Source organism: Thalassophryne amazonica, chromosome 16, assembly GCF_902500255.1.
Source record: "Thalassophryne amazonica chromosome 16, fThaAma1.1, whole genome shotgun sequence".
Taxonomy (NCBI): Eukaryota; Metazoa; Chordata; class Actinopteri; order Batrachoidiformes; family Batrachoididae; genus Thalassophryne; species Thalassophryne amazonica.
Genome location: NC_047118.1, coordinates 55,455,231 through 55,516,178, shown reverse-complemented (window position 1 = coordinate 55,516,178; position 60,948 = coordinate 55,455,231). Strand labels below are relative to the sequence as shown.

Sequence of the window (60,948 nt, the reverse complement as noted above, 5' to 3'; positions counted from 1 at the left end):
GTTCCTCATTTGTTTTGTTGTGCATTTTCGATTTTTTGAGACATATTGCTTTAAGTTTTCTTCTTGATGCTTTGATGTCTTCCTTGGTCTACCAGTATGTTTGCCTTTAACAACCTTCCCATGTTGTTTGTATTTGGTCCCGAGTTTAGACACAGCTGACTGTGAACAACCAACATCTTTTGCAACATTGCGTGATGATTTACCCTCTTTTAAGAGTTTCCATATTTTTTTCTTCTGCTTGGTCTAAAAAAGTAACCGTTACTGACTGCCATTATTTTTTTTCCTGATTTCTTATAGTGTTTCTTAAAGCCAGAAAGTTGCCATTTGAAATGACTTTAGTTTTGTGTCATGTCTATGATCTGCTTTTTTTCTACAAAATTAAACAACTGAATGAACATCCTCCGAGGCCGGTGATTCCATAATTATTGCCAGGGGTTGTAGTTCTTGGTATGAACAGTATATTTACATCAGCCGGTTGTCCTGATGTGACCCGATGTGTTTTTGTCTGGATCACGCTGGCATTTGGGGTTCACCCTGAATTTGTCACTCAGCTGAGACAAAGTTATAAAACTACATCCATTAGGGTATCACTGTGAAGATATCTTGGAATCTTCTCCCATGTGCACTCGGTGGCTCGTCCTTGAGGTGTATTTGTTTGCTGTTTTTCAGAGACTGTAATATTTGAGAGCATAAAGAGAATATTCATCTAAATATATGATGTTGCATTTAACTTGAATTCATTTTACTATGAAGAATTCATGCTGTTATGTATTGACGTATCTGCCTGCCGGGACTATTTAAGTCAGCCTGATTGTATATTCATAGGCTTTGGAAAAGCTTTGGCATGCACCCTGTAAAATGCAGTAAATGAATGAGCCCATCCTCTCCAGTTAAACATAAATGATCTTTTTAATTAGTTTTGATAAGTGTGTTGTCATGACTTTGTCATAGTTCGTTCGGCTGCTCCCTTGTTTGCACTTGGGGTCACCAGAGCAAATCCAAGGTGGATCTGCATGTTGAATTGAGTTTTACACCAGATGCCCTTCCTGACACAACTCCACATGACATGGAGAAATGTGGCAGGGGTGGGGTTTGAACCAGGAACCTTCCTCACTGAAACCAAGTGCACTAACCACGTGGCCACCACCCTGCTAGTGTCATGAGTTTTAATTTTTATAACCTTAGCAGACAAAACCTCTCACATCCCCTGTGATCTTTGGACACAGATTGGAAACCAGGCCCATAGAACACTCTCCTGAACACTGCCAACTGCTGTATAGTAAGTAGGTGGATGATAAATGGATGATGGAGAAAGTAGGGCTGAATTTCCATGTAGGTTATCTGCCACCAGCTTGACAAGTTGCCTGTTGCAGGGAACTGTTGTGTGTGGGCCGCCAGAAGAGGAGGTACTGCTGGCCCACCACCAGTGGGCGCCCTGCCTGAAGTGCGGGCTTCAGGCACGAGAGGGCGCTGCCGCCATGGACACAGCCGGGAGTGACAGCTGTCACTCATTACCTCTTGACAGCTGTCACCCATCTACTCAACGTCCTCTCACTAAATAAAGACCAGACGTCATCTCCACCTCGTTGCCGAGATATCATACTTCATTGGAGGTAATATCCTCAGCCATTTGTGATTGCAATATTTGTATATTGTGTTTGCAGGAGTACTGGTATCTCCGTCGGTGAAAGCTGAGAGCGCTGAAGGCACTCCTTTCCCCTGAGGAATCTACAGTACTCTGCAGTTATTGAGTGAGAGGTGGAGGTGGCATTCCCACCGTTGTTGTTACTGGGTGTACACACACCCACACTTGACTGTCTTTGTTCTTCGCCAGCAGTACCAGATCCGACAGTCGGGGACGGTGATCACCTGGGAATTCGGGACTTGGCGGCTCCAGTATTCACCAGGTTCTGTGGCGGCGGAAATCGTGTGGTTCCGGCTCTTCTCAGGACAGACGTCTTCTATCCTCGAGCCTGCCCACACGTCACCTTTGTGGATTGACTGTAATTATATTCTGAGATTGTCTGTATGTTCGTTGTGCACATTTCACATTATTAAATTGTTACCTTTTGGCTCATCTATTGGCCGTTCATTTGCGCCCCCTGTTGTGGGTCCGTGTCACTACACTTTCACAACAGGAACAGTATCACCACATGCATGATGGAAATTAGGAGCAGATGTTGATGATGGTTGAACTTGCATGTAGTCTGTCTGCCACCTCTTGGCCATGTCTGGGAATCATCACATGCTGGACACATCGGTTTCTTTTTACTCTAAAGCCTAGGTTATAGTAGTCACCACTGCTTGCATTCGTTGCAGCCCATAATTATGCAGCCTCACCATGCTGAGTCTAACTGACAGTTCCCCTCTAAGTTGGAACAGTTTCCTCGAAACATTGAACTTGGTGTGCCAGAGATCACAGGGTACACTAACCTAGATTTGACATATACAGCTGGTTTAATCAGCACCTCTGGTAAAATTCATCATGTACCACACTCCACATGAGTATATTTTTATGTACAACCTGCAAGGTCAGTCTTTATATAACTCAGATTGTAATACTGTAATATTACAGCATCAGTTATTATTACAGACTGTAGTGGGTCATCATGTTGTCCTGTACTTTCCTATTTACTTATTGATTTAACTGAGCTCTGAGTGATGCTCAGTGTCTTGGAAAAAAGTTCTTGCATCCTCCCTAGTTTGTCATCTGGCTGTGTACATAAAAGATTATAGCTATATTAGAGAGATCAAGTAGCCATCTGTTAATTTTAATTACCATAAATACAACTGTATAAATCAGCCCTGCAACATACTGCCATCATGACCGGGGTGTACCCCACATCACCTCCTATGGCTGCTAGGATAGGTTCCATCGCTGCCCCCCCCAATGACCCTTAATTGGGGTAAGTGGTTGAAGATGAGTGAGTGATACTGTATAAATCTATTTTCTCCTTGAGATTAGAACTCTAAACATTGAACAAAGTAATTGTATCAAAATGTACTGTACATTCAATGCTGGAGAACAATAATTCGTAGGGTGTGTTAATGCCACCTAGTGGGCAATGACTAAAGAGTAGAAAAAAACTGACCCAACATGTAGCATACTTGAGTTTAAACTTTCTTCAAAATTGGCTGAGGGATTATTAGCCTTTCACCTTGAGTATTTCCGGTATGAACTTAAATTTTAAAAGGGGAAAATTGCATGTGGTGTAATCTGAGAGACACAACAGATTCTCCAATATTCTGCTCAGCAACATGAAATAATTCAGACGCATATCAATATATTTGCAGGATTTGAGGAAAATACAACTTTCAACATGAAGCATTGCAAAGTATATCAACATCAAATTGTAAACCTGGTCGTATTTATGACAGGATTCCATAATCCTGAAGACCTACACTGTCACAAAGTACAACCATAACACAAAGCTCATAAGTGCAAGTTCACTTTTAAGTATAGTCACACGGTAAGAGGGAACATCAATAATATAAGTTAAACCTGCATTTTTCAGTCGTCTCTTTTTCGACATTCTGTTGTCTTGAAGTCGAAAGAAAAGTGAAGATGAAGTTCCCTCCGTAATCCCATTTTTTTTTTCAGACAGGTTGAGTGGTGTATGGAACCAACATTCCAAAGATCACCAGGCAACGTAAACACTGAGGATAACCGGGAAACCAGCAGTACTGAAGGGATCAGAATCTCTGTGGATTAGTAGTCCTGTTTGTCAGTCAAAAAGCTTTTTTTTTTTTTATCTACATCCGTTGAATCTCGAAAAGGCGGACATCAGTGTCATACCAGATGGGAGGATCTACATTGCTAGGGGAGAGAAAAAAGTTTCATATTTAGTGAGTGTGCAGTGAAGTTGGTTTTCAAATGCTCAGGTTGTATGCCAGGACTCACCGCAAATAGACCACACCCCACATGTAGGTACGGAACCACATGGCGGTGCCCGCATTAGCTTGATACTTTCTGATGAGGATGGGATGAGGAACCGGCAACAAACCCACTAGTGTACCGTGCTGGAGAAACTTCAAGATCTCAGACTCATCTGTCAGGCCTCTTAAATAAACCACACACATGAGGAGGGAAAGTTAAAATGTATTAGAGTGCAACCACTGGAACCTCAGTCAGATATAGATACAGTGGGTAAAACAAGTATTGAACACATCACCATTTTTCTCAATAAATATATTACAAAAGGTGCTGTTGACATGAAATTTTCACCAGATGTCAGTGACAACCCAAGAAAGCCAAGGTGAAATCTATCAGTAATTAGAAAGCAGTCCTGCCCCTTGTCAGTGCAAATTAATATCAGCTGGTTCACTCCCAACTGATGGCATATAAAAAGGTGTCTCATTACCAAGGTGTCACACAAGAAACATCTCATGATGGGCAAAAGTAAAGAGCTCTCTCAAGATCTTCACAACCTTATTGTTGCAAAACATACTGATGGTATTGGTTACAGAAGGATTTCTACACTTGTGAATGTTCCAGTGAGCACTGTTAGAGCCATAATCTGAAAATGGAAAGAACATCATTTCACCATAAACCAGTCATGACCACGTGCTCCTTGAAAGGTTTCTGAAAGCTTGTTGAAGCTCATTTAAAGTTTGCTGCAGAACATTTAGACAAACCTGTGAAAGATGAGACCAAAACTGAACTCTTTAGATGCCATACTAAACACCATAAATGGCACTGCACAACATCCAAAAAACACCAGGCCAGCAGTGAAGTTTAGAGGTGGGAACATCATGGTGTGGGGCTGCTTTTCAGCATATAACCCTGACAAACTTCATATAATTGAAGGAAGGATGAATGGAAAAATGTATGTTGAAGCTGTCATTACCAACAAAGGCTTTAGTACAAACCATTAAATAAATAGAAATACAGAATACATTTACTGAGAAAAGTGGTGGCGTGTTCAATACTTATTTTACACACTGTGTGTAGTGCATGCTGTACCAGTAGAGAACTGTTTACACACTTGTCAATGCAGATCTTCTCCACCTGGGGAACCAAAACCTGGAGCAGACGCATAATTGTCTGCAGGGGTAGTTTAGACTTCCAGGACATGACCTAGGACAAAATACAAGGATTACTTATACGTGCTACTAATGGCAAACTGGAGAGCTATGAAGACAGAAGCTAAAGTAAGAAGGATGTAGGTAATAGATTTGGACAGTATGTTCCTCTGGCATGGCTGCACAATTGTCACATTTTGTTTTGAGAGAAACATACATAGATATTTTCAAATGAAGTTCATCAAATGTCTTGTAGCTCCAGATTTGAATGAGATGCCCATGGCAGCTCTAGCAACTGGCAAAATTGCTTGACTTAGAGAGGTTATGGTCTACAGGTTAAAGGGGTGTGCTTGAGACCAGAGGATCCTATGTTCCAATTCCTTGACAGACAGGACAATCACTAATGTCCCTTAACCAAGGGACTCAAGTTGCTCCCCGTGTGCACCAACAAATGGTGACTGGTTTCTAAACACAATTATGACAGTTTTTGGGGGAAGAGCGAGCTGCAGCCCCACAGCAGACGTTTGTCAGCTTTCCACAACAACTCGCTCCGTGTGATCAAGGTCTGTCATGTTATCTTGACTGACAACCGGAGCCGGCGAGCGGAATGGAAGCTCCTCCTATTTGATGATGCACCGGGGCGAATTTTCGCAGCAAAAGCAGAGCGACACACCCAGCGAGGGTGGCACGTCCGTCGCCACAGACCCCTGCGAATTTGTCAAGTCTGATCGTGCCCGGTTTGAACGCGGCATAAGTTCCCCACGAGTGTGGCTTGGGTGTGTGCGCTGAACTGACAGGAGGTGTGTCCGCCCACTGAAGCAGCTGTGGAGATCTCTCATTCTGGACATCCTAGCTGGACAACACATACTGTGTTTGGACAGACATGGACTAGCAACTGCCCACTGTGACGCACGTGTCTGTTTGCTGTCATCACGTGGACGTAAATAAAACATATCACTGTGGTGATATATGCTGTGGGCTGCAGCGTGCACACTCTCCCTCACTGCAGCCCATTGATAGGCTGCCCCAGGTTGAAATGGACCATCAGATCCTAACACACAGCGGGCGATCTGACTGTCACATCACCCACGTGAGCTCTGTTCCATATGAACCTGTGTCAGTTCTGGCATGCCGTCCACAAGACACGCGTGTCAGGCAGGACACGCGTGGGCCGGCTGGACACGCGCCACCAGATGTGGACATGAGAACAGCGAACTGCTTCTCATTCATGTCATTTCATGACTGTATGTCTGTAACCATGGGTCATCTACAGAGGAACAGACGGATTACATTTGTATTGCTCGCTTGGTAAGAAGGATTCAATATAAAATGCTGTTTTTTTTAAATGGTGTACCATTTTATTTATTTTTTTAATACATCCATCTCTTTTTTGATTTCAGGCATTTTCCCCGCGCCATTTACAGGCCAGTGACGGGAGCTCAGTGGTAAAGTTTCAGGCTGGCAATCAGTACAGTGCAGGTACAAATCCAGCGGTGTGATGTGGTTCCACAGGCACCAGCTGGATTTTATGTTTTATTTATTCCACATCAGTTCCTGTTCAAAAGACACTGTCGCGTGCATGACTCCTCGCACCAGAATCGTGCACGCCTGCCTGTTGGCGCGATGTTTCATGGTGCGCTAATTCAAATGGTTTGTGCTGTTTCGCTGTATTCGACCAAACTTCGCACTATGTGTGAAGGGGCCTTTACAGCACAGTATCAGCTGTGTTGTGCTCCACTGCACATTGTCAAGTTGGGTTCATTATGACATATATAGCCAAAAACACTTTACAACCATGTGTATATTTATATTGTGGTGTGTAGAGTCCTCTGACGCCTTTCAGTCAAACTGTGACTTTCCAGGATGCATATCTGTAAAACTGAGACCAGGTCTTTCACCTGATACCACTATGAGTACAGCTCAGGATCAACATTTGAAAACAGAAACCTGGAAGGATCAGTGGTTGGAGCAGATGTGACTCACCCATTCAGGTGTGGGGACCCAGTAGGATGTTGAAGACACACTTGACAATCGTCGTCTCTCCATTTCTGCTTCTGTGTAGAAAACATCCTGATGTTGGGGAGGAACCAGAGTTACTAAGATGCATGCTCTTAAACAGAGAATCCTGCTTGTGTGGACCCGCTTACTTCATTGTCGCGGCCTGAATTTGATTCTGTGTCACTGATCCCGGTGATGGTGCTTTGGTCTGAGTGGACTGTGTGTGGGGAGTTTGTCTTTGAAACAGACACCATGGTTCCATCCTCTGACACCTGTGACTTCTCAGTCAGTTTATCAATGCCTGTAGAAGTCCACAAATAAAGCAAAAAAACCAAAACAAAGCATTTTCTTAAACTGTCACAGAAACATAAGATTCGGTGTTCCATCTCAATTTATAAAAGACAAAACAGACATTTGAAGCACTGTGTCCCTCAAGGTTGTGTTCTCAGTCCATTCTTATACTCTCCACACATGACTGCATGCCTTCACACAACTCCAATACTCATCAAAATTTGTTGGCGACATGACCATATTGGGACTCGTAACTAGGGCTGGGTATTGGGAACCGGTTCTTTTTGAGAATCGTTAAGAAATTATTCAATCCACTGACATCAATAACCTTTTTGCTTAACGATTCCCTTATCGGTCCTTCAGAGCAGCCGTTGTTTTCGAGGGTGTTTGTCGGGAAAATGATCATTTCTCTATGTTGATTGCAGACCCTGCAGAGGGTCTGCAATCAACCGCTTCTGCAGCAGCTGTGGTTTGAAGCAATGAAGCATTGATCCGACCCGCTGCTTCGCTGCTTCGTTGGGTCTTTGCTTGCTGCTTTTCAGAAGCGGCAAATCCGCTTCTTAACCCCTCTCAAAGCCATTAAAATGTCAATTGTGAGTCACTTTGGTGCGGATTAAAGTCACTAACTGGGACTCCTGCAAGAAAGAAATGAGAATCGTCCTCCATTCTCGTCGCACAACTCCAAACGCTGTGCGACTCTCTGCTGAGACAAGTTAGAAAGATAGAGTCCGGTCAGAATTAATAACTTCAAAGCGAATCACCATTTAAATCAAATGACACCTCTTTCCAAATGTTGTAATACAAGCAATAAACTGCAATCGATCAAAACGTTTTTTCCTTCCAAAAAGAGACGTCCTGCGCTGACGCGCCGCAGTCTAAGCTCAGCTCAGAGGTATGGAGTGATATTCATGCTAAAATGTCTGAAAGTAAATGCTTTTGACAAAAACTACAGATTTTATTTTTATTTATGTCCAGAGATCAAGAATACAGTGACCAATTTCATATTTATTTACTTTAAAACTCAATAAAATGTTGTTGACATGGAAAACCTGTAAATCCTACTTTTAGTACACAGAAAATTCACAAGAGGTATCGATAAGGAAGCAGGTTGATAAGCGGAATCAATATCAATAACCATCCCTACTCATAACCAACAATAATGAAGATGCTGACAGCCTTGTGCAAGGACAACAACCTCATCCTCAAACCAAAAGAAATCACAACACAGTGTGATGCTCTGCGCATCAATGTAGAGGAGGTGGAGCGGGTCTCCAGTTTTACATCCCTGGGACTGCACATCCCTGAGGACCTGACCTGAAGTCTGAACACCCCCTGCATCATCAAGAAAGCCCAGCAAAGACTGTTCGTCTTGAGGACCCTGAGATGCAACAGGCTTCCCCAGAGACTGCTTATCATCTTCTACGGCTGCACAATAGAGAACATACTGACCTACCACTGTACTATGTGGTACTCCAGCTACACTGCTGCAGACAAAAAAGACCTACAGTGGGTCATGAAGACAGCTGAGAGGATTCTAGGCTCCCCCCAACCTAAAGCTGAGCAACATCCACTTGAGCCGTCTCCTCAAACGGGCCACAGACATCAGACGGGGTCCATCACACCCTGGAATCCCTCCCTTCCCCACCCTCCCCTCAGGTACCCTGAGAACTCACAACACACACACAGGTTACAAAATAGCTCTTTCCCCAAAGCTGTGGAAAATCACAACACCAGCACAAAGAGCAAAAATGTACTATGCGCAATAACTGTCGTGCCTCTTATTCAAACATACATACAGTGTTCTGCATATGAATGTGTATGTGGTCATGAGTAGGGAAATGATGTGTTTGTGCTGCTTGAGTTTGCATATACATATTTTACATTTATTTTATTTATCTCTGTCTTTTAACGCCACAAATGGGATGACCCCTGATGAAGTTTCGGTTTATAACCTGCAATGATAATCAAATCAATCTATCTTATGCACATTTTGAGGGTGTGTAGATTCTTATCAAATAGTTTTTGTTTGTTATGTATGTACAAAACCAACGTAAAAAAAAAGCAAACAAGTGGTTGGACAGCATTACGTCACCTTTCGGTCTGTTTGGTTGTTTTTTAATACTCAAGCTTTTTCAAAGGTTTTTAGCTTTTTACATGATCTGAGCTTTAAAATGTAAAATTTGGGGAATATGTTGCAGGCGCTAAATTCGAAAAAACCTACACTCAAAAAAAAAAAAAAAAGTGCTTGATGCCAAATATCTCATTTCTGCACCATTATTATTTAAACACAGATAGTGTAATCAGAAAACTGATCTCACCCTGCCCCCTTCTTTTTTTTTGTGTACTTCAGCATCTAATTGACACACAGAATCAGTACCTGGCATAGCGACCAGGCTGGTCTTGAGTGTACCGGGCTCTGCCGGCACCGCAGGGTGGGAGCCCTCCATGGAAACCGTCTCCTGGGAGCTTGTGCGAGAAATTACATCTGGGGACTTCCTCTTCCTCTGCAAAGCCTTCTGGATGGAAACGGGATCAGAGGGCAGGTTGGCCAGCTGGTGGAATACATTTCGTTTGCGGATGATGGCGTACACCAGGTTGCAGTTTCCTGCAGGCGAGTGAAAGAGGAACCTAAACGTGAGGAGGTACGCCTGTAACAACTGTCCCATTTAAACCCTTAACATTTAGCACACTGTAAAACACACAAAAACACTAATCAGCCACAAGAAGCACCCTCTCACCATCAAACTGGTACTGGATAATATTGTTGAAAGCCTCCAGAAGGAAAAATACCAGGTGATGGTTCTGGGCCGAAGAGAACAGGAACCAGTTGGTGGAAAAAGCCTCCAACAGATGGAGCAGTTTATTTGCTGCCACCATAGAAAGACTCTTCAAATAGGGAGAAACTGCAGAGGAAAAGTTCAGAGAAAGATTAAAATAATAATTTGATATTTTTTTATACAGTCCACAGATTTGTGCTTAACTGTGCGTATGAACATTTCTCCTCATAGTATGGAATTTATCAACTTGGACTTAGAAAAATGTTTAAATAAACTGATTCATGCTTGTGCCAATGGGTAGAGATTGATTTGATGAGAAAGGTTTTTATCTAAATGATCAGGTCAAACACTGCTACAGTGCTTCACTTTTTTCACATTTTGTTATGCTAAAATTCATTTTCTTTCTCAAAATGCTAGACACAACACCCCATAAGGCCAATGTGTAAAAAAGTTTGAGATTTTTGCAAATTTATTAAGATAAATAAATAACATGTACATAAGTATTCAAAGCTTTTGCCATGAAGCTCAAAACAGCTCAGGTGCATCCTGTTTCCACTGATTATCCTTGAGGTGTTTCTACAGATTAACTGGAGTCCACCTGGTTACCCCAGGTAGATTCAGTTGATTTGACATGATTTGGAAAGGCACACACCTGTCTACATATAAGGTACCACAGTTGACAGTGCATGTCAGAGCACAAACCAAGCGTGAAGTCAAAAGAATTGTCTGTAGACCTCAGAGACAGGATTGTCTCGAGGCATAAATCTGGGGAAGGGTACAGAAACATTTCTAATGCTTTGAAGGTCCCAATGAGCATAGTGGCCTCCATCATCAGTAAATGGAAGAAGATCAGATCCACCAGGACTCTTTCTAGAGCTGGCCGCCTGTCTAAAGTGAGCGATCAGGGGAGAAGGACCTTAGTCAGGGAGGTGACCAAGAACCCGATGGTCACTCTGTCAGAGCTCCAGCATTCCTCTGTGGAGAAAAGGAGGACCTTCCAGACGGACAACCATCTCTGCAGCAATCCACCAATCAGGCCTGTATGGTAGCGTGGCCAGACAGAAACCACTCCTTCGTAAAAGGCACATGGCAGCCTGCATGGAGTTTGCCAAAAGGCACCTGAAGGACTCACACCCTGAGAAACAAAATTGTCTGGTCTGATGAGACAAAGATTGAACTCTCTGGTGTGAATGCCAGGCATCATATTTGAAGAAAACCGGGCACCGTCCCTACAGTGAAGCATGGTGGTGGCAGCATCATGCTGTGGGGATGTTTTACAGCAGCGGGAAGTGGGAGAGTAGTCAGGATTGAGGGAAAGATGAATGCAGAAATGTACAGAGACATCTTGGATGAAAACCTGCTCCAGAGCACTCTTGACCTCAGACTGGGGCGACTGTTCATCTTTCAGCAGGACAATGACCCTAAGTACACAGCCAGTATATCAAAGGAGTGGCTTCAGGACAACTCTGTGAATGTCCTTGAGTGGCCCAGACCTGAATTCGACTGAACATCTCTGGAGAGATCTGAAAATGTCTGTGCACCAACACTCCCCATCCAAGCCGATGGACCTTGAGAGGTGCTGCAAAGAAGAATTGGCAAAACTGCCTAAAGATAGGTGCACGAAGCTTGTGGCATCATATTCAAGAAGGCTTTAATTGCTGACAAAGGTGCATCAACAAAGTATTGCGCAAAGGGTGTGAATATTAATGTACATGTGATTTCTGAGTTTCTTTATTTTTTATAAATTTGCACAAAAAAAAAAATTCATGCTGTTATTATTGGGTGTTGTGAGTAGAACTTTGAGGGTAATATTAATTTTATCCATTTTGGAATAAGGCTGTAACATAACAAAATGTGGAAAAAGTGAAACTCTGAATACTTTCCAGATGCACTGTATTTAGTTCATACAGGTGTCTGTTGTAGCTTTAGTCACCAATGAGACTGCACCTATTAATTTGAGAAAAAAAAGCGACCGTATGAGATTGTATGTTGTGATGAAGTAATGCTTTCAAGTTTCAGTTTCCCCTGTTCTACTACAAGATGCTGTGTGTACGTCAGAGAGATGAATGGTTGCTAAATGAGGCCTCTGGATTGTATACAAGTTACAAATACAACATGTCCAGCAGATGGTACTACAGCAAATTACCATTTACAATAATAGTAAGCAGGCAGTCAAACAGAGGCTGCAAACGCTGATGGCCTGTGGTGATGATCTTGTGGAACACCTACAAAACAAACACATAAGCTGTGACAGTTTTGCCTGCATACATAATATTTTAATCTGCATAAAAGTAACAGATGTCTCACTACGACAAGCAGGTCAGCATGTGTCCCTGTGAACACTGGGATGTCCATAGGTACATGAATGGAGTATGGCTTATTCAAGCGTACACCAAAGTTTCTCTCCCCGCTCAGCAACAATAATATGAACACACCGATGTGCATGAGTCCGACACGGGCTGCAACCGGGAACAATTTAAAAAGTCAGAGGCAGAAATATAGGGCAGTTTTCTGAAGAAACAAGAGATGAGACTCACACTGGTCAGCCCTGGCATCATTCAAGTAGAAGAGGATAGGAACCAGAATATCCAGCACATCACTACTCTTCAAGACAAAAAACAGGAACTTCTGCCATGGGAACACAATAAGACTGGATTAAATCCTGAAATGGCTTTTAAAGCCAAATATGGCCCTAAAAATCTCCACACACATCATTCAAATATTTTCTAAGTGCTTTCCTAACCTTATTGAAATCACACAGTTTCCAGAAAAGCACAAGTAGCTCTTGATGGAACTGGATCTTCTTAGTTGAATTAGGCAAATATGTCTGAGTCAAAGGATTGGTCAACAGGCGAGCTAGACCCTTCAACACAAAGTCAAAGTCCTGCACAAGGGGGAACAAGAAAATGATGTTGGACAATGAAATTTTACAGGAAGATATCTTAATGTAGTTTTATAAAAACAATGAAATATACCTCTTCTCTGTGGACTCGTGACAAATAATTGACAAACAGGTTTTCTGGTCCAGTAGGCTGCATAAAGATAAAGGTGGGGTTTATAAATTACATTAAAAACATGCAAACGATAAACCCAAAAATAAAAGCAACTGGCCTATAGGGGAAGACCCAGATGTTCATGGCTATTAGTCCATGGGCCAGATAGGTTGTCACTACCACCCAAGATGGCAAAAGTGCTCGATACGGTATTTTGATGACCCATCTACAGGGACTTGGAAAAAAGCCATCCCAAGTTGCTAGCTGTAGCCTGGTAAGGGTCAATTCGGGATTACACAGGGATCAAAAAAAATTAAGAATGTACAGTTTATACTATCTATGACTGAATGTTATGGGGTAAAAATAGCAAAAATGGTGACAAAGTTCAATTTCAGTTTCAGTCAAACATTGCTTCAATTTTAGTAAATGATAATGCAAATTATTGGCTGATTCATCAACATACTTCAAAAAGGACTAGTTTGCCCCATCTGTTATAGTCATGTCCTCACAGGGCAACATATGATATAGAATCCAATGGACACTGGCCTTGTTTGATTATTAGGTTGGAGACCAAGCATTAAACACAGTCAAAACTATTTGCTCAAACAATAATTTACATCATTTTTTTTTTTTTTTTTTACCAAAATTGAAAGAACTTTAACTTTTGACACCTGTCCAGACAGAAATTGTCCTTTGACACCATTTATTCTGTTTTTACCCCATAGCTGCCCACCATTCAGTCATAGACAGTCCAGTGTTGGCCCTTGTATAATCCTTCAGTAACACCTACCTGGCTGTAGCTGTCACCTTGGGATGTCCATCATATGAAAACATTAACTTGGGATATATACATAATAAATTATGGGTAGTAAATGACACACCCACCAGGGGTCTGGTAATGTAATAATCTAATGTACTTACAGCGCACCCTGTAGGTCAATTCCCATTTTTCCTGGGTCCCACCTTGTACTGTACTGTTGTTGCATAAATATACAGCTACACAGCCAGTGGAGTTGTTATCTGTTGTCTGACGTCATACCTCCTGATCCTCCATGCTGGATGGGGAGGCGGGCCGCTGGGCCACCCCCCCATCGTGTTCCAGTGTGACAATAAGGATCTGTACGGCCTGCTCCACGAGCTGCTCTCGGTAGTCAGAAAACAGGAGGTGGTTGTACGGGATGCCATAGCCCACTGGATCATAAGCACACACCACGTTGAGCAAAGATGTGAACAGAGGCAAAGTGTGTCTGAAGACAGACAGAAGACCACTTTAGAGGCATGCCTGTATTGTGTAAAGAATGAGAAATCTTTGTCAGCACTGTATGTTTGGCATTGCATCTGTGTGGCCATGCCTATTTTCTGTGGAACAGAAAAACGTCACCCAGGGGTTGAGGACGCTGTTGTCCGTTGAAGGAGGCAGGTACATGGCCTCAGAGAAGCATGTAAGCAACAACCTCAGCAACTCTGTCCTGGTGAGGATCAAACCCAGAGACAATGGGTCAGTAGGTCAACATGAGAGGGTAAAAACTGTTGATGAAGTGACTGACTCACCTGTTCAGGTCATGGATGTAATTGAGTGGCGGAGACTGAGCAAATCCCACCCCTGCCTCCCAGATGTACTCACAGCTGTCTATAGTCTGCATGTTCTCCACAGAGTCCTGGATAAAGTAACCAGAAATCAGTGAATCAATTTTTTGAACTTCAAAGTGTATGATTAAGTGGAACAGGTGGCTCTGTGAAATAAAAGTTGGACTTCCAAAATACAGACCAAGGTAAGTAATCACACAAATAATTTTTGCCTCAAGGAAGGCACATGTTCAGTCATGTGTTTTTTGGCTTGCCAGCGGAATTATTCACAAACAAACAAAATAACCTAAATAATAATCACAATAACTGAAACAGCATACTTTCTATGAAACTTCTTGGTATGAGATCCTGGTATAAGATCATCCCATTTTCTGTGTTTTAAATAAAAACTGGTGGAACAATGGTGCAGTGATGAGCAATACCACATCTTATACGACAAACGAGCATTCAGTCTGAGCTGCAGTCTGACACACGACATTCCTTTCTTCTCCATAAGAGACAAGGAATTTTTCCTGCTCAAACTTGACTGACAGGTTAGTTTGGCAAATTGAAGTTTTGCCGTATGTCTTCAACCTTTAGAACAATCTTAGTGTGACACATGACTCAGCTCTTATTATAATGTCTCACGATTAATTACTTTTACTGGTAGGCAGTGAGTGTGTTTATTTGATTTTTTTTACCCGAAGCCATCAAATATGGCCATCAGGTATTGCAAAGACTCTGAGTCCGTCTGTCCGTGCTCAGCATAAGTCCAGTCCAATTACTGCCAGTCTTCAAATTCATAGGGAACATTCTTGAGACACACACCTTGGACAAGTTCAATGATGGCTAACCATGACCTATTTAAGTCATAGCCTGTTTTAATCTGTTCCTTTTTTTGAGTGCCGGAGGTGACAGCCAGTCAGAATAGAGCTGCACAATGACATTAGTGACAGGTTTCTCTAAAACTGCTTCATTAATGTGTTTATAAAACATGTTTCTCATATATTCTGTAAAAGCTAGCAAGAAATAAACACATATAAAATTGAAAATGCTGTTTTTGTAACCTAATGACACCTCTGAAGTCATTTACAAGACCTTTAGCGGACATTAGCATGGTGATGGCATGGGCTGGTAGCTAGCTGAAAACTCTCTGTCATATATTATGTAAAACCTAGTGAGAAATAAACACTTCTAAAACAAAACTTTTTTTAACCTGATAACACCTCTATAGTGATTTATATGACATTTTGTGATGTCAGCATGCAGGCTAACTTCCGCTAACTACCGCGCTTTTCAAAAGCTCAAAATGTAAACATTGTTTATGATTGACTGATTCCGATGTACAAATTGTAAGTAAGACAATAGGATCTTAATAATTAATGCAAATAACAATAAATGTATAATTTATAGAATTATTACACACACAATATATATATATATATATATATATATATATATATATATGAGAGAGACACATGACACAAATGTGTGTGGAGCAACTGTGGTAGGAACATGTCTTGGTGGGATGAGGCTGCATGACAGCAGATCAAATGTGTTCAGAACCTCTTGTGTGCGTGTCACGTATAATTCATTCCCACAGCTTGATTTGGTTTAATTAATTTATGTGAATGAGCTAAATAATTCTGGCAGCACATACAACCGTCATGCATTCCTACCTCTGCAGGCACGTATCTCTCTCAGCAAGCAAAATTTAATCTGTGGTCAATAAATGCATTTCCCTGTTTGTCATTATCCGGATAAACCAACAATTAAAAACATTTACCACTCAGTGTTACTTTCAATGTAGTGCATTCTGTGTGCACTCAACCTGGCACAGCGCCTGAACCTAATCAAATGTGGGAACTCTTTAATCAAATAGGGAGGAAAAAAATTTAGTTACTTGCATACCCACAGTAGTGCTGCCAGGATTCTATATTGTAAGATGTGACTTCGCAACTCACATTCTTCTCCTCTGCTGCAGTGCGTGCAGACAAAAGGGGGTGCACGGCTTATCATGTGCGCTATGCTCTGTTTTTACTATGCAACACACATATGCATTACATTGATATGGCACTATCACTTTGTATCATCTTGTAGCGTATGACTGTTTTAACTCATCTAACCGTGAAACCGCTGAAGTAGCTTCAGAGAAGGGAGTGCATCATTAAGGTCATCCACAACACCGTGCGACTTACTCATCACAAACTAGCTGCAACAGTGGCTGAAACGTTGTACATTGTGCCTTGTACATTGAATAGGCGAGTATACTTAAATAAAGAGCGTGCCATTATTCAGTGGTGATGAGAACAACTGCATAGTGACATGAGTGTGGGAACTCACAGGGCCCCTCTTGTGGCTATGCACAGTGAAATCAGGGCAAAAGAGCAGGTCAGCAACAGCCAGGAGCAGCGACTCAGCCAGTGGTCTCGCTCCATCATCATCATCCAGCTCATCTGTCTGGAAGAACGGACATATTGCATGAAGGAAGACTGAATGAAGACGTAAACAATTTCTCATGCACTGAAGGAGCAGCATGCAAGCAAATCTCTTGGATGTCGCTAGATATCTGGCGACGCCCACAAGTAATCCCATGCCGTACAAGTTGATGCAGTTTCCTACTAATATTCATGCTGGTTATTTGAGCTCTGCTCTATATTTATTTTAAAAACAAGTTACAGATGTTTTATCAAGAAATATGAATGTGGAGATCGTGTCTTGAGCATTACCTTCGCGCCAGCACTGGAAATTTTCAAACCCGATTATTCCCACTCACCCCGGCCCGCCCCGCTCCAGGCACCGTTGACCAGAAGAATCCTCTCCAGTCTTGGTCCTCAAAGATATAAGGCAGGATGCGCGTCAGAATACGAGCACAGTTCAGCACCACCTGCTTGTCCTTCTCCGTGGGGCAGCCAGACTCCGCCCCCTGCACCAGCTTCTCTACGGCCTGACGAGTGACAGAAAAATACGGTCATCATGTGCAAGTCAGTGACCGTGCAGAGACCAATCATCCACTGAGGGCCAATTGAAATATTTGACTTCAGTCACAGAAAGAAAAATGTGACTTGATGGAGGGGGGTGGCACTTACGTGATCACATCTCTGTCTGTGTGTAGGATACGTCAAAAAGTAACTGAAAGGTTTCAACAAAATTTTGTGGCAAAACGATGATTAAACAAGAAAACATTTGTGCTTTAATTCCTTAACATTCAGGATATTTTTTTAAGAACTGAGAATTTCAAAATAATATCTTTGTCAAATTGTGGAATACTGTTTAGAGTTGGAGTAGAGATGATTTACTGAAACAAGCCTAAGAGGGGATAGAGACATTTTGGCATCACAATTTAGACTGAAATATATGTCCTTGTTATTGTAACAAAATCAAATCTTTGTCTTGCTATTCCTAAAAACTAAGACATAGACCCTGTAAAATGCTGTGAGTCAACATATAGAGCAATCCATCCCCACCATGTAACACGATAACCCAAAACCAATAAATGCCATCATGTAATATCTCCCCAAATTAAAATGGTGTACAATAAGGATAAAAAGATTCAACATTTGCTATGACAGATCAATTCTAAAAGAAATTTTGTTTTGCTTATGTAAACTACCATCAACCCATCTGCCATCCACTGAGCATGTCTAGACTTGTTGCAGGGAATAATAGACATCACATTAGGGATGTTCATGTTATACAGTGAAAATTAAAAGCTGTGAGAGACTTCGGGCCACATGTTTTTGTTCCACTTGGGGTTTTATAGGTGCAAACCAAATTTGAACTCAATCAGATTTTAGAGGTTCCCCAGAGTGACACATTTTCCTCTCCCTCTGCTGGCAAGGCAACATCACCCTAATGGGAGAAGACTCTGATGCCATTATTTTTTCTTTTACATGTACATGTGATGGCTTCTAATTGCAAAAGGTGGTGGTCGATTGGTCACCCAGAGGAGAACATTACTGGAAGTCGTCTCTTCTTTTTGCTTGTTTGGGGAAAATTGTTGCTTTGTGGGGGACCCTAAACAATGTCCAATTACAATAAAATTTGGCACAGATCTTTTATTTTATTAGTGGATCAAGAACAACATGTGGCCCAAAAGATTTTGTAACATTTGACATTTTGAACACGTCTACATCACATGTGTGATAGAAGTTAGGAACAGGTTTGAATGAAGTTGCATGTTGCTTGAAATGAGCTCGTGTGTCAAGTTCTTTAATTTCCAAAGCTGAGGTATGATGGTCACCAAGGTTATGGCCCTGTGTCCTTTTATCTACCACTGACATCCTCTGCAATCCATTGCAAGGATTTGGCCGATTCGTGGTTGGAGAATAAATTATAACATCTGCATGTTGGTGCCGTCTATAATCTGTTAGTCCAGGTGCAAGGCTGGTCAAAAAAGGAACAAACTGCAACAGAAGCTTTCTTGGAATGTTCAAATTGACATATATACATACATATATACATATATATATATACATATACATATATACATATATATACATATATATATACATACATATATATATACATATACATATATACATATATATACATATATATATACATACATATATATATACATATATACACATATATATATACATATATATATACATACATATATATATACATATATACACATATATATATACATATATATATACATACATATATATATACATACATATACACATATATATATATACATCTTACACTTTTTTATCTTAGGGTTTTGTTTTGGTCACTGAGAACATTTCACTGATTTTAATGAATTAATTAATATTTTTTAACATGTGCAAATATATGGGCACCGTTTATCACAAATTTGTACCCTGAAATGTCTGATTTTCAGGGTATCTTTCAATATGAGATTAAAAGGAAATGATTTTGGCTTGGTACTACAATTTTCAACATTTTGAGAGTTATTATCCTTGTAACCATCTTTGTTTGAGATGGAAATAGTAAGGATATGTGAAATCATGGGCAATACAAATTAAAACAACTTATTTACTGTGACCCATATCAACCTGTATGTATGTACAACAGTAGGCATGTTCAAATGTAACAAAAGTTCAAAAAGTGTGTTTCCATAGTGGCAATATTTACCATGCCTAGAAGGAGGGAGTTGAAACAGGAAATTTAACTCTATGTGGCCAAGTTAAACTGGAACAAGTCCAATATTGAGATCAACAATCTAAGCAAACAAAATTTCATTGACAAGATGTAAGAACTTCAAGAACAAATGAAGCCCTGATAGAAAGTAGCACATTACCCTGTAACACATGGTGTCCACACTAGTTATCAGCACAGTAATCATCACTGTCACTACCAACAAGACTAGAATTACTGCATGACATTCCATGACAGTGGGTACATGCAGTTGAATAACTTGGAATGGGGTCTGTGGTGCAGCTTGTTGATCTGTTCAAACGGAGTAAGCATCCCCCAGTCACCTTCCAGAGCAGTCAGAAGTACAACCTTTCCATTGCTGACCCTGGAGATTTGCCCTTAAACAATGGTACTTGGCAGCTAGCAGGTGGCAGTACTTCTAGTTGGAACTGTGTTACTTTTTCTGCTATTTTCTCACAAACCCTTTGGGGCATTAACACGGTGAGGGTGTCCAGATGTTTCCCACCATATAAATAAATCCGGGCCTGTTGTCCTGTTGTGATAACTTCGTGGGAACTGACTACATTGCTGGTTTCCTGGAGGAATTTGGTGCCCATAAATCATTTTAGTGCTGTACCTTTTCCAGCGCCAAATAAGCTTGAGGTGGTGTCACAGCCACTGATTGTGTAAATAAACAACGTACTGTCACAAACTTGACATTCAAAGCTTTCCTTAAAGACCTTCATGTCTCACAGATTACTTTTGTATGTGTTGGATTTGGCCTGGGCATGTAAGAACAGGTCGTGTCCCTGAAAGTTGACATAATAAGCAGGAGGACAGTTAGGTCTGTGTCATCTCCAGTAACAACAGTGGTCTTCTGCTTTTAATATTTAATGGCTGCGGTGACAATCAATAAGTCTGTGTCACTATTGGCATGGAGTAGAGCACGACATCCATGATGCTCAAGAGGCTCTTCAAGTACATGAACCTCTGCTTGTTTGTGGGATTGGAGAGAAAATCATCTTTGATTTGGGAGAATTTCATCTGTGAAGTTGACTTCAAGCCTTGCTTTCTCTTGGATCTCCTCATGTACTTTGTATGTAACATCATGATAGTCATCAAATATGATGCATGCTTGGTAATACTTCAAAGTGAGGTAGTTGCAGTACAGATGGCACAGTTCCCTGTATGTCGGCACCCATCAAGTAATTGGCCCATAACGCATTTGTACAAACCATTAAGTATATCTCAAATAAGTTTCTAAAATGAATCCTAGATATTTCTATGATTATGTATCTATGTTTGTCAAACAGATATTGTGAGTCACCTGTAAAGACTGATAAATTATGTGTGTTGGTGGAGGCATGCGCTCAACAAGGTACAGTTTTATCTTCATTTAGATTAAGGTCACCATACAAAACGTGTGTATCATACACTGCAAGATATTTTTGTGATGTCATGCATGTATTAACTGCACTGTGCAGATCTACTGCCTGCATCTTGGTCAATACGGGGCATAAATTTTAAAAGACCATAGAATCGTTAAATTAATTTTTATCTGTTAAGCTTTTTTCTCAGAATTTCGATACAAGGATTACAAAAATACCATGAAAGCTTCTGTGGCAATTTGTTCCTGCCAAATTCTTAATAACTATACGAGGTCTGTCAATAGAGTATAGGTCCTTTTTATTTTTTTCAAAACCTATATGGATTTCATTCATATGTTTTTACGTCAGACATGCTTGAACCCTCGTGCGCATGCGTGAGTTTTTCCACGCCTGTCGGTGACGTCATTCGCCTGTGAGCACTCCTTGTGGGAGGAGTCATCCAGCCCCTCGTCGGAATTCCTTTGTCTGAGAAGCTTCTGAGAGACTGGCGCTTTGTTTGATCAAAATTTTTTCTAAACCTGTGAGACACATCGAAGTGGACACGGTTCGAAAAATTAAGCTGGTTTTCGGTGAAAATTTTAACGGCTGATGAGAGATTTTGAGGTGATACTGTCGCTTTAAGGACTTCCCACGGAGCGAGACGTCGTGCAGCACTCCCAGGCGCCGTCGTCAGCCTGTTTCAAGCTGAAAACCTCCACATTTCAGGCTCTGTTGATCCAGGACGTCGTGAGAGAACAGAGAAGTTTCAGAAGAAGTCGGTTTCAGCATTTTATCCGGATATTCCACTGTTAAAGGAGATTTTTTTAATGAAAGACGTGCGGACGGGTCCGCGCGTCGGGACACAGCCGGCGCGGTGCGGCGGCACAGGAAAAACACCTCCGTGTTGATAACCATTCGTAAAATCCAGGCGGCTTTTGATGGCTTTCAGTGGAGTGAGTATATGAGAAATTGTTTAACAGCTGGACATGTTCCAACTTGTCCTTAAGGCTTCCAACAGAGGTGTTTTTCCTGTGGCGGAGCGTTGCGGCGGCTGCGAGCCGACGCTGCAATCCGTCCGCACGTCTTTCATTAAAAAAATCTCCTTTAACAGTGGAATATCCACATTACATGGAAAATAGGCAGGGGTGGCCTTGAACCAGGAACCTTAAGTGCACTTAACTGCTTGTCCATTTAATGGGAAAGGCACTAATTTTTGCGCATGAGGCTCTTTTTCCCATCTTTTCCCATCAACAAAACAATGTTGTTTTCTTTTTTCTTACACACTGAATCCATTCCAATTGCAATTACATTGATTTAAAAAAAAGAAAAAAATAAGCTTGGCTTGCTATCTATTAATATTATTATTGACTGAATCTATATTATAATAGCCAAGTGGCCTCTGCGTGCATGTATACGTGTGTATGGCTTCTATCACGGCGAAGCTGGGGAGAGCTGACATTTGCAGGTTAGTATGCTTACGTATTTTGGGTCAAGGATGAATTCTGCAAAAATGGAAAGTTGATACAACTATTATTTTTGGAGAAAATAGCAATTTTAGCAAACAATGGACATTGTGCGCCAATGCACCATGAGAGTTTGGGGTTTTAAGTGTTATTATTATGATTCATTGTTATTATGATTCATCGTTCATTTAACAGTGTTGTTAGTGTTACTGATTTATTGTGTTTTTGTAGTTCAACTGGTTTCGTCAGTTTAGTTAAGTGTCATGTTGTCCTTACCCATGAGTGAAAACCGTATTGCTTTTAATGTCTTGTGCTGCCATCTCTGCTTTGTGTGTGTAAAAATTAAAAGCACCTGCTTGCAGCAAAATGCAGAAAAAAAAACAAAAAGCTCTCCGTGCATGCGACCAGGGACAGCTGATATGTGTTGTTTGGTATGCTTATGTATTTTGGGTCAAGGATGAATGTTACAAAAACGGAAAGTTGACAGGACTAATACTTTAGAAATTAGCGATTTTAGCTAACCAGGAAACAATGGACACTGTGCTGCAATGCACCATGGGAGTTCAGGTTTTGGGGTTTTACATTTTGTGATCGTGGTTCATGTTAGTTTAACAGTGTTGTTAGTGTTATTGATTTGTGTTTTTGTTGTTCAATTGGTTTAGTTAAATGTCATGTTGTCATTACCATAAGTGAAAACAATATTACTTTTGATGTGTTCTGTCACCATCTCTGTCCATCTGACCATCGAAATCCAATTAATGAATATTCTCTAGTCTCCATCATCTTCCTTTGCAAGGTAGATATTTGCTCTGAGATTTTTTCCAACTTGAGTTCGAGTTCAAAAGTTAATGCCATCCGAGATTGTACCGCCTTGCCCACTTCATTGATCATGACGGACAGATGTGGGGTTGTTGTTCTGGTAGCAGCACAAATTTTACAAATTTTCCGGTAGGTCAGGGTAGCGCATAATCCAATCAGCACCAGCCCTCCTGCCATAAAAGCAAATAAGAATAAATCTTCAACGTCTTCCACAGATAGTGGTGCCAAGCACGCAACGCACCATTTCACCCAGGCATTGAGAACATAGCACGCAGGATAGGTTCCATCTGGGCACGCAGGGTCCCCCAGCCCTGATTTCCTTGTTAAAAAAATGCTGTCAATAGCGTTGAGAGACCAGCTGATCAATTCCATGGTTATTCCAAATATAGCTTGAAGACTTCACAGACTGGTAAAGTTGGGACTTTTGAAGGTTGGAGCAGAAATAGAAAGATAGAGAAAAAACACAGAAGGAGAGGAGAGATGCGACCGCCCTCACCAGAGTTCCAAGCTGAAATTATAGGAAATATAAGATGTGTGCCCTGCCAGATTTTCCACTCTTATTATTGCCCCCTTCCTGAATTGCCACCTTATTGTGGTGGAGGGTGGACTTTTTTCTGGTTCCGGAGCACAGCGGTGTTCTGCTGTATCTGTTAGCTGTTTGAACTGAGCTGTTTGAGTTCTTTGAATTAACAGTCTTTTTCAAGACTTTTTTACTTTTTTTTACTTTTTCACCGTGCTCCAACGCCTAAAGAAGACCTCTAACGGTCGAAGCATCGCGACGGAGCTCTTTTATCAGCTAACCTTCATCAGCGTTGGCAAGCTAACTAGCTTGCTAACGCTTTCGTTTTTATTTTTATTTTATTTTTTAGCACTGTTGTCGTGCTGCTCCACAGCCTGCCTAGTGGATTTTTATTTTATTTTAGCACTGTTGTCGTGCGTTACCTGTGCTGCTCCACAGCCTGTCCAGTGGATTTTTATTTTATTTTTTAGCACTGTTGTCGTGTGTTACCTGTGCTGCTCCACAGCCTGTCCAGTGGATTTTTATTTTATTTTTTGGCGCTGTTGTCGTGTGTTACCTGTGCTGCTCCACAGCCTGTTCAGTGGATTTTTATTTTATTTTTTGGCGCTGTTGTCGTGCGTTGCCTGTGCTGCTCCACAGCCTGTCCAGTGGATTTTTATTTTATTTTTTACCACTGTTGTCGTGTGTTACCTGTGCTGCTCCACAGCCTGTCCAGTGGATTTTTATTTTATTTTTAGCACTGTTGTCGTGTGTTACCTGTGCTGCTCCACAGCCTGTTCAGTGGATTTTTATTTTATTTTTTAGCACTGTTGTCGTGCGTTACCTGTGCTGTTCCACAGCCTGTCCAGTGGATTTTTATTTTATTTTTTACCACTGTTGTCGTGTGTTACCTGTGCTGCTCCACAGCCTGTCCAGTGGATTTTTATTTTATTTTTAGCACTGTTGTCGTGTGTTACCTGTGCTGCTCCACAGCCTGTTCAGTGGATTTTTATTTTATTTTTTAGCACTGTTGTCGTGCGTTACCTGTGCTGCTCCACAGCCTGTCCAGTGGATTTTTATTTTATTTTTTAGCACTGTTGTCGTGTGTTACCTGTGCTGCTCCACAGCCTGTTCAGTGGATTTTTATTTTATTTTTTAGCACTGTTGTCGTGCGTTACCTGTGCTGTTCCACAGCCTGTCCAGTGGATTTTTATTTTATTTTTTACCACTGTTGTCGTGTGTTACCTGTGCTGCTCCACAGCCTGTTCAGTGGATTTTTGTTTTGTTTTTTGGCACTGTTGTCGTGTGTTACCTGTGCTGCTCCACAGCCTGTCCAGTGGATTTTTATTTTATTTTTTACCACTGTTGTCGTGTGTTACCTGTGCTGCTCCGCAGCCTGTCCAGTGGATTTTTATTTTATTATTTTATTTTATTTTTTTTATTTTTTTTTTAGCACTGTTGTCGTGCGTTACCTGTGCTGCTCCACAGCCTGTCCAGTGGATTTTTATTTTATTTTTTAGCACTGTTGTCGTGCGTTACCTGTGCTGCTCCACAGCCTGTCCAGTGGATTTTGATTTTTATTTTATTTTTTTGGGCGCTGTTGTCGTGCGTTACCTGTGCTGCTCCACAGCCTGTCCAGTGGATTTTTATTTAGCGCTGTTGTCGTGCGTTACCTGTGCTGCTCCACATCCTGTCTAGTGGATTTTTATTTTGTTTTAGCACTGTTGTCGTGCGTTGCCTGTGCTGCTCCACAGCCTGTCCAGTGGATTTTTATTTTTATTTTATTTTTTAGCACTGTTGTTGTGCGTTACCTGTGCTGCTCCACAGCCTGTCCAGTGGATTTTTATTTTTATTTTATTTTTTAGCACTGTTGTTGTGCGTTACCTGTGCTGCTCCACAGCCTGTCTAGTGGATTTTTATTTTATTTTAGCACTGTTGTCGTGCGTTACCTGTGCTGCTCCACAGCCTGTCTAGTGGATTTTTATTTTGTTTTAGCACTGTTGTCGTGCGTTGCCTGTGCTGCTCCACAGCCTGTCCAGTGGATTTTGATTTTGATTTTATTTTTTTTGGCACTGTTGTCGTGTGTTACCTGTGCTGCTCCACAGCCTGTCTAGTGGATTTTTATTTTATTTTTTACCACTGTTGTCGTGTGTTACCTGTGCTGCTCCGCAGCCTGTCCAGTGGATTTTTATTTTATTATTTTATTTTATTTATTTATTTATTTTTTTATCACTGTTGTCGTGCGTTACCTGTACTGCTCCACAGCCTGTCCAGTGGATTTTTATTTTATTTTTTAGCACTGTTGTCGTGCGTTACCTGTGCTGCTCCACAGCCTGTCCAGTGGATTTTTATTTTATTTTTACCACTGTTGTCGTGCGTTACCTGTGCTGCTCCACAGCCTGTCCAGTGGATTTTGATTTTTATTTTATTTTTTTGGGCGCTGTTGTCGTGCGTTACCTGTGCTGCTCCACAGCCTGTCCAGTGGATTTTTATTTAGCGCTGTTGTCGTGCGTTGCCTGTGCTGCTCCACAGCCTGTCCAGTGGATTTTGATTTTGATTTTATTTTTTTGGCACTGTTGTCGTGTGTTACCTGTGCTGCTCCACAGCCTGTCTAGTGGATTTTTATTTTATTTTTTACCACTGTTGTCGTGTGTTACCTGTGCTGCTCCGCAGCCTGTCCAGTGGATTTTTATTTTATTATTTTATTTTATTTATTTATTTATTTTTTTATCACTGTTGTCGTGCGTTACCTGTACTGCTCCACAGCCTGTCCAGTGGATTTTTATTTTATTTTTTAGCACTGTTGTCGTGCGTTACCTGTGCTGCTCCACAGCCTGTCCAGTGGATTTTTATTTTATTTTTACCACTGTTGTCGTGCGTTACCTGTGCTGCTCCACAGCCTGTCCAGTGGATTTTGATTTTTATTTTATTTTTTTGGGCGCTGTTGTCGTGCGTTACCTGTGCTGCTCCACAGCCTGTCCAGTGGATTTTTATTTAGCGCTGTTGTCGTGCGTTACCTGTGCTGCTCCACAGCCTGTCCAGTGGATTTTTATTTTGTTTTAGCACTGTTGTCGTGCGTTACCTGTGCTGCTCCACAGCCTGTCTAGTAGATTTTTATTTTGTTTTAGCACTGTTGTCGTGCGTTACCTGTGCTGCTCCACAGCCTGTCTAGTGGATTTTTATTTTGTTTTAGCACTGTTGTCGTGCGTTACCTGTGCTGCTCCACAGCCTGTCTAGTGGATTTTTATTTTGTTTTAGCACTGTTGTCGTGCGTTACCTGTGCTGCTCCACAGCCTGTCTAGTGGATTTTTATTTTGTTTTAGCACTGTTGTCGTGCGTTACCTGTGCTGCTCCACAGCCTGTCTAGTGGATTTTTATTTGTTTTAGCACTGTTGTTGTGCGTTACCTGTGCTGCTCCACAGCCTGTCTAGTGGATTTTTATTTTGTTTTAGCACTGTTGTTGTGCGTTACCTGTGCTGCTCCACAGCCTGTCTAGTGGATTTCTATTTTGTTTTAGCACTGTTGTCGTGCGTTACCTGTGCTGCTCCACAGCCTGTCTAGTGGATTTTTATTTTGTTTTAGCACTGTTGTCGTGCGTTGCCTGTGCTGCTCCACAGCCTGTCCAGTGGATTTTTTATTTTTATTTTATTTTTTAGCACTGTTGTTGTGCGTTACCTGTGCTGCTCCACAGCCTGTCTAGTGGATTTTTATTTTATTTTAGCACTGTTGTCGTGCGTTACCTGTGCTGCTCCACAGCCTGTCTAGTGTCGGATTCCCTGTTTGGGAATCCGCTAGCTTAGCGTAGCTACTAGCTCTTAGCCGTTTTAGCATGGCGGCTTCTCCTGTCTCTCCCGTACTTTTCTGCTCTGGGTGTGAAATGTTTAGTTATTCCTCGGCCTCTTTTAGCAGTAACGGTACATGTAATAAGTGCAGCTTATTCGTAGCTTTGGAGGCCAGGCTGGGCGAATTGGAGGCTCGGCTCCGCACCGTGGAAAATTCTACAGCTAGCCAGGCCCCTGTAGTCGGTGCGGACCAAGGTAGCTTAGCCGCCGTTAGTTCCCCCCTGGCAGACCCCGTGCAGTCGGGAAGGCAGGCTGACTGGGTGACTGTGAGGAGGAAGCGTAGCCCTAAACAGAAGCCCCGTGTACACCGTCAACCCGTTCACATCTCTAACCGTTTTTCCCCACTCGACGATACACTCGCCGAGGATCAAACTCTGGTTATTGGCGACTCTGTTTTGAGAAATGTGAAGTTAGCGACACCAGCAACCATTGTCAATTGTCTTCCGGGGGCCAGAGCAGGCGACATCGAAGGACATTTGAAATTGCTGGCTAAGGCTAAGCGTAAATTTGGTAAGATTGTAATTCACGTCGGCAGTAATGACACTCGGTTACGCCAATCGGAGGTCACTAAAATTAACATTGAATCGGTGTGTAACTTTGCAAAAACAATGTCGGACTCTGTTGTTTTCTCTGGGCCCCTCCCCAATCAGACCGGGAGTGACATGTTTAGCCGCATGTTCTCCTTGAATTGCTGGCTGTCTGAGTGGTGTCCAAAAAATGAGGTGGGCTTCATTGATAATTGGCAAAGCTTCTGGGGAAAACCTGGTCTTGTTAGGAGAGACGGCATCCATCCCACTTTAGAGGGAGCAGCTCTCATTTCTAGAAATCTGGCCAATTTTTTGGGATCCTCCAAACTGTGACTGTCTAGCGTTGGGACCAGGAGGCAGAGCTGTGGTCTTATACACCTCTCTGCAGCTTCTCTCCCCCTGCCATCCCCCTATTACCCCATCCCCGTAGAGACGGTGCCTGCTCCCAGACCACCAATAACTAGCAAAAATCTATTTAAGCATAAAAATTCAAAAAGAAAAAATAATATAGCACCTTCAATTGCACCACAGACTAAAACAGTTAAATGTGGTCTATTAAACATTAGGTCTCTTTCTTCTAAGTCCCTGTTGGTAAATGATATAATAATTGATCAACGTATTGATTTATTCTGCCTAACAGAAACTTGGTTACAGCAGGATGAATATGTTAGTTTAAATGAGTCAACACCCCCGAGTCACACTAACTGTCAGAATGCTCGTAGCACGGGCCGGGGCGGAGGATTAGCAGCAATCTTCCATTCCAGCTTATTAATTAATCAAAAACCTAGACAGAGCTTTAATTCATTTGAAAGCTTGTCTCTTAGTCTTGTCCATCCAAATTGGAAGTCCCAAAAAACAGTTTTATTTGTTATTATCTATCGTCCACCTGGTCGTTACTGTGAGTTTCTCTGTGAATTTTCAGACCTTTTGTCTGACTTAGTGCTTAGCTCAGATAAGATAATTATAGTGGGCGATTTTAACATCCACACAGATGCTGAGAATGACAGCCTCAACACTGCATTTAATCTATTATTAGACTCTATTGGCTTTGCTCAAAAAGTAAATGAGTCCACCCACCACTTTAATCATATTTTAGATCTTGTTCTGACTTATGGTATGGAAATAGAAGACTTAACAGTATTCCCTGAAAACTCCCTTTTGTCTGATCATTTTTTAATAACATTTACATTTACCCTGATGGACTACCCTGCAGTGGGGAATAAGTTTCATTACACTAGAAGTCTTTCAGAAAGCGCTGTAACTAGGTTTAAGGATATGATTCCTTCTTTATGTTCTCTAATGTCATATACCAACACAGAGCAGAGTAGCTACCTAAACTCTGTAAGGGAGTTAGAGTATCTTGTCAATAGTTTTACATCCTCATTGAAGACAACTTTGGATGCTGTAGCTCCTCTGAAAAAGAGAGCTTTAAATCAGAAGTGTCTGACTCCGTGGTATAACTCACAAACTCGTAGCTTAAAGCAGATAACCCGTAAGTTGGAGAGGAAATGGCGTCTCACTAATTTAGAAGATCTTCACTTAGCCTGGAAAAAGAGTTTGTTGCTCTATAAGAAAGCCCTTCGTGAAGCTAGGACATCTTTCTACTCATCACTAATTGAAGAAAATAAGAACAACCCCAGGTTTCTTTTCAGCACTGTAGCCAGGCTGACAAAGAGTCAGAGCTCTATTGAGCTGAGTATTCCATTAACTTTAACTAGTAATGACTTCATGACTTTCTTTGCTAACAAAATTTTGACTATTAGAGAAAAAATTACTCATAACCATCCCAAAGATGTATCGTTATCTTTGGCTGCTTTCAGTGATGCCGGTATTTGGTTAGACTCTTTCTCTCCGATTGTTCTGTCTGAGTTATTTTCATTAGTTACTTCATCCAAACCATCAACATGCTTATTAGACCCCATTCCTGCCAGGCTGCTCAAGGAAGTCCTACCATTATTTAATGCTTCAATCTTAAATATGATCAATCTATCTTTGTTAGTTGGTTATGTACCACAGGCCTTTAAGGTGGCAGTAATTAAACCATTACTTAAAAAGCCATCACTTGACCCAGCTATCTTAGCTAATTATAGGCCAATCTCCAACCTTCCTTTTCTCTCAAAGATTCTTGAGAGGGTAGTTGTAAAACAGCTAACTGATCACCTGCAGAGGAATGGTCTATTTGAAGAGTTTCAGTCAGGTTTTAGAATTCATCATAGTACAGAAACAGCATTAGTGAAGGTTACAAATGATCTTCTTATGGCTTCGGACAGTGGACTTATCTCTGTGCTTGTTCTGTTGGACCTCAGTGCTGCTTTTGATACTGTTGACCATAAAATTTTATTACAGAGATTAGAGCATGTCATAGGTATTAAAGGCATTGCGCTGCGGTGGTTTGAATCATATTTGTCTAATAGATTACAGTTTGTTCATGTAAATGGGGAATCTTCTTCACAGACTAAAGTTAATTATGGAGTTCCACAAGGTTCTGTGCTAGGACCAATTTTATTCACTTTATACATGCTTCCCTTGGGCAGTATTATTAGACGGTATTGCTTAAATTTTCATTGTTACGCAGATGATACCCAGCTTTATCTATCCATGAAGCCAGAGGATACGCACCAATTAGCTAAACTGCAGGATTGTCTTACAGACATAAAGACATGGATGACCTCTAATTTCCTGCTTTTAAACTCAGATAAAACTGAAGTTATTGTACTTGGCCCCACAAATCTTAGAAGCATGGTGTCTAACCAGATCGTTACTCTGGATGGCATTTCCCTGATCTCTAGTAATACTGTGAGAAATCTTGGAGTTATTTTTGATCAGGATATGTCATTCAAAGCGCATATTAAACAAATATGTAGGACTGCCTTTTTGCATTTACGCAATATCTCTAAAATCAGAAAGGTCTTGTCTCAGAGTGATGCTGAAAAACTAATTCATGCATTTGTTTCCTCTAGGCTGGACTATTGTAATTCATTATTATCAGGTTGTCCTAAAAGTTCCCTAAAAAGCCTTCAGTTGGTTCAGAATGCTGCAGCTAGAGTACTGACGGGGACTAGCAGGAGAGAGCATATCTCACCCGTGTTGGCCTCCCTTCATTGGCTTCCTGTTAATGCTAGAATAGAATTTAAAATTCTTCTTCTTACTTATAAGGTTTTGAATAATCAGGTCCCATCTTATCTTAGGGACCTCATAGTACCATATTACCCCATTAGAGCGCTTCGCTCTCAGACTGCGGGCTTACTTGTAGTTCCTAGGGTTTGTAAGAGTAGAATGGGAGGCAGAGCCTTCAGCTTTCAGGCTCCTCTCCTGTGGAACCAGCTCCCAATTCAGATCAGGGAGACAGATACCCTCTCTACTTTTAAGATTAGGCTTAAAACTTTCCTTTTCGCTAAGGCTTATAGTTAGGGCTGGATCGGGTGACCCTGGACCATCCCTTGGTTATGTTGCTTTAGACGTAGACTGTGTTTCATAATTATTGTATGGCCTTGCCTTGCAATGTGGAGCGCCTTGGGGCAACTGTTTGTTGTGATTTGGCGCTATACAAGAAAAAAGTTGATTGATTGATTGATTGATTATTCATTGTAGCACTATCTGTATAGAATATTTCCCCCATTTTTAAATTTTCTCTAAGTCCACGAACATAAGGAAAATCCAAGGGACAATTGTAAGCTGTTCTATCATTCAAATGATAAACAGCTGTTACCACAATTTACTTTTAATCATTGTTAAATGCATTGAACAGGATGCTGCTGCAGCCTGTGTCTAAAGCATGTAACAAAACTCTTAAATGTAGCCCTAAATGCTCTCCTGTCCTCCTTTTCATTCAGCTGTAACACCACAACTGTGTCCGGTTTGTTTCTGATAGGGATTTTTTTTTTAAGCTGGGAGAGAGACAGGAAGCAAAGGGAAAGGAAAGGGAGTTGACTCACTCTGTCCTCACATCTGAGAGCGCAGCAGAAACCTTAATAACAATGTTATGACACAACATTGTGCTTCAGTACACGTCCCCAAGCACACAAAACCCCTTTGAAAGATCAGAAACAAGATTGCATTTACATGTCACTGTACCTTGTAGCACAGGGTTGCTAGATTTGAGGGCGACTCCTCTCGAACGGCTCTTATCTCTGCTGCGGGCACCAGTGCAAAAACATCCTGGACTGTGGTGGTGGTGTCTGCCCAGAACTGGTCCCAGAAGGCATCGTCCGTGGCCTCCACTGGCTGTAACAAATGAGATTTCCACAAGAATCCTCACACCACAGGTTTTGGAATACACTCAGCCTAATTAAATATGGCTTGAGTGGTGTTGCATCATCAGACGATCTACAGTGGGATTCTAGTCCCGTTTCTCTGATTCTCAAACTGATTCTGAGGGGATTCCCTGTGTACGTCATCATTTTAGTAAATTTAATATTCATTTTTGCTGTGGTATGCTAGCATGTTCCTGAAACTGCTGGATTTGAAGAATACACTATTTACAGACCCACACTGTGTTGACATCGACACAGTGAGTTTGAGGATCGATGCCTCATCTTAAAGAATCCTGGTTTGTTCCAAATATGAAGTAGTAAGTCTTATCGAGGGCTTGTAGCATGAGAATGGAGTATTAACCTGTGAAGTTTCAGAGGGTTAATACCTGCTCAGTGTGGAGACACGGCTGAATCAACATTCAGATCGACTCACCACGGGCAAAAAAAAAAAAAAAAAAAAAAAAAAAAAGCATTTTTGAAGATTCTTGGACCATACTCTGCCTAGTCTACTTCCTTAAAACTAATACTCTTCCAACAGCATGTCAGTATTTCTGGTCCAATACGAGATACACAAAAATGTGTGACGTACAGCAAGTGAGAGAGGTTTGTTGGAACTGTTAGCTACTGCTTGAAGTGTTCAAACCAAGATGTATTGTGAGTACCAAACTACAGTGTGCTCTAACTCAAGGCATAGTTCTCAGCTGGTTCTGTAACAAGTAGATTGCAATAGAGCGTGACGTAGCATGTCTGTGCCTCATTAATGGACCTGATATCAAATACATTCAAAGAAATAGATGACTAAATAGTAACTACATCTTAACTATACCTTAACTAGTTACATTCCATAAATAGCTGCCCTGCATCACTGGTATGTCATCTCTGGGGTGAAAATTTTTATGACATACAAAAATGTGACGTATTCTGTAACAGGAAACAATAAGTAAGTTTACATGTTCCCATGCAACAAGCCCTAAGCACTGAGTTCTGTTGGTGCCTGTGAGTATCTCCAGATTCCAAAGCATGAAGTGGACAAGAGTCTATGTCTCCAGAATGATGCAGGTTACTTCCCCAGCCAAGGGAGTTCACTCACTCTGTCCTCACATCTGAGAGAGCAGCAGAAACCTTAATAACAATGTTATGACACAACACTGAATCCCTTACAAGGCTGGAGAAGTAACCTGTCCCAGTCTATCCATTTACAGTTGGGTAAATTGGGACAGTGCAGATGCAATGTGTTTAGTCCAAGGACACAGGTATCCTGAGAAGGAATCAAACCCAAGTCTACATAGTGGTTACCCAATTCCAATCCCACTGATTTACCTGCAATAATGAATCTTCTCCAAATGCATGAACTTTTTGAGAAGTGGTTGTAGGTACAACATGTCCATAAGTACAATAAAAGAAGATCCATAGTTGCGTATTTGTCACTTTATAGCTTGCTGAAAACTGTTCAGAAAATTGTGCTTTGGAGCTGATTTAGCCCTCAGCAACTTCCACACTGCAGCACATCAGATGTTTCAAATGTTGGTAATTATTTCTCATGTTATAGTACTAATTTGGTGAGTAAGCATTTCTCTGAGAGAGAGAGAAAAATAATTCTGATTTGTGAGGCATTAAGAATTATAAAACCATTTCACACCTATATTTAAAATGTATAAGAGGTCTGTCCAAAAAGTATTGGACCTTATTATTTTTTGCAAAAACCATATGGATTCAAATCACGTGTGATTGCATCAGCCAAGCTTGAACCTTCGTGCGCATGCGTGAGTTTTTTCACGCCTGTCGGTTGCGTCATTCGCCTGTGAGCAGGCTTTGTGTGAGCACTGGTCCACCCCTCTCGTCATTTTTTTATTGCGAATAAATGTCTGAACGATTTGGAGCTTTGCTGCATCAATTTTTTTCCAGAAACTGTGAGAGACCTCCAGGTGGACACCGTTCGGAAAATTAATATGGCTTTCAGGGACGATTTTGTGGGGATTACACAGATTAAGAAGTGTTACTGCCACTTTAAGGACGGCCCACAACTGCTGAGAGCGCGCTGCGCTCCCAGTGCCGATCGACAGGCTGAAGCAACCGGATCATTTCCAACGTGAAGGCTTTGTTGATCCGGGACATCGTCCGACTTCCACAAAAAAGGAAAAAGGCGTGGACACCAGCACTTTTTCGGCACATTCCACTGTTAAAGAAGTTTTTTTTCATGGAAAGAAAAGCGGACGGATGCGCCACCGTGCCGTTCATGGCGCGGGACAAAACCACCTCCGTGTTGGTCTCACAGGACGGCTTTGAGATGGCTTTCAGACGGCTGTCGGTGGGTTTTCAGTCGTGTGACTAACCGAGAAATTGTGGATGAGCTGGACATGCCAGAACATGTCCTGTGAGGCTTCATTACGGCGTTGCTTTGCGCCATGCGGCTCCACGGCGACGCGCGAAATTCCTCCGCATGTCTGTCTCAATGTGCCGAAAAAGTGCTGATGTCCACGTCTTCTGCAATTCCTGTGCTAGTCAGAGGATGTCCCGGATAAAACACAGCATCCAGTTTGGAAATGAACGGCACATTCCACTGTTACAGGAGTTTTTGTCATGGAAAGATGAGCGGAGGAATTCTGCGCATCGCGGTGGAGCCGCATGGTGCAAAGCAACGCCGTGATGAAGCCTCACAGGACATGTTCTGGCATGTCCAGGCTCATCCACAATTTTTCGGTTAGTCACACGACTGAAAACCCACTGACAGCTGTCTGAAAGCCATCTCAAAGCCGTCCTGTGAGACCAACACTGAGGTGGTTTTGTCCCGCGCCATGAACGGCACGGTGGCACATCTGTCCGCTTTTCTTTCCATGAAAAAAAAACTCTAGTTGATTCAGCCTGACGATCGGCGCTGGGAGCGCGGCACGCTCTCAGCAGTTGTGGGCCGTCCTTAAAGCGGCAGTAACACTCCTTAATCTGTGAAATCCCCACAAAATCGTCCCTGAAAGCCATATTAATTTTCCGAACGGTGTCCACCTGGAGGTCTCTCACAGTTTCTGGAAAAAAATTGATGCAGCAAAGCTCCAAATCGTTCAGACATTTATTCGCAATAAAAAAAACGAGGAGAGGGGTGGACCAGTGCTCACACAAAGCCTGCTCCCAGGCGAATGACGAAACCGACAGGCGTGAAAAAACTCACGCATGTGCACGAAGGTTCAAGCTTGGCTGATGCAATCACACGTGATTCAAATCCATATGGTTTTCGCAAAAAATAAAAAGGTCTGATACTTTTTGGACAGACCTCGTATTGCTCATGTATGACAACCATACTCATGTCTGTATCAGGTAATACTTGCATTATAAAAATAAGGTGAATAATTAGACATAAAATGCAAATATTAGTTCTCTGATACAATTCTGTGATTGCATTTTACAACCCCAATTCCAGTGATGTTGGGACATTGTGTAAAATGTAAATAAAAACAGAATACAATGATTTGCAAATCCTCTTCAACTTATATTTGATTTAATGCACCACAAAGACAAGATATTTAATGTTCAAACTCATAGACTTTATTGTTTTTGTACAAATATTTGCTCATTTTGAAATGGATGCCTGCAACACTTTTCAGAAAAGCTGGGACAGTGGTATGTTTACCACTGTGCTACATCACCTTTCCTTCTAACAACACTCAATAAGCGTTTGGGAACTGAGGACACTAATTGTGAGTGCCATGATTGGGTATAAAAGGAGCATCCCCAAAAGCCTCAGCCATTCACAAGCAAAGATGGGGCGAGGATCACCACTTTGTGAACAACTGCGTAAAAATAGTCCATCAGTTTAAGAACAATGTTTCTCAATGTTCAATTGCAAGGAATTTAAGGATTCCATCATCTACAGTCCATAATATAATCAGAAGATTCTGAGAATCTGGAGAACTTTCTACACGTAAGCGGCGAGGCTGAAAACCAACATTGAATGCCCTTCGATTCCCTCAGGCGGCACTGCATTAAAAACCGACATCATTGTGTAAAGGATCTTACCACGTGGGCTCAGGAACATTTCAGAAAACCATTGTCAGTTAACACTGTTCATCGCTACATCTACAAGTGCAAGTTAAAACGCTACCATGCAAAGTGAAAGCCATACATCAACAACATCCAGTAACACTGCCCCCTTCTCTGGGCCCAAGCTCATTTGAAATGGACAGACACAAAGTGGAAAAGTGTGCTGTGGTCTGATGAGTCCACATTTCAGATTGTTATTGGATTGTTTTGTGCAAAGTTCAAAACAATCCAATAAGTAAGTTGCCCATGGCATGGGCATCTTACACATCCGTGATGGCACCATCAGTGCTGAATGGTACATGCAGGTTTTGGAGGAACACATCCTGCCATCCAAGCAATGTCTTTTTCAGGGACGTCCCTGCTTATTTGAATGAGACAATGCCAAGCCACATTCTGCACGTGTTACAACAGCATGGCTTCGTAGTAAAAGAGTGCAGGTACTAGACTGGCCTGCCTGCAGTCCAGACCAGTCGCCCTTGAAAATGTGTGGCGTTTTATGAAGCTCAAAATATGACAACGGAGACCCCGGACTGTTGAACAGCTGAAGTCGTACATCAAGCAAGACTGGGAAAGAATTCCACCTACAAAGCTTCAACAATTGGTGTCCTCAGTTCCCAAATGCTTATTGAGTGTTGTTAGAAGGAAAGGTGATGTAACACAGTGGTAAAGATACCACTGTCCTAGCTTTTTTGAAATGTGTTGCAGGCATCCATTTCAAAATGTGCAAATATTTGCACAAAAACAATAAAGTCTATCAGTTTGAACATTGAATAACTTGTCTTTGTGGTGTATTCAAATGAATATAGGTTGAAGAGGATTTGCAAATCATTGTATTCTGTTTTTATTTACATTTTACACAACGTCCCAACTTCATTGGAAATGGGGGTGTACAGTGGCTCTGCATGTTACATTTCTGTTTGTGGTGAAATGTAGTGTATTTGATACCTTTAAAAATACAACTTGGTTCAAGATACCAAGTTCATATTTTGTGAATATATTAATGAAGACATGCTCTTTCTAGTGGTAAAATTATTTTCATAATAGACCTTGTCATACACAAGCAATAAGGCAGAAATTTTGTTTGGTGCTTACTGTGAATAATAACATCAGTTTGTGAAAGCATCAAAAAAAGAAAAGAAAAAAAAAAAATCAGAGCTGCCAGTCAGTAACATTTTCTGAAATCTGGTGATTTGAGATGGATTTACACAATTTCTGGAAACCTTTGATCACTGGTGAAAATGTTCATATTAAGGAGTCAGAACTGTAGGTACCATGGGCTCGAACATTTGCCTGATTATCTGTTTGACTTTCTGCATTACTCAAAAAATTGAAATGATTATTGGTATCATGATCAGTTTTACCAAGGAGAACATCTTCCATATTTTGGTCCTAAATAGGATCCCGATGTGGAGTTGCATCCTTGTGTTGCTGTTATGTTTACTGTTACATGCATAGCAAGACAAGTCATTTTTCAACACTTTGGTCAAACATTTAAAGAGTTCTCAGCCAACTGAAACAAACATTGGCTGAATAATCAATCTTCTGAAAAAGTGATGACCACTTTATACCACCCATGTAGTTGTATGTAGATTGGAAATGCATTCATACGTATTTACACTGCTGTTCAGTTTGGCCTACCCAATCAGAATCGATCCTCAATGAGTTTTGGGCACATTAACATTTGTAGTGTATCCTCTTGGATTTTTATTAGTAAATGGTAAATGGACTGCATTTATATAGCACTTATCCATCTCTATCAGAAGCTCAAACTGCTTTACAATAATGCCTCGCATTCACCTATTCACACACACTCACACACTAATGTCAGGGAGCTGCCATGCAAGGCACTCACTACACACCGGGAGCAACGTGGAGATTAAGGACCTTTCCCAATGGCCCTTGGTGACTTTCTGGGCAGACGGGGGTTTGAACCAATTTGTAGTGGGAACATGCCAGTCTGCACGATCCACCAACACTGCACCCCCCACACCACAAATAATAACAGCAACAACAATAATAATAGTTGCTGTTTTTGTATGTAAAACAAAAATGTCTTTAAAAGTGTACCTTTACTCTAAAAAGAAGAGGGGGGCTTTCAACCCCTTGCCCCTCTGGCTACGCACCTGTACTAGCTCTGTAAGCAGAAGGAAAATAGCCACAACAACAAACAACAACAACAACAAAACTCATTTATTTTTGTGGAAATCTCGACCTGATTATAAAGAAGAGTATATCACGTGTGTTCTATTGTATTTCGAGCAAAGGAGAAAGAAATGCTTTTAAAACTGGCAGCATGGCAGCACTGATCACTAGAGATGGGTATTGAGAGCCGGTTCCTTTTGGGTATCGTTAAGAAATGATTCGATCCACCGACATCAATAACCTTTTTTACTTAATGATTCCCTTATCGGTCCTTCAGAGTGGCCGTTGTTTTTGGGGGTGTTTGTCAGGAAAATTATTATTTCTCTACATTGATTACAGACCCTGCAGCGGATCTGTAATCAACTTTTCTGCAGCGCGGCTTTGCTTTGAACCTTGAACCAATCGAAGCAGTGATTTGCAGATCGAAGCAGTGCTTCGATCATTGCTTCACTGATTAATTATTTTCTTTCGCTTTCCCCCGCTAAAACCCTAAAGAGCATATGGCTGTGAGTATTATTTACCTTTTTTATGTTAAACCGACCTGTTATGGTCTTCTAAAACAGTTGATAGATGTATTTTATAACAAAAACAGGACCGATGCTAACACGTTAGCATGTCTATGGCATTTTCAATGTTAAAATTAGCATTAAGCTGTTGCAGCTGTCAAGTGTTTGTTGCCGTAAAAGAGTCAAATGTATTACAAATTGTAATATTTTTTTTTAATTTATTTTTGTTTATATATTAATAATAATAATAGCAAGCACAACAATAATAGTAATAATAACTAATCTAATGATTATATACCATTTTAGAGAAAGAGACAAAAAGAACCTGAATAAAAACACAACAGAAAATATAAAACCATCTAACAATGAACATACATAAATAAATAAATAAATACATACATACAGAAATAAATAAGTGTTTCCTGTGAACACCTAGTGACTCTTACACCTCCATTTCATTCCTGTCTTATTTAATGACAATTTGTTTCGTTCAAACCATATTTTCAATGTGTTAATTTCTTCAGTGATTTCCTCCAGAACTATCTGCCAATCTAGAAAACTGCTGCATCCTAGTAAGAGCAGAATACTACTGGAATAAATTTGAATAAGGAAAGTTGGGTTTTTTTTCCTCACCAAAATGGATGCTGCACTCACTCCAGTTTATTGTCTGGAATAGTCCCAGATTGCATTTCAGAGCTTCTAGAATTCAAAACATTTTCGTGCACGTGGTGTTGGGGGGTAATTTTGGGTTTCAGGTTTTTTTTTTGTTTTTCACCACTTTCATCCCTGAATATGTGAAATCGTGAGTCACTTTTGTGCGGATTAATGTTACTAACTGGGACTCCTGTCTTATTGTGAGAAAGAAACGAGAATCGTCCTCCGTTCTGTTCACACAGCTGCAAATGCTGTGCGGCTCTCTGCCGAGTCAAGTTAGAACGATAGAATCCAGTCGGAATTAATAACGTCAAAGGGAAACATCGTTTTGTTTATTTTTATTTATGTCCAGAGATCAAGGATACAGTGACCAATTTCATATTTATTTACTTTAAGACTCAATGAAATATATAGAAACCCTGTAAAGCCTACTTTTAGTACAAAATTCACAAAAGGTATTGATAAGGGAATCGATAAGGAATCGGATCGATAAGCGGAATCGATAATGGCATCGATAGATAAAATCTTATCAATACCCGTCCCTACTGATCACTGCCCTTTATTGCACCGCACTTACGAAACTGGAGACTGACGCTCTGTCAGTGAACTGAAGAATGTAATTCTGTAGAATATTTTGTTCCCCAGTTTGTTTCAACATCAACGCATATGCTGACTAAATAAACGTGTGCGCATGACGGAATGTTGGGGCTAGTTATAATCTGAATTAATGGCAGCAGCCCCCCGAAAATGTCTACAGAGGAAACATTGGGATGCACTTTGATATGAATAAGCTTTGCAATCTGAAAATCAAAAATGTATTTTAATGCCAAGAGTAAATGGGGTCTTATATGCAGCTCAATGTCACACCCAAGATTAAGCAATTTGGGGTCTTGCTATAGGGCATTTTTTGAGACAGAGGGGTACCATTTCCTGTCAGCTTTACAGTCAACCACCCTGCCCAGGGGAGATTGTCACCCCCCCCCCCCCACACACACACACACACAAATAACAAATCTCTGGCGCCACCCGTCTCTCATGCCATTTAAAATGTCCACTTTATTGGCGCACGGATGCTTCATGTTGCTGTGCAGCATGACGGTGTGTAAACACAGTCTGTGAGGAAGCATTATTATCTGATCTGAGTACAGTGCACCTGCCGCAGCTGCACAATACCTCCTTTACAGATCGAATGACGTCACCAGGCTTTGGTGAATGATAAACGCCATTCATCATGATTATTTGACATCACATTAAAGCAAACAGATAGACCTCATATTATCTTTTAGAATAGTGGACTCGACCATTAGTAAAATGAAAAAGGGGAAAACTCGGGCAAAACGCTGTCGTAATCGGAGATAACATGAAGCATTTGTGTAATTATGATTTTTTTTTTTTTGTAATGAGAGTTTGACATCATCTCTTGGTGATGCTCTCCGGTGCTCTGCGGCGCCCTCTCTCGGCGTCACGTTTAAATTCGGCTGCGCGTAAACATACCTGAGTTTTGGTCGTCAGCTGAATCACCGCTTTCCTAAAGTTGAGTTTGGAGTCGGTGCTGCCCATTGCGTCGACGAGTTTTTCTATTAATGAGACGCGCTGCTGCTGCCGATCGCCCCCCGTTTAATCTGCGTCCTTCGCCTCGGGAGGCGTCATTAGCGGGGGCGGTATTCTTGCTGCTGATTGGCTGAGCAGCCTGCTGCCGGGCGTAATTTCCGGGTAGGGAATAAAATAAACCAATTACTTATTTTTTTGATGCACCAGCTTCACAAATCTTAATATATATATATATATATATATATATATATATATATATATATATATATATATATATATATATATATATATATATATATATATATATATATATAGTTTCTTAATAAAAATAAATTAGATTAGAATTTTAAAATGTCCATTATTTTCCAAAGACGAATTATCTAATTCTAATTCTATTATCAAATCTAATTCTGTTTCCTTCTATCTGCACAAGTTAATATTTGTGGTGCAGAGCATGAATCAAATCAGAAACATTTTTATTAAATTAGAAAAAAATTAGAATATTTATACAGCAATGTGCAAAAATGTCAGGCAACCATAGCAAAAAACATAAACAAAAGATGCTCAAAAATAATAAAAGGCACAGGAGAGGCAATGCATACCACAGGCTGCTACATGCACACATAATACTGTGCTGATAGTCATTTCAAAATACAGGAGTGGTAGTAGCAAAACCAATGAGGCAGACATTGTTATTCGAGCCCTATTGGTTTGGTGAAATACTTTTATATATATATATATATATATACAGGGTTGGGTAGGATTACTGGATTACTTTGAAGGAATATGTGTGGATTACATGTATGTATGTACATACATTTGGATTACTTGTAATCTGATTACTTTTGGATTACATTTCAAAGTAATCCTACCCAACCTTATATATATATATATATATATATATATATATATATATATATATATATATATATATATATATATATATATATGAGTATAATGTTGACAACCTAGACCTTGACCTTTGACTGATATGCTCCAAAAGTTAATCATCTGAAGATGCTCTCCTAAGGAATTGTACTACCAAGTTTTGTGAAAATCTACTAACAAGTTTCTGAGTTATTTGGTACAACACAAAACACACATGAATGATTACAATACCCCGTTCTCCTGCCATGCAAGCTGACAATCAAGTGAAATGGATTCTGTTCCACTTACACAAATACCTATATTTCCCCAGCAACACTTATGTATATTATATTGATAAATAATGTGAATTCGTGATATAAATTTGTATTACTTTAACATTCATTATGCTAGTGAAATCGAATAATGTTTCGTCAAAATACAATGATGATTAATATCATAATAGAAGTTGCAAGGTCCGTCTTACTCCTACAGCACCTTAACGCACCATTACTGGTTCTGCGCAAATATAGTCTACGGCGCACATACAACTGCTATGGTTGCTGTGATTGGCTGCGAGGGCTTGTCCGCGGGGCAACTGAGGTTTTCTCACTTCTGAAGCTTTGGATCTTTTTCCGCCAGTTTAAATAGACTCACTTTTCGGTTATCATATTGGGCTCTGTGGGTATCATCAAAGAAGTTTTATATAAGGTTGGGTAGGATTACTTTGAAATGTAATCCAAAAGTATGTACATACATACATGTAATCCACATGTATTCTTTCAAAGTAATCCTACCCAACCTTGTATATAAATAGCCTCTTTGGGTATCATGGGTATCATAAGAGCTCTTGGGAGACATCTGCTGGCAAATCTACTGTAGTGCAATAAAATAAAACAGTCACGTTAGGTGTAATTAATATACACATTATTACACACGTCTTAAATCTTCGACTTAAAATCAGATTTAATTTTAGTAAACAGTCAAGCTGATCTGACATATTATTAGTCTTTATTGCTTACAAATCTCTTGTAATTGTGTTGAATATCAAATCCAGTTACTTTTCAAAGTACATTAGTTTTTTTCATTTTAACCCACCCAGAGGACCATAATAGAAATAGGCGCTTTTTAAATTACCTCGGCAAAACTAAGTATATCTGTTTTAGCTTGTCATATTATTGGCGAAATACATGAAACATCCACGAAACACACCAGAGAGGCCATCGCGTTCTTTTCGACAATATTTTCGTCCGCCATCTTGGAAAAGAGCCCTCTCCTTTTTTTGTGACCCACAACTGTAACGAGGGCAACGCCAAGATCCACACGTCTGATAGATTTATCACATACAGCCCGCCATATGGTAGGCGTGGTAAATACTGCAAATAAAGAAAAAAAAAAAATCTAATCACAGGTTCCATTAAAATGTTTGATAGTGATTCAAGTACAAACATAATACCAGCATAGGGCACCACCATTTTAGTACTATACATTTTTTGCTACTATTTTCCACAAGTGGGATGCTATTTAAGTTTACATAGAAGGCTGAAATAACATATTTACTAGGGTGCAATTTTCATTCAAGTGACAATAGCTGGAATTTCTATAAACTGTTCTCAAAATCTAATATATTCTCTATACAGTGAATGGGGTGCAATATATAGTATTTTAGATCTTTATATATTTTGGGGTACATTAAAATCTATTTTTTTTTTATTTATTTTGAGAAGCACATTTGAAATATGGTTGTAAAATGTTCCATAACTATTATGTATTTATTTATTATTATTATTGTTAGTTCCATTTTTTATACGCATTTATAAAACTGTAATATGTTGCTAGACTGAATTATATTTTTGGCAACCTTTCACCCAGTAATACATTAGCATCACCCTCAGTCATATACTATTTTTTTTTAACATACATTTATGTTCTCTCCAAATATTTCTGCTGTTTTGTTTGTTTGTTTGCTTTTATTGTGCTTCGGGCACTTTGCTGTGTTTTGTGTAAAGTTTTCTCTCCCAAGATGGCGGCTCAAGTTAACGCCAGGTTAATTGCCTTTCACTTAAAGGATCCAGTCACAGTAGCTCGGACTGCCTTCGGAGAAGGAATGAATGGCGTCACCCAGTGTAAACAAAGCGGTTTGAAGAGGGGTCAGCATGTTTGTTTGTTTTTTTGTACTTTTATTGGAGACTGTATTTTTTATTTTGAACTTTAAATAGATTTTTAAAAACTAATTTATTGAATGAATGCCACATACGTTATTTTTTTAAATAATTTTTTTAATCTATTTATTTTTATTTAGTTTCTTTTTGCTGGACTTCTTTCTAGTGCTCCCTTCTAAGACTTTTAAGTTACTGTATTGTAGTGTGGTGTTTTAAAGTTTCTTTGTTGTGTGTCTTGGCAAGATTAAATCATTCAGTCAATCAATTATTTGCAATAATTAATTTATGCCCCAAAACACCGTTTGAGAAGGCACGTGACCTGTGCAGCATTTACTTCTGGTTGCTAGGTAACCCGCTTTGGCGTTTTTGTGCCGGAAGTTAGTAGTGGACGCTTATCACAAGCTTCATAGTCGATACAGTATCACTCGGTACTCGAATGGACACGGAAAATGCGAGTCCTGCAGCAGCGTTAGCAGCATCCAGTCACTAAAATGGCACATTGTACCAGCTTTTACCAAATAAACAACTGTTCCAAGTAAGTGGTTCACAGACTCAGCGGAGCCGTGCTGAAATTTGTTAGCCGGTATCATCACAAAAGCTACTTGTTTGTCATGATGTGTGTTCATTGAAAACAGGCGGAGTCTGTTTCTCTGATATCAGACATTCACGATGTACTGTTAGTGGAAACTTTCAGCTTATAAAACTGCCGCACTAACTGTTTTAATGTTGCGCGCTTTGTTTAGTTTTTTGTTTTTTTTTTACAACCCTAAACGCACGGAAAATTTTCCAACAAAGATATTTAACTTGATATGTGGAAGTGGTGTGATACTGTCCGATTGGGGCCTGTACAGAGTTAACAGTAGTCCAGAGTTTCCTGCACTACACATGGATTACTCTCCTAAATTGCACTGGTAAATATTGTACTGCAGTCCAAATTAACTGCCTGTTAGATGCTCTCTATTTAGTTATTGAACAAGCAGGCCTTTGAGAAAGGTATTCCACCTTAGATCACATATTTGTATTTATCCATCAAGATGAAATTATATTGTGCTTTTATTGATTACAAAAAATCATTTGTTGTTGGTAGAGTATCATTGTGGTCCAAGTTAATGTCCTATAATATTAATGGTATGTTTATAACTGTCATATATAAGTTGTATAACAATGTTATGTTTTTTGTTATGAGTCATAACATAAATTCTTTGCCTGTAACATCAGCATGCAACAACGCAAAAGTCTATCACCACTTCTTTTTCATATGGACCGCATTTAAATGGACTGCATTTATATAGCGCTTTTCCATCTCCATGAGACGCTCAAAGCGCTTTACAATAATGCCTCACATTCACCCTGATGTCAAGGTGCTGCCATACAAGATACTCACTACACACTGGAAGCGACTAGGGGGATTAAAGACCTTGCCCAAGGGCCCTTAGTGATTTTCCAGTCAGGCTAGGATTTGAACTTCCTTTGGTCTCAAGCCTAATGCTTAACCACTAGACCATCATCTCCACATATCTTAACGATTTTGGCTATTTTCATCTAGGAAATATCCAGGATAAAAAGACTTGTCAGAGGACTTCCATCATTACTTGAGCGATGATGATGTAGAAGTGTATTTAAACATATTCTCCATCTTGTATGTTGAGGATACCTTTGTGATGGGTGAAACTGCTAATGAACTGCAGTTAGCTTTGGACACTGTCAATGTTTATTGTAAAACCTGATTTTTAACTGTGAACACAAACACTGAACTTGTCGTATCCTCAAGGGGGTAAAACAAGAAAGAAAGCAGTATTTAAATTTGATATTGACAATCTAGACGTCATAGATGACTATACTTGGGTGTGTTGTTTAATTATAACAATAAATTCACCAAACTTTGGTAAAACAAGTAACTCAAGTTAGACAAGCCATGTTTGGTCTACTGTGTAAAACTAAAAGACTCGATTTACCAAGTGATACCCAGTCATAATTCTTTGATCATCTGGTTACACCTCTATTTCTATATGGTTGTGAAATCTGGGGGACACAAAAAATGTTAATGTATTAGAATTTCTTCATGTAAAATTCTGCAAAACTATATAGGGAGTTCCTAAAATTACAACAAATTGCAAGATAGTTGATGAACTAGGAAGATTCAAAATGAAGAAAATTATTGACAACAAAATGTGTAATTTTTCATTCAGGCTAAAAAAAAGTGAAAAGCCTCTACTGTCTTGTACTATATTACACAAACTACTGGAAGATGTTTGAGTCAAATATTTATTGTTATAGGATTAAGAAGAACTAAATTACTGGTTTGTCACATTTATGGTCAGGGGAGAATATTAATCTAAGATGGTTCAAACAAATTGCTAATTGTAGAACATCTGATATTCACAAACAAGAGTGGAAGGAGGAAATAATAGGTTAACTCTGGTAGCTGCACAGATTATAGAATTATTAAAAATGGTTTAGACCAACAAAAATATTTATATACTTGTGAGCCAAGAGACTGTATAATACAAAAAAAAATTAGATATGGAAGTAACATATCTGACAAATACACAGATGCACCCAGAGAAGAGAGTGTTTGTAACCTCAGGAAAGAGGAGGTGAGTTCCATTACCTATCTCAGTTCAATGTGTTTAACCATGAATGACACAATTACTTAGAACCATATCATACCATGGTCAGTGAGAATTCCATGTCTAACTGGTGTGCATTATTTTCGTGTATACGCACACGTAGCTCGGCAAGTTAAGTCACTGTAATATCACTCTGGTCGTCACCATAGCAACGCGCAAATCAGTTGGTGCAGATCAGCTGTGTTTTGACAGGTGAATGACAGAAACACGATAAAACATGGATTTCCAAGCGAATTTTAATATTTTTGGCCAAAATAAAACGTTTGGGGAATGGGAAGAGGAGGAGAGCAGACAAGAAGAACAGCAAAAGCAACGGCATAAAGATTTAACATCGGACAAACTGGACAAGAATGAAGATGGGAAAGAAAAAGAGAACTGTTGTCAAGGATGAAAATGTCTTGAGACTGGCATAAAATAGTCCCAAATACTTATGCATTTTTATCAAGTTATGTTAACTTAAATAAATATTTGTGTATTAGCTCACTGTGTGGGACCATGGTATAAGCGGATTATACAACTCGAAGCCGTGCATTATACGGTTTGAATGCACTTCGCAGAGTAACACCACTCCACTTCATGTCGTGGTGTTTTAGACTCTGCGACGTGCATTCAAACTGTATAATGCATGGCTTCTCATTGTTTAATCCTTACTTATAGAAATAGACCAAATGCTATCTAAATGAATGAGCTGAATGGTGATGCTCAGTTTGAACTTCAGCAAGTCTTCTTCACAATGTCTAGATGGCTAAATGCATTGAGTTGCTGCCATGTGATTTGGCTGATTAGCTATATGTGTTAACAAGCAATTGAACAGGTGTACCTAATAACGTGGCCAGTGTTTGTGTGCAGTTCTTTCATAACCCACCAGGGATATGGAGAAATAAGCAATGCCATTGTCAGCCATTTAGGAATTACACTGCATCAGTTTTCAGAGCCCATCAGTAATTGTACATACTAATTGTTGCTACAACTCATATCTTTTACAGCCAGTTTTCTTTAGTCAAGTCAAGGGATGGATACATGAATATTTCCAAGTCTCTGAATATCTCTTGGACTTCAGTTACGTGAATCATTAAGAAATACAAACAATATGGTAAATCTGTCATGGCGACTGAGCAAACAGGAGACTAGTGAGGGAAGCCACCAAGACCACCAACAACTCTGAAGGTGTTCCAGGCTTCTGTGACTGTGATTGGAGAAACTTTACAGTGTTGTGTCCAGGCTGCTTTGGTTTGGGCCTTAGGGGCCACTGATTTTTGCAGGGGTGACATGAAGTCCATGTGATCACAAGTGCATCACAAGAGCTTACTTGTCCTAAAACAAGCATATAAGCAGAAACTAGTCATCTTTAGTGACAGTGTGTACATTTTAATGTGTTTTGGTGTGGTTTATTGTTCAAACAGGAAGCGGAGTCACAACGTTATGGATGAGGAGAATGTTATTCTGGGACCTCAATCCAAAAGGCGGCGCCAAGATGATGTCTGTGGTGAACCCAGTTGGAATGTCTGCAACTATGAGGTACAAACATGCATTTATTGTTATTATTTTGAACTTGTCAGAGTCCTGAATGGTGATTAACTAAATTCTGAACTTTGAGTTGACAAAATGCTTGTTTAATCTTTATATTTTACATTTACGCATGTCTACTGTGGTGTACAGCACATGCCGTGATTTCGGTTGTGTGCTTACTTGCAGAACTTTGTCCAATTGTTTGCATGCCCTCAGTTTGTTGATGCATGTGAAAGAAAAACCTACTGGAAATATAAAATTAATTCAGGAGATATAGTGGAAAATTCATCTCTAACTCACCAAATTTAATCAAAATCTGCCCACTGTCACTTCTGATAAACCTTGCCTTTAGAAAGGGACAGGGACAAGCACATAACCTTCACTCCTCGTCTATCAGTTGCTGGAGGTGATAACTGATGAAGTCCACTTAAAAATAATGGACATTGGATGAAAAAGTCTTTGGCGAGCAATAATGTGTATTTAAACTCTGTTTTCTGTCTATGAATAAACTTTTGATCATTTGTTTAACTTTGTTACTGACTGGCTCATTAAAGAAGAAGTTCACTTTTTTCAAACCCAGTCATATTACCGGTAAAAACATGTTTTCGAAACAGTAGTTTCAGAAGTTAATCCAATAGAGTGAAGGGGCAGCCATACCTGTCATCAAAAATAAAATGTGTGATTACAATTGTTTTAAATTATACCTTGTTAGTAGTATAACACATCTGAAGAAATATGACAAGCTCAATGTTTTTTTTTTTGTAATATACCAGATTATATCAACCATGCACCAGTTTTAAAAGTCAGGTTTTTCATTAAGACTGTTTCTGATAGTCCATGTATTCATTTAGAAATGTCACCAGTGATATATGTTGTAGTTAATGATCAAGTGCAAGAATGTAATAGGTACGTGCTGTAATTGTAAGTTTTGTATAAATGCAATTTTGAGTTAATTTATAGCTCGACTGCTAGTGTTCTATTGATAGCCATATATTTCCCATTTAAAAAAATTTTAATGGGATTTATTTCGTGATGCATTTGCCAGATATGGTGTGAGCACTTGGAGGCTTTATTACTAACTTTGCTTTAATTTGAATAGGATTGTAAGCAAAAGGGAAACTGTCCTTCAAGGAAAATTAGTATCATGTCCAACAACTGCTTCAGAGGCTGAAGGTTTGACGGGAACACAAACTTCGAGCACACTGACAAAAACCTGTGAGTGAGCCAGTCGAGCTCATAAAGTTTCCATATTAACTGACAAGAGAGTCAACTTGAACTTGTTTAAGAGGACACGTTCTTCAGTATTGTGTTGGCAAATTCTGACGTTTCACTAAATTTGGTTTTGGAAACATTTTCTCAACATTGGCTGGTAATGACTCAGCTTCTTAAAAGAGTTTTAGTTTCGAGTTGTTGAAAAAAGCACGAGGCCAAAGTGCTGTCTAATTTAAGGCAAATGTCCCCCCCCCCCGAGAGAACAAAGATTTTAATAGAAACGAGTCTAGAAGTCACTCACAGAGCATATACCTATACGAAGGTCCAACTGTCCTGTTAATCTGTATTTTATCTGAGCCAAAGTGGGGAAGGGGGAGAAGGAACTGTTTCCCCAATGTACAAATAATCTAGGAATCAGTGAGAGACATTTTAAAACTATTAATTAGAAGTGAGTTGTCATTCACATCTGTTAAAAATTCAACAAATGTTTCACTGCCTCAAGGCCTAGGTACCACCCATATTTTATTAAATTCTGTTCTTGTCATCTTGAGATATCCTGTTGACATCAAACAAACACAACAGACAATATTAAGGTTTTGATCAGACTGCCAGTTCGAATTGGATTTATTGCATCTGTGATTCAAATCTGAGTTCACTGATTGACTGTCCACATTATATATTGCAAGTGGCCAGATCTGATCTCTGTGTCCATGTTGCAGTCCTCATCTGTCATCTAAAGGTGCGCTGACACTTGATGCATGCACTTGCACGCACGTCGTCGTGACAATCCCACCCCCTGTGTTCCCAGCTGGACGCCGTGCTTTGTTCCACGACACTGTGTATGTAAAATAATTATTTCGTATTCTCTGCAAGTTGGCTGCTGAAAACGGCTGTAATTGCTTCCTGAATCACAGAGGACCGCTCCACCTGGAGCCGTTTGTGCGCACTGAATGAGCTGGAGAAAGCATTTGGAGCTGCCTAAAAAGGTAATTATTTGTCATGTTTACATTGTCATGGCTTGGTAAAACAGTTGCATGTTCTTTCCTTCTTGTGTGCAACTATAAAAGTATGTTTATGGTAGATTTATCATGTCATTATAATTGATCAGACCAGCTGTGCTCTTATGCAGTGCGCTGACGCACCCACTCGCTCTGTTCACTTCTTCTTTACTCCACTTGATGAGCTGCGCCTAGTGTTAGATTTTTTTTGAACGTTCAAAATTGTCTTTGTGCAACTGCACGCGCCAACGACCCTCTCGTGTTCAGTCTGCACCAGTTAAAGACGAGTTTATTCTCCTGCATGACACAGGGCGTGCAAGTGCGTGCATCAAAGTCATGCGTCAGTGGGCCTTAATCTACCTGGGCTGCTATAGTAATGAAAATCACACACATGTAAACAGTCACATGACTGCTGTCCGGTATTTGAATGTTGCAATTACAGGATATGGATTATAATCAAAGGTGGTGTGTTTATGATTATACATTATAAAATGACACAAGGTGTGCTGTCGGGTGACACTTTGATCAGCCAAGATAAGCCATTAGAAAAAGACACAGGCATGCACATGTATGTAGAATAAAGACGAATGATGTGGACAGACTAAACAGCAGCTGAAACACTGCCATGTATAAACGACAAACACGTGAGACTCATTTGCGTGTGAAGTGCATATACATTGCAGCGTGTAGTGTTTCAGACATGAGGTCTTACAGACCTACAATCTTATCTGAGTGTTCTTTTTTTTTTTTTTTTTGGAAGTGACTATGGGTTAGTTTCTGTGGGCATGTGTGCCCGCACAAGGTGCTTGTTTTTTTGTTTTGTGTCACCAGGCTGTGAGAGGTGGTGGGAGAGCCACCAGCTGTCAGTGTGTAGAGTTCCCCCTGTGAGCTTTACGCAGCGCGAAATGCCACAGACATAACAAAACACAGTCAGAATCCAGACTGAGTGTCGTTCAGACAAAAACGGATTTGCAAAAATGCCATTTGAATCGCATTTCAAACTACCTACCAATGAGGCTCAAAAAAGATTTGGAGAAAAACCAGATTTCACGTGACTTTTGACTGTTCAGACTTGCTGCATGGAATCATTCAAATCGGATTTGAACATAAATGGGATTTTTTTACTGACAGGCTGAAACAGGCCTCCTTTGGTGGAGGTAAACACTTCCTTTTTTATTTAGCATCTAACCCAGTTTTTGCCCACAACTAGTCTTGAGAGCTCATCCCAAATCCTCCCAGTTTAGCGTTCCTGAATTTTTTCAAACTGAAGTTTAAAAGAAGTAATTTACGTTCATGAAACTGATGATGGAACTTTTGGATATATGGACCTGTGCTCTTGGATTTGTGAAAAACCACTAAAAACATTAAAAGTATTGAGACAGTCATGTTGAAAATCTGTGTTTTTCAGTCACCCATCAATGAGAGCAGCAGCACCAGCGATCCAGAACACACAGCCGGGACCTGCAGCAGTCCGCGGTACCCCAGTGCTTTGAGTCCCTGCAGTCCTCTCAGCCCAGCCAACACGTCGGACCTGATCGGACCTTCTGATCCGGGATCGTACTTCCACATCAACTGCATTTTAAAGGAGGCCCACTTCCATAGCTTGCAGAGCCGTAATCTGCTCAGAGACCAATGATGGCCCCTAAAATGAGATAACTTGTGCAGAACAATAGGCACAAACTGATATCAAAATGTTGTATACATTTTCTCAATCCATCAGTGTAACAGACACTTAAAACTGTAACAGAATGTAACATGCTGTGCCATTTCCCACCTCTGCTCAGCTCTGTGCATGAGGCATCTTCAGGGGTTTTGTCATTGTTTAATATTAATAGTGATTAAAAAAAACTTTTGATCCACTTTTATTTATTTTCTTTGACCAGTCTGGTTTACGTGCTGCTCTGAGAGCAGTGTACTGACTGATTACAAAGCAGGTTGATGTGACTTGTTTAATCTCATAATTACATACTTGAGTTGTGATACGCTGAGTCTGTCTGTGTAAGCAGATGGACCAGTCTCAGGGAGGATTTGGACTTGACTTGCTTTCACAAACATGCCCTCCTGTGCTAAGAGCCACAGGGAGTGTCTATGCTGTTAATGGATTGTAATTATAAGTGTGTGTGTGTGTGTGTGTGTGGAGGTCACATCAAGGTCATAGAGGTCAAGCTTGCGGGTGATACAGTTAAATGGCAATGACATGAAATGCATGCGAATGGAAGTCACATTTTTTCTTTCTTTTTTTTTTGCTGTATATTTATTTTCTTATTCTGAGACTGGGAGTGGTTGTAACCCATAAGTAAATTCAGCCAATTTTAGTTGGGTATTAAGACTGCTGTGTTACCAGAAAATAAAGGTTTTTGGATTTTTTTTTTTTTTTCCATCCATACAGAGTGGCTGTACTTTATCTCTTATGACCCTGTGTGTTTGTGCATGCATGTGTGAGGAAAATAATTTGATTTGTTGGTGCCAAACATAGCAGAAAAATTGAGGGTCATCCAAGAACAAAGTGATGTTGAGGAAAAATTGGTTAAAACTCAATGCCGCAAGTCATAATTAAAAATAAATAAACTGGTTCCTGTGAAACACGAGTATGAAGCTACATATCACCTCTCCATTAAACATATGACCTGTGATCTTGAAAGTCCTCTCAGCACACCTTGTATTGTTAGATTTTTTTTAATACTATATATTATAAATTACATGGATGTGCTGTTACCTTGCATTTCTTTGTACATTAGAAAGTTTAAATTGTTTTTGAACAAGTGAGTGAGCATCTTTTTGTCAACACAGAAAAGGGAAAGGATTGAGCATTTATTGAACAAGATAGTGACAATCTATTCTTGTTGTGTTTCACTGATGAATCTCATTGGTAAGGCCACACAGGAATCACCACACTCCCTTTTTTTTGTTACACCCCCCCCCCCACACACACACACCTTCTCCTTCTCCAAATTGCCGGTAATGGATGACTCCCCGTTGCATCGAGACCACCGTTAATGAGATATGACCTGTGTCTGCAGGAGGAGCAGTGAAAGAGCTCTTTAATTAGCGCACTACGTGTCCTTGTCACAGACAAGAGTAACAGATTACATACATTAATGCATCGCGTGCAGCTGCGCTTCTATCTCACCTGGAACTGTGGCTCCTCATTACTGGACTGGTCGACCAACTCCACCTCAAAGTTAGCGATGACAAATGGGTCAGTGATAATTCACCACGGGAGCACTCAGCATCACCACTGACTGAGCAATTTGGTACGGTCAGGTCCATAAGTATTTGGACAAGTCATTTTTGGAGTGTTGCCTATGTGCCATCACAATGCAGTGAGTGACTATGCAAGCAAGAAGAGGCAAGTGAAGGAAGCCGCCCACCCCCACAACCGTGACAACTTTGAAAGTGTTCCTGGCATCTGTAGTTGTGATTGGAGAACAGTGTTGTCACAGTTAATTTGAAAAGTTACTCTATTAGTTCCTTTTTACAGTTACTTTATAGAGTTACTTAATTAGCAGCTGCGGACAACTTGTTGACAGCTGCTGAATGTAACTAATAAAGTAACTAGATTGAGTACTCAGCAAAGTAACTAAGTTACTTTGCTGAGTACTCAATCTTAAGAGTAACCAAGTTAGATTACTAGTTACCTTATTAGTTACATTACTTATAAGTTACAAGCTAATAAGTAACTGCATAAAGCTGCTAATGAAGAAACTGTATAAAGTAACTTTTCAAAGTAACTGTGGCAACACTGTTGGAGAATCACTACACAGCATCATAAGTGGCACAAAAAGATTTTCTGCAGTTTGCCAGAAGACACATGGGAGACTCAAGCCCACATTTATGTGTTTTCCAAAATGAAAACCTGAGTCACAAAGCAGAAAAACAAATCCTCTAAAGGAAACATCACAAAGTGAAGGGGTGTGACGAGAATCATAAAATCACACAGCCCACTTTGTGTGTGTGACCCTTTATTTTTTGGTAATACCAGTCAGTCTGAGCTGTTCTTGAAAACGCCAGCAGATGGCAGCACATTCAGTTGGAATCTCATGAATGCAAGATTCTTCAATCAGATCCAGAAGTCAGGCTTGGTGTAAGATATTTATCTTTAATCTGTTTTCTAGCCCCCACTGTCCTCTGGAAAGAGCCGCCTGATGTGGAGGTGGGCGGTGATGAATGGCTTGTATCAGAGGCAGGAGAGAGTTAACTGGGCTGTCCTTGTTCTGGGCTCTATGTATGCGCATACATTGTTATATTTTTATCATGGCCAGTGGAGAGAGAGAAAGAGGAAAAAAAATCTGGGTTAGGCTGGAGCTGTTTTTCTGTGTGTCCTCTCATGACTCCCATCTCAAAGGCAAAAGCAGAGTTGGGATCCACAAACACACACATGCATGCAGAAAAGTATTTAATATTAATCTTTGTTCAGGTCACCTTCAGCTTTCAGATATGCAAACATCATCCACCAATAAGATTACTGGTGTCACTGGTCATTTTAGTGGGATTAAAGAAACTTGTCACAGAGGAGCATCACTTTTCTTAAAAAACATACACATTAGGGCAGAAGGAATTATGCGAGTTCAGGCTTTGGCAGAGTTTGGCCCAAATGTATTTGGACAGCTGTTGCCCAGCATGAGATTGAGTTTAGGTTTTTCCTTCCCAGCCAACACAAACATCTGCTTTGCTTCCCCACCAACATTTCAACCAATATCAAGCCGTAATGATTCCCTTCACTACTGCCGCTGTGCCCATCTGACCAATTAATAACCCAACACGCACATTTGTGTTGACCTTTTGGCCCTGCCTGGCTGGAGCAGGGACAGATGGGGTAACCACGGCAGCAAACGCAGAGAGGAAACAGATAGAGGGTCGGAGTGATAAACTGCTTCACATCACCTTTTTCCAAGTGTTTGTATTGTTATTACTGTAATTATTTTTCATAATTATTATTTTTAGGCATGCTGACAATAAAAATTACATAGGCCAGTGATTCCTAAAGTGTGGGCTGCAGCCCCCTAGTGGTCCGTGAAGTTATTGCAAGTGCTGTAACCCTCAAGCAATCAAGTTATTTTAGAGATTTTTTTTTTTTTTTGGAAACATCCTACAACTGGTGACGAGCAAATATGCCAATACTTTAACACAAATCTCAATGAACCAATCGGCCATCCTTTGTGACAATCATGAGCTATTTTCATTTTTAACTCATGCTGTTTTTGGATCGGAGTCACTGCGGGTGTATGATCGCCAAAATGCTGCTAAATCTCCAGCCCCCAGTCCAGGATGCGGTGCGTTTATTGCCGGGTGGATAGAGGTTTCTGCACTCCATTTTTATTGGAGGTTCTGGCTTTTTTGTGCCAGACTCCTCCACTCCCTTTTGGCCGAAAGCACAGTTGTCGTCGCGGGAGACGAAGTGGCGTTCCGTTTGGCTTGCTGTTTGGCGTCTGGATGAGCTGTACGCAGAATTCTGGCAGGATCTGTGCTGACCTGGCGCCTTGTGGATCCGGTTGAAGCCTGCGAGGTGCCAGTGGTCGGCTCCGAGGACTGTTGGCCCGGCCTTCCACGTCTTCACCGGATTGATTAACGATCTAATTATGGATCATCATTTAGATATGATTGGGTTATGTGAAACCTGGCTCAAACCCACAGCTGTCCTTCCTTTGAATGAGGCCTGCCCACCGGCATACACATTTAGTCAATTGTCTCGTGGTACAAGCAAGGCGAGGGTGTTAAATCTAGGTTTACTTTATTAGCTGGTGGAGGTCATAAATATAATTCATTTGAACTCTGCCCATGATGCTACGTATTGTCAGGGTCAGAAGTATGGAAATCAGTCGTGTTACTTTGTCACTGTTTATAGTCCTCCTGGCCCATATTCTGAATTTTTAGATGAATTTGGTGTGTTCATCTCTAGCTTGTCAGCTAGTGCAGATAACATTTTGATTATTGGTGACTTTAACATTCATATAAATAAGCCCTCTGATCCCCTTTGCAAGTAATTTATGGAACTTGTGGATGCATTAGGATTCAAGCAAGGCATTCAGGACTCGACGCACATTAGTGGAAATACCCTGGATTTGGTTCTCATGCGTGGCCTTGCTGTCACGAATATCAACATCTTGCATCGGTGGACTCTGACCACTCACTTGTTAGGTTTACATTTACGCTGCCATGTTTAGTGGAGCAACAACCTTCTCTATTACTGCGGCGACGTATTAAACCTTCAACTATGACTGAACTTGAAGCTAGACTGCCTGAAATTTTAACTTCAAGTTTGGAGAATGCTCAATCAGTAGAGAGCCTTGCGGATAGTTTAAATTCAGTGCTCAAAATTACACTTGATAAGATTGTGCCTCCTCTATTAAGGCCATGCCTTCCCAAGGCACAGTCACCTTGGTTTAATGGTTACTTGCATGACTTTAGGCAGAAGGCTAGAGGTTTGGAATGGAAATGGCGTAGTTCCAAATTAGATGTGTTCCACCTTGCGTGTCAGGATGCTATTTTAGATTACAGGCATGCACTGATGGCCACAAAGCGGGCCTATTATTCTGATTTGATAAATAAAAACAAGCATAACTCAGAGTTTTTGTTTGACACGGTACCATTTCTCATTCATGGACAGCCACCTGTTAATCGTTCTCCCTTTTCAGAGTTCTTGGATTATTTCGAGAAGAAAATAGAAGGCATTAGGTTGAGCATATCTCAGCATACCTTGGCCCAGCCACTGCACCCTGCTATGGAAGTGGGTGATACCATTAAGGTGTTATCTAGATTTACAGAATTTAATAGTATTCCATTAGGTGCACTGACGAAACTTGTGACATCTACAAAAAGCACAACCTGTTTATTTGATTCCATACCAACAAAACTGTTTAAGGACCCCGTGGCCCACTCTTGGGCCGACTGTGCTGGAAATTGTTAATCTCTCACTAACTTCCGGAACTGTTCCTAAATGCTTTAAATCTGCAGTGATTAAACCGATACTTAAGAAATCTAATCTTGACCCTAGTGTATTGAAAAATTATAGGCCAATGTCAAATTTATCATTTTGTTCTAAAATTCTGGAAAAAAGTGGTTTCACGGCAGCTTGTGGACCACCTTGCTCAGAATAATCTTTTTGAGCCATTGCAGTCTGCTTTTACAAAATGTCACTCCACGGAGACAGCTCTCACTAAAGCAGTGAATGATCTTTCGCAATCAATGGACTCGGACACCACCACGGTTTTGGTGTTGGATCTTAGTGCTGCGTTCGATACTGTGGATCATCATATTTTACTCAATAGGCTGGAGAATTATTTTGGGATTAGTGGAAGTGCCCTTGCGTGGTTGACGTCATACCTGTCCAGTCATTCTCATTGTGTTTTGTACAGAAACACTACTTCTAATCTTAGTGATATGACGTTTGGGGTTCCACAGGGATCTGTTCTGGGCCCCCTGCTTTTTTCCCTGTATGTAGCATCCCTTGGGCATATACTGCGGTGTTTTGGGATTGCCTTTCATTACTATGCTGATGATGCTCTATTGTGCATGCCGATAACTGCTGGTAATCTTATTCATATAAAATCCCTAGAGGATTGCATTGCTTCAGTGAGAAGCAATGCAATTTCCTGCTTTTGAACTCTGATAAGACTGAAATGATGGTTCTTGGCCCAGCGAGGCATCAGTTTGACCAGCTGGCACTTAGTTTGGGTTCGTGTGTTATACATCATACGGACAAGGTGAGGAACCTTGGAGTAAAGACATCACGAGAACTGCTTTCTTCCATCTGCAAAATATAGCGAAGATCCGTCCTATCCTCTCTATGGCTGACACTGAGACCCTGATACATGCATTTGTTTCCTCTAGATTACTGCAATGTTTTATTTTCTTAGTTGCCGCAGTCCAGAATTAGGGGTCTTTAATTGGTTCAAAATGCGCTTGCCAGACTCTTGACACGAAGCAGAAGGTTTGACCATATTACTCCCGTCTCTTCACTGGCTGCCTGTCTCTGTGAGATAAGATTTTAAGGTCCTGCTACTGGCCTATAAATTTGCTCACGGATTGGCACCACCCTACTTGGCGGATCTACTTGAACCCTACGTACCGGCCTGGGCTCTGCGCTCACAGGACGCAGGATTGCTTTGTGTCCCTAGGGAGAATAAAAAGACTGTGGGACATAGAGCTTTTTCCTATTGTGCCCCGGTCATGTGGAATAATCTCCCTGTTTTAGTGAGGCAGTCAGACTCTGTGGAGTCTTTTAAGTCGTATCTGAAGACACATTTGTTTGCTATTTTATATGATTAATATATTGTTTACTATGCTATTATTCTTTTTTCTTTTCTTTTTTACATTTTTAACTTTTTATCATGTTTTTAACCTTTTCATCATGCTCTTTGAATTTTGATTTAATTTATTTTGGTTTTTATTGTTGAGTTGTTTTATGTGAAGCGCCTTGAGACGACGCTGTCGTGATTTGGCACTCTATAAGTTTAATGAATTGAATTGAAATTGATTAACATGATGTGTTGTTATTCTTCATTTATCGGACATTATGTTAGTATTATACTTAAGAAAATACTTGGGATCCCTCGGGAAAAGTTGCAGGACTTGGCTGAGGATAGAGAAGTTTGGAATGAGCTGCTTGTTTGGATAAGCAGCTGAAAATGAATGAATGAAAAAGAAAATATTTCTTCTTAGTCTTATGTATTGATGAAAATGATGTTTTAAGGTTGGATTTCCATATTTCAAAGTGGGGTGTGGCATTCTTAAATTTGGGAATATCTGGCATATAAATGGACTGCATTTATATAGCGCTTTTCCATCTGCATCAGACGCTCAAAGCGCTTTACAATTATGCCTCACATTCACCCCGATGTCAGGGTGCTGCCATACAAGGCGCTCACTACACACCGGGAGCAATAGGGGATTAAAGGCCTTGGATTGATTTGGTGCATTAATGTTTACCAAATTTTAATTAACTTTGGAGCATTATACGAGGTCTATTAGAAAAGTATCCAACCTTATTATTTTTTTCAAAAACCATATGGATTTGAATCACGTGTGATTACATCAGACATGCTTGAACCATCGTGGGCATGCAAGAGTTTTTTCACGCCTGTCGGTTACGTCATTCGCCTGTGGGCAGTCTTTGAGTGAGGAGTGGCCCACCCTCTCGTCGATTTTTTCATTGTTTATGAATGGCTCAGAGACTGCTGCTTTGTTGGATCAAAATTTTTTCAAAACTGTAAGGCACAACTGAGTGGACACCATTCGATAAATTCAGCTGGTTTTTGGTAAAAATTTTAACGGCTGATGAGAGATTTTGGTCTGGTAGTGTCGCCGTAAGGATGGCCCACGGCGCCTGACGGCGATCTGCGCTTCGAGGCAGCAGCGTCTCGCCGTTTCAAGTTGAAAACTTCCACATTTCAGGCTCTGTTGACCCAGGAAGTCGTCAGAGAACAGAGAACTTTCAGAAGAAGTCGGAATGAGGTGTTTATTCGGACATTCCATTGTTAATGGACATTTTGTAATGAAAGAACGTGCGGGCAGAGTCGCATGTCGGGCCGGACCCGACCACGGGGGGTCGCGACAGGAAAAACACCTCCGTTGGAAACCTTAACGGGCAAGTTGGGACATGCCCAAGCTGTTAAACAATTTCTCAGTTACTCACTTGTTGAAAGCCATCAAAAGCCGCCTGAATTTTACAAATGGTTTTCAACACGGAGGTGTTTTTCCTGTTGCGGCGCACACAGATTTTGTGCGCATGTCTTTCATTAAAAAATGTCCTTAAGCATTCCTCATGCCGGCCTCTTCTGAATCTTCTCTGTTCTCTCACGACGTCCTGGGTGAATTAAGCCTTAAATTAGGATGTTTTCAGGTCGAAACAGGCCGACAACGGCACCTGGAAGCGCTGCAGGACGTCCCGCTCCGTGGGAAGTCCTTACAGCGACAGAAACACCCCATAATCTCTCATCAGCCGTTAAACTTTTCACAGAAAACCAGCTTAATTTCTCGAATAGTGTCCACTCGGATATTCCTCACAGGTCCAGAAAAAATTTTGATAAAGCAACGCGCGCCGTCTCGAGCAGCGTGTGAAACAAAGGAATTCAGCCGAGAGGGCGGGACCACATCTCACTCAAGGCCTGCCCACAGGGAAATGACGTCACCGACACGCGTGAAAAAACTCACGCATGCACAC

General features: G+C 40.6%; 1 protein-coding gene across 1 annotated transcript; it reads right to left on the bottom strand.

Moving 5' to 3' along the window:
• Nucleotides 1–3,267: 3,267 nt before the first annotated feature.
• On the bottom strand, nucleotides 3,268–41,531 carry hid1a (HID1 domain containing a). Its single transcript, XM_034190304.1, has 19 exons — nucleotides 41,355–41,531; nucleotides 32,348–32,497; nucleotides 17,424–17,594; nucleotides 16,991–17,107; nucleotides 14,633–14,739; nucleotides 14,434–14,550; nucleotides 14,121–14,328; nucleotides 13,064–13,120; nucleotides 12,832–12,972; nucleotides 12,626–12,716; nucleotides 12,396–12,547; nucleotides 12,235–12,313; nucleotides 10,050–10,214; nucleotides 9,689–9,916; nucleotides 7,170–7,321; nucleotides 7,006–7,092; nucleotides 4,986–5,077; nucleotides 3,902–4,060; nucleotides 3,268–3,817 (listed from the first exon to the last, which is right to left on the bottom strand). The coding sequence occupies exons 1-19, from the start codon at nucleotides 41,418–41,420 to the stop codon at nucleotides 3,754–3,756; spliced, it is 2,403 nt and encodes an 800-aa protein (XP_034046195.1). The 5' UTR covers nucleotides 41,421–41,531; the 3' UTR covers nucleotides 3,268–3,753.
• Between the last annotated feature and the right edge of the window lie 19,417 nt (nucleotides 41,532–60,948).

Excerpts from the sequence above, each read along its gene's own strand:
- hid1a (XM_034190304.1), bottom strand. The coding sequence starts at position 41,420 with ATGGGCAGCACCGACTCCAAACTCAACTTTAGGAAAGCGGTGATTCAG. Across the intron at positions 14,740-16,990 it reads ATAGCCACAAGAGGGGCCCT|GACTCTGTGGAGAACATGCA; the intron begins GTGAGTTCCCAC and ends TACTTTATCCAG. Across the intron at positions 12,717-12,831 it reads AACTGTGTGATTTCAATAAG|AAGTTCCTGTTTTTTGTCTT; the intron begins GTTAGGAAAGCA and ends TTCCCATGGCAG.